General features: G+C 33.0%; 2 protein-coding genes and 1 pseudogene across 2 annotated transcripts; all 3 read right to left on the bottom strand.

Moving 5' to 3' along the window:
• Positions 1-18,175: 18,175 nt before the first annotated feature.
• LOC130837242 (olfactory receptor 2L3-like) lies at positions 18,176-19,114 on the bottom strand. Its single transcript, XM_057710056.1, has one exon. It carries the CDS (start codon positions 19,112-19,114, stop codon positions 18,176-18,178), a length of 939 nt encoding a protein of 312 aa, XP_057566039.1.
• A 14,459-nt stretch (positions 19,115-33,573) lies between these two features.
• Positions 33,574-34,512, bottom strand: LOC130837243 (olfactory receptor 2L5-like). Its single transcript, XM_057710057.1, has one exon. It carries the CDS (start codon positions 34,510-34,512, stop codon positions 33,574-33,576), a length of 939 nt encoding a protein of 312 aa, XP_057566040.1.
• A 25,847-nt stretch (positions 34,513-60,359) lies between these two features.
• Positions 60,360-61,294, bottom strand: LOC130837225 (olfactory receptor 2L8-like; annotated as a pseudogene).
• Between the last annotated feature and the right edge of the window lie 10,795 nt (positions 61,295-72,089).

Raw genomic sequence — 72,089 nt, 5'->3', positions numbered from 1 at the left:
GAGTATCGTATTTTAGTCATAAATATTATTGCAGAGACAAATGTTAATAATATTTAAGATAGTCTGCAACATGAAAGAGAAAGATGTCTACAGGTACACACACACACAGAAACACAAATCTGTGACCATATACATACTCAGAAACAAAAACAGTGAGGCAAAATGATTGGAAAAAAGGTAGAAAATAATACATTTTTTAAAATAATAGTTCTATCTTCAAGTACAACTAAAAATATGACATTATCATTCCTAATATAAATACAATTAGATATGCCAAAGAAAGTATCAGGGAACTGTCTCTTGCAAATTAAAAAAGTGATAAAAGATTAAGTGAAAAATTTCAAAGACAAAATGAAAAAAAAACTCTATCAGAAATAAAAATAAAGGACAGAAGCAAAAACTTGAAACTATTGCCACTTTGAAAAGATAGGAAAACCACAGAATTAAAATAATGAAACCTATGTATACTTATTGTCACTTTCATAAATGCATATAACAAAATAATAATGGAGTTGATAATATAAAATAATTTTTTTTTAGAATTTATATACATTAACCACCATGTTCAAACTGAATGGAAAGGCCACAGAAAATAAATAATACCTATTTTATTAAAATATTTTTCTTGAAAATTCTCGATGTCTTCTTGAAATAGTTTCTGAAAATTCTAAATATTGCCAGTAAGTATATAGTCATAAAAGTGTGTTGACCAAGAAAATACTAATAATGAGACAAATTCTTCATATAGATATATTATCTAAAATATCATTAGTTTTTTAAGTAATTTATATTTTTATATTTTTATATATTAGACTATGGCATAATGCTGTTGACCTTGCCACCCCAGATACAAAGCAGGATGAAATTATGTTGAAATGATGGGAAAAGTGGAGACAAGGAGAAGGTGGTAATATATGAGGTGGGGAGGAAGGTCTCCAACCACACTGACCAGAATAAGAGTCAAGTAAAGTTATTTAATGTTTAGTAATTATTGGAAGAGAAGCATATTAATGAAAAATATATCAATAGAGGGGAAATATTAAGATAATATAAAATATTTGCCAAGTGGATCAGGAGTGGGTTACAAAACAATTGTATTATGCTTTGGACTGCTGCTATCATGTTCTTGCTTTGAATAAAATATTTATTTGAATAAAATATTAAAACAATGAAAAACTGAGGTCACAGTTAAAAACTGAACTTGCCTCTAATGTTCTACTCAATGGTGCAATACAGAAAGCCTTTACTTTAAGAGGAGAAAGGGCAAAGATGTACACTTCTAATTACAGAGTAGTGGAACTAAAATTATCTTAGTTCAAAAATGACATAATCTTATATGTATGAAGTTGTGGAGTCCACCAAAATTCTGTTAGAACTAATAAACAAATTTATCAAAGTTACAGGATATAAAATTCGTTGTATTTCTACACACTAATAATATACAATAGTAATAAGTATTTAAAAAAACAATTATATTTACAATATCACAAAGAAGAATAAAATTCCTAGGAATAAATTTAACAAAGAAGACAAAAATATTGTTCACTAAAAATCACCAAACACTGCTGAAGGAAACTGAAAAGACAGGTAAATGGAAAAGCATTCTGTGCTCATGAGTTTGTAAACTGAATATTGTTAAGATGGCAATACTGCCATAAAGAAACTACTCATACAATTAAATGCCTATTATATTTCCAATGAGGTTTTATTTTTTTTTCATAGAAATATGAACATACACCCTAAAATTTATATGGAATCTCAAGGTAATTAGGATAACAGAAATATTTTTATTAAATAATTGAGTAATTCAATACTTATAATTCAAAACTTACTACAAAGCTAAGGTAATAAAAAGGTGTAGTATTGGCATAAAGACAGACATAAACCAACAAAATAAAATAGAGGTAATAGAAAAAAATTTTTCACATATGTGGTCAAATGATTTTTGATAAAGATCTCAAAACCATTCCATGAGGATGTCTTTTAATAAATGTGACTGGGAAAACTGGATATCCACATGCAATTAATAAAATTGGGCCATTACATTACACCATACACAAGAATTAACTTAAATGGATCAAAGAGCTAAATATAGAGTTAAAAATATAAACACTTGGATGAAACCATAGGGGAAAAGTTTCATGATGTTGGATTTAGTTGTGCTTTCTTGGATATAACACCAAAAGCATGAGCAACAATAACAAAATATAGATAAATTGAACTTCATTCAAATTAAAAACTGTGCATCAAAGAACTTTATTTGTAGAGTAAATAATCAAGCCACAAAATGGAAAAATATTTGCAAAATATGTATCAGATAATTGATATTTATAAGTAATGTTTAAAAACTACACAATTCCACAACAACAACAGAAAAACTAATTTAAAAGTGGGGGAAGCACTTGAATAAACATTTCTCAAAAGAAGATATGAAAATAGCCAATAAGCAAAGGAAGAGATGCTCCACATCACTACTTATTAGGAAAATTCAAATCAAAACTACAATGAGGTAGCACATCTCACCCTTTTGTGATAGTGTCTATTAAAAAAATGAAAATAAGCATTGAAAATAACGAGAAGAAATTAGAATACTTGAAAATGCAATCTGGCTGGAATGCAAAATGGTGTGACCACTGTGGAAAATGCTATGGCAATATTGGCGGGGGGGAAAGAAAAGAATTATTATGTGATCCAGAATTGCATTTCCAAAATAAATGGAAGCAGGGTCTAGAACAGATATTTGTACACCCATATTCCTAGAAGCTTTATTCACAAAAGCTAAATCATGGAGGCAACACAAATATCCACTGAAGCTTAATACAAGGGTGAGTCAAAAATTATCCGCACTTTGGCTGTAGAATTTATAGAAGTTTTAATATAACCAGAGTATGGATAATTTTTGACTCACCCTCATATATACGTAGATATTACTGTCTTAAAAAAGAAGAAAATCATACTGCACTCTACAACATGGATAAAGTTTGCAGATATTATGCTAAATAAAGTAAGCCAGTCATGAGAAATAATAGTGATTCCACATATATGAGTCACCAGGTTAATCAAATTCATAGAGATGAAAGTGGAATGGGACTGGGGGTGGAGTAATGGAAAATTAGAGTTTAATGGATGCAGAGTTTCTATAGGTTGAGACAAAATTATTCTGGGGTTATATGGGCAATGGTTTCACAATGCTGTTAATGGATTTAATATCACTGACATATACCATTAAAAATGGGTAAAATGGTAAATTTTATAGAATATATATTTACCGCAATATAAAAACCAAAATTATAATTTAATGTAACTGAAATTTTTTCATATTTGGAACTCCAAATATGTTATACAAAACCTATGTCAGTTTCCTGAACACACGCAGGTGAATTAATAGTCCAATAATATGAAGCCTATGAACACTTACCAAGAAAAAATGGAAGACCATTTTTTTAATAATTTTCATTTAGATTCAAGATGATATACCATGTTAGACTATCCAATAGTGTACAGTTTATATTGGGAATTTAATTATTGACAAGTAAGAAATGTAATATTTTAAATTATTAATGAAAATATGATCATTTCTATCTCATCTATTTATACAGGCCCAGCTCTGAAAAAAGTTCCATGAAGTGGTTAATATTTTCACACTCTAAAGGTGAAAAAGTTAAACCACAAATAGAAACAATACATGACATATCATATCTGATATTTTATTCCCTGTATCATGACTGTCAAAGGAACATTCTTTTTGATTATTCATGTTTCACTGTTCTAGTAATCTGTCATGCAATATTACTTAAAGATCTGACAGGGAGGCAATCTCAACTGCTGAATATCAGCTTTGCATACTTCAAAGTTTAAAGCGAAGAGAATATTTTCTCAGGAAAAATAAATTCAGATTACTTACTTTCTCTTTTATCTTGTTTTCATTACTGAATGAATAATAAATAACCTATTTTGATTTACAAAACATTTTTACACTTTTTTTTAAATTTCTTTAAAAATGTTGCAATCTGTGCATCAGCTAATGCCATGATATACAAGAGCAATGAGCAACCAGAAGAATATTCTGATGATTCGTTTTTACTGGGGAGAAGAAACAAGTCATAAATCTGGATCATGTCCTCCATGGAATAAAAAATGAAGACGTAAAATTTGTTGATCGTCTCCACAGTATCAGGATAAGTTCCAGGATTAATTTGAATTTAATCTTGAACACTAGCTCTTGAGCTTCATGTCACAACTGACATTTTAGATGATGGAATTGAGATTCAGAGATTCAAAGTGAGTGTGTGTGTGTGTGTGTGTGTGTGTGTGTTTGTGTGTGTGTGTATATAAATAAATATATATATATATATATATTTGCAGAACTGGGTTCCCAGATTGATCGATCTATCAATCTATCGATCTCTCTACCTACCTAAATGTATTCCTTATCTCCCCTATTTTATTCATAAAATATTAAATATTTTGAAATAATGAATCTGAAATAAGGAGGGGTCTCTTTTTATTCACTGAAACAAAAAAATAAATGAAAAGTAAGAAAAAATAGGTAACTGAATAGGTCAAGAATGTGAGTCTCTTAAAAAAACAAAGTTATTTCATACATTATCTTATAAATATTGTCTCTCAATGCACCTTAATGAATTCCAGTTCATGTCTAGTTTCCAATACAAATTTGTCACCTGCAAAAAATCACCCCTATTATCTACTGTTTAATGCAAGTTGCAGCTATACATATTCTATATTATGAATAAAATCATTCGAAAGTTGCCCATTACAAAATTAGTTATATATGGCCATCTCTTGAAGTCAGTGTGCATCAATTTCATTGCAAATCTTTTTTTCTATGTTATATTTAGAGCTGAAAATAAAATACTTAAAAAGCCTTATTTTAGTGATTCATATATTTTATAGATTATGTGGTTTTTAAAACTAGCGTTTAATTATTAAAAAGGTAAAAAATAATTGCAAGTATATGAAGTGAGTTATTCAAGACTGTATAGTTAACCTAGTGATCGTGTTAGAAAACATGGATGCATGTCCTCTAGATTCTAGATAATGCAGAATTTTCCACTGAAACCCAGTTTTCTATACCCTACTGTTTCCTTGCTTTTCAGCAAAAGTATTCTGAAAGATCGTCCTTGATTATAAAATGAAGCTGGTGTGATAATTTACAGAGTTGCAGCAAGACAATAGATTCACCAAAGAAGCCTCCCTAAATTTACCTTCCTACAAGTGTTATAGGAAATCTCAGATTAGACTTTTAAAAGCCTCTGAAACACGACACTCTCCAACAGGTTTTCAGAAATTTGGGTCACTTCCTGTCTTCTAAGATCCCTAAAACATCCTAAAATTCTTGACCTTCCCTAAATTGACTTGCTTTAATCATGTGTATGGCTGGGAAAAAAGTAAACCAGGTTAGCAAATCAATTTTGCTGAGACATCTTTGAATGATTTAGCTACAGGAAATCAGTCATAGTTTCTAAAAAGTGACTGACCATACATCAATCTAAATGTCTATAATGAGAATTTTTTTGCATTGCCATCAGTCTTCTAGAATTGAAGGCATTGCAAAATAGCTTTTATAGAATTAGAATCAGATTAGCCAGAAGAGTGGTCTCTGGATTCTAGACAAACACAGCCCTCCACAGTAACCTTACATGGAGATCTACATGAGATTCCACATTCATCAAGTGTTTCCACAATAGGCTATACTAAAGAAGGGAAAAATTTGTATAATTCCTTATATTTGTTTACCTGCTTGGGGATTTTACTTTTATTAATTAATTAATTAACTATTTAAATTAATTAATCAATCTGTATTTCCAATACTTGAAACTATACTATTTGAGAACAATTTAGTTTTACAGTATAAAGAGATCTAGAATACATGATGAGTATTTGCGTGTATATGCTTTTGTGGTTCTAGTTCATATTAGGCAATGAAGTTTTACAATGGTGAATCAGTATTATAAATAGGTAATTAAGTAGGCAGGTTTTCAAAGAAAGAAACTGATTATAAGTATACATCTTTCAAATTTTGCTTTGCAATGAGAACATTTTCATTCTACTTCATTACACAAATACACTATAAATATTTTAGGTTTAAAACTAGATACAATTACAGCTCACCTACTTAAAAGAAATATAAGATTAGATTAAAGAGTTTAAAAACCTGAACCAGTAACTTTTATGTAGAATAGATATAAAGAAACATGGAATATTGGAAACTATCTATTAGATAAAACATAAAAAGAGTGCATGCCTCGATATGAAATATCTTTGAAAAGTAGCTATGAATTTTAGCATCTTTATCAATACCACTGCTGTCACCATCATTTACATTCACCTCACACGTCATCCACTACAATTACATTATATTGTTTCCAATTAGCTCTGCATGATATACCCATAGGCTCATAATATCTCTACAAGGTTTTTTATTCAGATATTCTTGTACTTCAGTATATGTTTATTGATGTGTACAGAATGAAAAAAAACAAGTAAATAAAATGCAAAATATTAATAGCATAACCCACTTCAATTTCACAAGTTTTGTGTTTAAAAACAAAAATGGAGTACTAAAACTAAACACATGGTCAGTTACCCAATTGTGTTTAAAAATAATTTCTATAAATTTTTTATTCAAATTATATATATTTATATACACATATATATGAGAGAGAGAGAAAAAGAAAGCAAGAATGAGAGAGAGGTGATATCATCCATTACTTTTTTATCTTCACTATATATTCCATTTTATATTTTGATATAATATCTAGAAATATAATTTCTAGGTTTTGATTAGAAAGAGTGGATTCATGTAGATTAAAGGAACATGTAGGAAGCAATAGTAATATCACCATGGGTGTAGTATAACCACTCTTCTTTTGTGAAAAAAAGATGAATAATAAATAAGAAATAAATGCTGATTTCCACATTCCTTATTGAATACAGGCATCCTCAGATGTTAGGTTTATTTTTCAAGTATGAATTGAGCTTATAGAAAGTATCTTCCAAAACCCACATCTCACTTTCCATTAAGATATCACATTTATGTATCACATCCAAAACTACTTTCTGTTGTCCATTTCATACTCTATAATTTTTGATGAACAATGTAGTAACAGTGCAGCCACTTGCTCAAAATCAATCTTCATTTAAAATCTTGTTTCTTAACCATAGAAAACCTCTTTCATTTCCTAAACTGTTTACCTTAAAACCAGAATTATTTTAATCCAAATAGTAACCAACACTGTCAAAAGGGTTAATATAGTAGAATCAGCACCTACATGGTCACACAGTGTGCTTGTATGAAAACATCTCTACTCCTAAAGAATATATGTTACATACACTGTTTTAAAGCATTCCCTACTTGGCTGTGTTTTTCCTGTTTCCAGAGGATACATCACAGGCTATGTGACAATGAAACCTACCTTCTTTAATGAATATTGAGTTTTAATTAGGGACAAAAAATTCTTCTCAAAATTAAATGCCATTTAATTCATACAAACTACTGTTATCTATTTTGCTATAGAATATCATAATTATTTTAAATTATGCTTCAGAAGATGGTATAATTGAGAATAGGCCCATGTATTACTTAACATAAATCCAGAACAGTTGCATTTATTATCAATTTTGCTATGTTTTGCTATCATTTCACAATCAAATCAATACTAAGAATTGTATAATAAAATATTTTAAGTTAATAAAGTTTCATGTCTTAAAAAATGTGATTGAGTTCAAGCTGTCCATTTTGTTTTATTTTTAAATCTATATACTTTAGTGTAAGTTATTCATATATTTTGCTTAAACTAACTTCAGTCAAACAAAATTTTCTTTTTGGGATTCCTGACTAATGCTTTGCCTGGATGTATTCATTTCTTATTGTAAACAAAAGTACTTAATTCTGGATAAATTTGTCTTAAGCACTTGCTTAAGAGTCTCTCCTATTCTATGTTAAATAAAAATAAACATACAATTAGGATTAGTACCTTTTATTATGTCTGCACTTTCACAAATTCACTGGCTTGATTAGCTGACACAGGTCACATCAGCATTCAATAAACAAAACAATTTTCTGAGTAAACTGTTTTGAAAATTTTCTAAATGAATGTACATGTTGGTTTTAATCTGTGCTGCTGACATTTTAAATGCCTCATGGAAACACAGGAACAAATCTGATTCTAGGATTTCTTTATCTGGTGATTTATGCTAGTGTGTGTGTGTGTGTGTGTGTGTGTGTGTATGTGTTTTCCTGGTATTTACTGAGGAAAGACCACTGAGATTTAGACAATGTAGCTTGTCACTAATAAGCCAAGGTGGCTAGGAGAGAAGTTTGGTGAAAGAGTTCTGATAACAACTATAGACATATTCACAAATGGGTAAAAAGTCAGTTCCGTGGGGAAAGAAACTAATTGTGTTTTGAGTCCCTTTCAAAATTATTATGTCTCTAAGCATTAGGGATAATATATCTCATATATTATTATTTTTGTGTGTGTGTCTTTTTTTATTTATTTATTTATTTTATTTTTTGGGGGGTACACCAGGTTCAATCATCTGTTTTTATACACATATCCCCATATTCCCTCCCTTCCTTGACTTCCCCCCCGTCGAGTCCCCCCCACCCTCCCCGCCCCAGTCCTCTAAGGCATCTTCCATCCTCGAGTTGGACTCCCTTTGTTATACAACAACTAGCCACTGACTATTTTACAGTTGGTAGTATATATATGTCTGGGCTACTCTCTCGCTTCATCTCAGTTTCCTCTTCACCCCCCGCCCCCTCCCATACCTCGAGTTCTCCAGTCCATTCTCTGTATCTGCATCCTTGGTCTTGTCACTGAGTTCATCAGTATCATTTTCAGATTCCGTATATGTGAGTTAGCATACAATATTTGTCCTTCTCTTTCTGACTTACTTCACTCTGTATGACAGATTGTAGTTCTATCCACCTCATTACATATAGCTCCATCTCATCCCTTTTTATAGCTGAGTAAAATTCCATTGTATATATATATATATATATATGCCACATCTTCTTTATCCATTCATTTGTTGATGGGTATTTAGGTTGCTTCCATGTCCTGGCTATTGTAAAGAGTGCTGCAATAAACATTATGGTACAAGTTTCTTTTGGGATTATGGTTTTCTTTGGGTATATGCCCAGGAGTGGGATTACTGGATCATATGGTAGTTCTATTTGTAGTTTTTTAAGGAACCTCCAAATTGTTTTCCATAGTGGCTGTACCAACTTACAGTCCCACCAACAGTGCAGGAGAGTTCCCTTTTCTCCACACCCTCTCCAACATTTGTGTATCTCATATATTATTGTTCAGTAAGTGCACAGCAATGATATGTGTGCATTTAACAATGTATTTCCCAGTTATGATCATATAGGCTAAAAGTTTAATCAGTTAATTGGAATAGGGTATGTTTAATGAAAACATGTAAGGCAAAATTATTAAAATATCAAGTATATGGGAGTTATCATTAACTTATTTTAGGTATTACATATTTTCAATTGTTTCCATTCGATGGAAATACCCATTAAACTATAAAGCAATTTTCACTTATTAAACTAAATAATAAAAATGATGACATTGCCAACTTTGATGAAATATTTAGAGCATATAGAAGACTGTGATTTTTATTGCAGATGCTACCTTAAATATTTTTATATATCTCATAGTTTCCAGTAAATGAATTAATTAGGCTTTTTACTTAGGATGGAATAATATTGGTGCAATTCAAATATTCAAAAATGATTTTTAGAATATTTGAAATTTTATTTTAATGTGTCTCAATGAAGACTTCTTTATATTTAATTTATTTTGAGTTCTTTGGACTTCGTGGATCTGGTTGTTCATTTCCCTCCACAGATTGGGAAAGATTTTGTCATTATTACTTTAAGTAAGCTTTTTACCTTCTTTCTCATTGTAAGCAACTTCTGGGATTTCCATACGCATACATTGTTATTTAAGAAATCCCAAGAGAGGGGTCAAGTTGGCAGAATAGGAGGACATGGAGTTAATCTCTCCCCACAAGTACATCAAAAATACATCTACAAATGGAACAATACTCACAGAGCACCTGCTGAACACTAGCAGAGAAACTGTGACACCTAAAAAGACAAGAAAAATTCCCCTGTAACCAGGTAGGATAATAATAGAGAAAAGGAAGATAAAGAAAAAATGAAATGGGAAGGAGCTTGTGTCTCTTGGGCTGAGCTGAAGCAGAGGAGAGATTCTCGCACTCAGGGAAGCCTCCTCACTGGCAGGGATATCAGCTGAAATGGAAGGGGAGTTTCAGGGACTAAAAAGACATACAAAAAGAAACCAAAACAATTAAGAAAATAGCAATAGGAACATACATAAGGGTAATTACCCTAAATGTAAATGGATTGAATGTTCTAACCAAAAGACACCAACTTCCTGAATGGGTACAAAATCAAAACCCCTGTATATGCTGTCTGCAAGAGACCAATTCAGGCCTAGGGACACATACAGACTGAAAGTGAGGGGATGGGAAAAGATAATCCATGCAAATGGAAGTCAAAAGGAACTTGGAGTAGCAATACTCATAACAGACAAAACAGACTTTAAAATAAAGACTGTTACAAGAGACAAGGAAAGATGATACATAATGATCAAGGGATCAATCTATGAAGAAGGCATAACAATTGTAAATATATATGCACCCAACATAGGCGCACCTCAATAAAAAAAAAATGCTAAGAACCATGAAATGGGAAATTGACAGCAACACAATAAAAGTGGAAGAATTTAATACCCCAGTTACACCAATGGATAGATCATCCAGACAGAAAATTAATAAGGAATTACAAGCCTTAAATGATACATTAGACCAGATAGACTTAATCAATATTTATAGGACATTCCATCGGAAAGCAGCAGAATATACTTTCTTCTCAAGTGAACATGGAACATCCCCAAGGATAGATCACATTTTGGTCATAAATCAAGCCTCGGTAAATTTATGAAAATTGAAATCATATCAAGTGTCTTTTCCAACCAGAACACCATAAGTTTAGAAATCAATTACAAAAAAAAAAAAAAAAAAAAACTATGGAAAACACAAACACATGGAAGCTAAACAATATGTTACTAAATAATCAGTGGATAACGGAAGAAATTGAAGAAGATATTCAAAAAATGCCTAGAGACAGGAATGGGGATGCAGAAAAAAACAGTTTTAAGAGGGAAGTTTATAGCAATAAATAAAGCAACTAGAGAAAGAGAAACAAAACCCAAATTTAGTAGAAGAAATCATAAATATCAGAGCAGATATAAATGAAATAGAGATGAAGAAGACAATAGCAAAAATCAATGAAAAGAAGCTGGTTCTTTGAGAAGATAAAAGAGCAAAAAAATTGATAAACCTTTAGCCAGACTCATTGTCAATACAATTAAAAATAAAAACGGAGAAGTTACACTAGCTATCATAGAAATACAAAGGATCATAAGACATAACTGCAGGCAACTATAAGCCAATAAACTGGACAATATAGAAGAAATTGACACATTCTTAGAAAGATACAACTTTCCAAGACTGAACCAGAAAGCACAGAAAATATGAACAGACAAATCACAAGTACTAAAATTGAAACTGACTAAAAATCTTCTAACAAACATAAGTCCAGGGACAGATACCATCACAGGTGAATTGTATCAAATGTTTAGAGAAGAGTTAACATTACTCTTCCAAAAAATTGCAAAGGAAAACTCATTAGGTCTTTCTACGAGGCCACAATCACTCACACTGAAACCAGACAAAGATATGACAAAAAAAGAAAATTACAGGCCAAGATCACTGATGGACATAGATGCAAAACTCCTCAAAAAATATTAATATTATCAAATATATCCAGCAACACATGAAAATTATCATCCACCCTGATCAAGTGGGATTTATCCAAGGTAGGCAAGACTTCTATAATATATACAAATAAATCAGTGTGATACACCACATTAACAAACTGAAGAACAAAAACATCAGTAGATGCAGAAAAAAACTTTTGATAAAGTTCAGTGCCCATTTATGATAACAACTCTCCAGAAAGTAAGCTTAGAGCCAACCTCCCTCAACATAACAAAGGCTATATATGACAAACCTGCAGCTAACATCATACTAATGGTGAAAAGATGGCAGCATTTCCACTAAGATCAGGAATAAGACAAAGACATCCAATCTCACTAATTTTGTTCAGCACAGTTTTGGAAATCCTAAAGATGGCTATCAAAGAAGAAAAAGAAAAAAAGGGAATCCAAATTGGAAAAGAAGTAAATCTATCCCTGTTTTCAGATGATATGATACATAGAAATCCTAAAGATGCTACCAGAAAGTTACTAGAGCTCATCAATAAATTTGGTAAAGTTGAGGGATGCAAAATTAATACACAGAAATATCTTGCATTCCTATACATGAACAGAGATATCAGAAAGAGAGATTAAAGAAACAGTCCCATTTACCATCGTATCAAAAACAAACAAACAAACAAAAAACCTAGGAAGAAACCTACCTAACGAGGCAAAAGACCTGTACTCAGAAAAGTATAGGATACAATGAAAGAAATCAAAGAAGAGACAAATAAATGGAGAGATGTACCATGCTCTTAGACTGGAAGAATCAATATTGTCAAAATGACTATACTACCCAAAGCAATCTACAGATTCAATGAAATTGCTCTCAAAATATCAAGGGCATTTTTCACAAGAATAGAGTAAAAATTTTCACACATTTTACGGAAACACAAAAGACTCTGAATAACAAAAGCAGTCTTAAGAAAGAAGGGAGCAGGAGGAATCAAGCTTCCTGACTTCAGAGTACACTATTAATACAAAGCTGAAGTAATCAAGACAGTATGGTACTGGCATAAAATCAGAAATATAGATCAATGGAACAGGATAGGGAGCCCAGAGATAAACCGATGCACCTATGGCCACCTATTCTATGAAAAAAGCGGCAAGAATATACAACGGAGAAAAGACAGTCTCTTCAGTAAGTGGTGCTGGGAAAACTGGACAACTACATGTAAAGGAATGACATCATATACAAAAGTAGATGCAAAGTAGATTAAAAACCTAAATGTAAGTCTGGATATTATTAAACTCTTAGAGGAAAGTATAGGCAAAACACTCCTTGACATAAATCACAGCAAGATCTTTTTCAATCCACCACCTAGAGCAATGAAAATAAAAATAAACAAATGGGACCGAACTAAATTAAAAGTTTTGCACAGGAAAGGAAATCATAAACAAAATGACAAGACAACCCTCAGAATGGGAGAAAATGTTTGCAAATGAAGCAACTGACAAAGGATTAATCTCCAAAATATACAAATAACTTATGCAGCTCAATATCAAAAAAATGAACAACCCAATCAAAAAATGGGCAGAAGACCTAAATAGGCATTTCTCCAAAGAAGACATATGGGTGGCCAAGAGGCACATGAAAAGCTGCTCAACATCATCAATTACTAGAGAAATGCAAATCAAAACTACAATGAGGTATCACCTTACACCTGTGAGAATGGACATCATAAAAAATCTACAAACAGTAAATGCTGGAGAGGGTGTGGAGAAAAGGGGACACTCTTGCACTGTTGGTGGGAATATAAATTGATACAGCCACTATGGAGAACAGTAAGGAGTTCTGCAAAACTAAAAATAGAGTTACCATATGACCCAGCAATCCCACTTGCTGGACATATACCCAGAGAACACCATAATTCAAAAAGACACATGCACTCCAATGTTCATTGCAGCACTATTTACAATAGCCAGGACATGGAAGCAACCTAAATGTCCATCAACAGATGAATGGAAAAAAAAGATGTGGTGCAATGGAATATTACTCAGCTGTAAAAAGCAATGAAACTGGGACATTTGTAGAGACATGGATGGACCTGGAGACTGTCATACAGAGTGAAGTGAGTCAGAAAGAGAAAAACAAATATCGTATATTAACACATATATGTGGACTATAGAAAAATGGTACAAATCAACTGGTTTGCAAGACAGAAATAGAGACACATATGTAGAGAACAAACATGAACACCAAGTGGGGAAAGCAGGGAGGGTTTGGTGGGGAATAAATTTGGAGATTGGGATTGCCATGTTCACATTATTAATAAGAAAAAAAATACCAAATTGTACACTCTAACTATATGCAGTTTATTGTATGTTAACTGTATCTCAATAAAAGTTCTTTAAAAATTAATTGCAGCCTAGCATTTATCACCAGTAACAGAAAACACTTTCAATTATGTTGATAGCACATAACATTTCTAAAAGTATTATTTTTGATGCAAATAAATTTGAAGAAAATTGAACCCCTCAAATCTTATAATCAATAAAGATATTGCATGATAAAATATAATTTTATTATATATAAAACTGACACAAAAATATTGTTTGTAAGTTGTAATGCATTTCATATCTAATAATTTTGAAGGCACAATCTATATTTGAGCACCAATCATTGCTCCTTTTTCTGCTTTCTGAACAAGAGGAATCAAATTTTCCTTTTGTTCTATTCCTTGCAATTTGAGTCAGATTCGACCTTTCTCTTCCCTGCCACACGAGAGAGGTAGAGAGCATTTTTTCGTTGATCATAGAAACACTTCAATTCAGAAGTTCACTTGAGCTAGCAGATTTTTTATTGGACATAATGGTGGGAAATATTTAAGAAAGTGACTAAGCTATAAAATGAATTGCTAAATTTGGTTCATAAAAGTTGTTTCCCCAACACATTTCAGTAGAACTATGGGGTGTATTGAGTAAAGAATAAAATCTCATCTGAGAGATATTATCTAATGCAAGACTTGTAGTGGCTACTTAAGAAGTAAACTGAGTATGTTCTGAGTGAGGGGGATAATTGCAAGAACGTCTTTAATATTTCTAACTTCCACTAATTAGACTATATCTTGAATCACTGCTTATATATAACTTCACAATTTACTTGATCTCTGTTGGCATCTCTAAGTCCTGTTGTTCATCCTCAAATATAGCTGATACTAAATCACTTCCCTAGAATTCAGCACCCTAAAAGAAACATAAACTTGTCATTTTCCATTCTGAGAAGTATAAGGACTTGAGAATCCTTGATGAATTCTCAGCTAAATGTCTCAACTGTAAGTTTCCCTAAATTGAAAAAAAAAAAAGAATAGCTGTTACTCCTAAGTTATAGGTCTATTAAGAGAAGAACAGAAAGAATTCTTACTTTGAATGTGATGTAGACACTCAAAAAACATTTACATTTATGTTCTAAAATATATTGGGAAAATCATACACCATGATGAAGTGAGGTTTATCCCTGGGATGCAAGGATTCTTCAACATACACAAATCAATCAATGTGATACATCATATCAACAACTTGAAGGATAAAAACCATATGATCATTTCAATAGATGCAGAAAAAGCTTTTGACAAAGTTCAACATCCATTTATGATAAAAGCTCTCCAGAAAATGGGCATAGAAGGAAATTACCTCAACATAATCAAAGCCATATATGAAAAACCAAAAGCCAACATCGTTTTCAATGGGGAAAAACCGGAAGAATTCCCTCTAAGAACAGGAACAAGACAAGGGTGTCCACTCTCACCATTATTATTCAACATAGTTTTGGAAGTTTTAGCCACAGCAATCAGAGAAGAAAAAGAAATAAAAGGAATCCAAATTGGAAAAGAAGAAGTAAAATTGTCACTCTTTGCAGATGACATGATATTATACATAGAAAACCCAAAAGACTCTACCAGAAAACTGCTAGCACTAATTGATGAGTTTAGTAAAGTAGCAGGATACAAAATTAATGCACAGAAATCTCTTGCATTCCTATACACTAACAACAGAAGAGCAGAAAGAGAAATTAAGGAAACTGTCCCATTCAGCATTGCAACCAAAAGAATAAAATACCTCGGAATAAACCTGCCTAAAGAGGCAAAAGATGTGTATGCAGAAAACTTTAAGACATTGCTGAAAGAAATCAAAGACGACACAAACAGATGGAGGGACATACCATGTTCCTGGATTGGAAGAATCAACATCGTGACAATGACTGTACTACCCAAAGAAATTTACAGATTCAGTGCAATCCCGATCAAATTACCAATGGCATTTTTCACAGAACTAGAGCAAGAAATCTTACGATTTGTATGGAAACGCAAAAGACCCCGAATAGCCAAAGCAATCTTGAGAAGGAAAAATGGAGTTGGTGGAATCAGGTTTCCTGACTTCAAACTATGCTACAAGGCCATAGTGATCAAGACAGTATGGTACTGGCACAAAAATAGAAAGGAAGATCAATGGAATAGAATAGAGAACTCAGAAGTAAGCCCAAACACTTATGGGCACCTTATCTTTGACAAAGGAGGCATGAGTATACAATGGAAAAAAGACAGCCTCTTCAATAAGTGGTGCTGGAAAAATTGGACAGAAACATGTAAAAGAATGAAATTAGAACACTTCCTAACACCATACACAAAAATAAACTCCAAATGGATTAAAGACCTACATGTAAGGCCAGACACTATCAAACTCCTAGAGGAAAACATAGGCAGAACACTCTATGACATCCATCAAAGCAAGATCCTTTTTGACCCACCTCCTAGAATCATGGAAATAAAATCAAGAATAAACAAATGGGACCTCATGAAACTTAAAAGCTTTTGCACAGCGAAAGAAACCATAAACAAGACTAAAAGGCAACCATCAGAATGGGAAAACATATTGCCTATGAAACAATGGACAAAGGATTAACCTCCAAAATATACAAGCAGCTCATGAAGCTTAATACCAAAAAAACAAGTCACCCAATCCACAAATGGGCAGAAGACCTAAATAGACATTTCTCCAAAGAAGACATACAGATGGCCAACAAACACATGAAAAGATGCTCAACATCACTAATCATCAGAGAAATACAAGTCAAAGCCACAATGAGGTATCACCTCACACCAATCAGAATGGCCATCATCACAAAATCTGGAAACCACAAATGTTGGAGAGGGTGTGGAGAAACGGGAACTCTCCTGCACTGTTGGTGGGATTGTAAGTTGGCACAGCCACTATGGAAAACAATTTGGAGGTTCCTTCAAAAACTACAAATAGAACTACCATATGATCCAGTAATCCCACTCCTGGGCATATACCCAAAGAAAACCATAATCCCAACAGAAACTTGTACCATAATGTTTATTGCAGCACTCTTTACAATAGCCAGGACATGGAAGCAACCTAAATGCCCATCAACAAATGAATGGATAAAGAAGATGTGGCATATATACACAATGGAATATTACTCAGCTATAAAAAGGGATGAGTTAGAGCTATATGTAATGAGGTGATAGAACTACAATCTGTCATACAGAGTGAAGTAAGTCAGAAAGAGAAGGACAAATATTGTATGCTAACTCACATATACGGAATCTAAAAATGGTACTGATGAACTCAGTGACAAGAACAAGGACGCAGATACAGAGAATGGACTGGAGAACTCGAGGTATGGGAGGGGGTGGGGGGTGAAGGGGAAACTGAGATGAAGCTAGAGAGTAGCACAGTCATATATATACTACCAACTGTAAAATAGATAGTCAGTGGCTAGTTGTTATATAACAAAGGGAGTCCAACTCGAGGATGGAAGATGCCTTAGAGGACTGGGGCGAGGAGGGTGGGGGGGGACTCGACGGGGGGGAAGTCAAGGAAGGGAGGGAATATGGGGATATGTGTATAAAAACAGATGATTGAACTTGGTGTACGCCCAAAAATAATTTAAAAAATAAAATAAAATAAAATATATTGTGAAAAAATTGAAAAACATGGAAGTGTAATACTGAATGACAACTTCAGTTAGACAGTTTTCATTTTCATTACTACATGACAAAGAACCATTTCATTGACAACATATCAGCCAAAAATAAATGCATTTGAAATTGTATGTAAAAATACACCATGAACAAAAAAGAATGAAGCTTGAAATTATATGCATGTATATAAATATATACATATGTAATTTTGTTCAGACATGAGTAATTTTTTTCTCCTCTAGATTCAATTTAGCCCTTGAATTTAACAATAAAATAATATTTTACATTTCTGTACACTGATGAATGGATTTATACCTAAGACCTGGGTACTCATGCCAAAATGTTTGTTTACATTTTCACAGAGCAGAGTCTCTGAATTAATCTTCTCCGGGCTTGCATCACCTCCTTGTTTCTTAGGCTATAGATAATAGGGTTGAGCATTGGGGTCAGGATGGTATAGAATACAGCCAGAATCTTGTCCTCTGTTGGAGATCGAAGGGATCTTGAGCGTAGATAAGTGTAAGCAAAGGGCATGTAGTAGAAAGTCACCACAGTAAGATGAGTGCTGCAGGTTGAATAGGCCTTCTTCCTCCCTGCTGATGAAGGTGTGTGATAAACAGCAAGAATAATACAGCCATAGGAACAGGCAATACAAATAAAAGGCAATAAAAGGAAGAGGCTGGTGCTCACAAACACTGTGTACTCATAGATATAGGTGTCCATGCAGGCCAGAGTCAACATGGCTGGGACATCACAGAAGAAATGATTGATGGCCCTGGATTGGCAATAAGGGATTTGGAGGGCATATGTGGTGTGGGCACAGGAGTTGATAGAGCCCATTATCCAAGATCCTATTATCATCAACCCACACACTCGTCTGCTGATTCTGACAGGATAGTGAAGAGGAAAGCAAATGGCCACATAACGATCATAGGCCATAGATGTCAAGAGCAGTTTTTCTGCGCCTCCTAAAGTCAAGAAGAAGAAGATCTGGACCCCACATCCAATGAAGGAAATGGACTTGTTTCCAAACAGAAAATTGTAGGCCATTTTGGGGACAATGGTGGAGATATAATTTAGGTCAATGAAGGAGAGTTGACTAAGTAGGAAATACATGGGCGTGTGGAGATGCATGTCCAGAAAGATGAGATGGATCATGAGGAGGTTGCCAAATAGAGCCATTAAGAAAATGAGAACAATAAGAATGAAAAGAAACAGACCAATTTTTGAAGGGGGGAACAACCCCAATAGGATGAAATCAGTTGATGTTTGATTATAATTTTCCATGAGTCATTCATATTATTTTTCCTAAAGGCAGGCACAAAAGCAAGTGAGTTAAGTATAAAACTATAAGCCATTTTTGTTATTATTTTAGTCCTACTTTGTATTACTTAAAATGTTACAGTTCTTAAAAGATGAACTGATGTTATCAATTTTACAAAAAGGAAACCTTAACCTTTTAAACCAGAGATTAAAATTTGAGAAAGCAAACATTTTTGGCCAAAGTGTTTTCCAAGAAATCTTTTAAGTTATTTAAAAAATATATATTATGACATCGTTAGAATAAGTATATTTGACTGACCTACACAAACTAAATTCACATCAAAATCAGATGTCATCTTTAAAATATATGCCTAGGAAATGAACATAAATCTCTACACTATAGAATTCTATTATAAGTAAATGTTTATGACAATTAATATATTTTTTTTGTATTTAAGTCAGGTAATATTAGTTGGTTCACCTGTCTTGAAATGTAGAATAAATCTATATGTCATGTAACTTTTAAACATAATCAATCTCTTCTGACCCAGTAAAAGAGGAGTTTCTAAATGCTGTGGTTAATGAAAAATCTGTGCCTGAATATCTGTGAACCACATTCCTTGTAGCTTTCAAGAATCTGCTCAAGCTCTCCCAAATAGCATGTGTTTTATATCTTTCCAGTTCTCTAATACTTTTGCATTAGAGAAACATTGTTTCATGGCACTTTGTCTTAGTCATTTAATTTTTACCTTTTATTTTCTTGTATTTAAAACTCCTTCCAATTGTAGCTTAGTGTGCAAACTTAAGTGCATATATTTAAAATATATCCCTGTTAAATCCCAATTGTCATGATGATAACAAAAAATATGTTATAAATTAATAGAGAACAGATGAGCACAAGGCACAATAGGAGATGAAATAATTCAGGACCCTTTGAAGGGATGTGGGCAGAGGAATGGTCAGTCACTTAAATGGAAAAAAGAAAAAGGAATTTTTTCATGGAAGTGGGAAGAGGAATTTTTCAGACATTGGAAGTGGAAAAGCTCTACAAATTATGTAATGTTTTAGTTGTGAATGTAATTTTAGGGCCAAATGTTACCAGATTTTAAGCAAGTCTTTCCATGAAAGAGGAAGATGCATACAATTGTACGTACACAAAAACACACACACACAGATTCATATTCACACACATAAACAATACATGGTGAGGTCAAATGATTGGAAAAATGTAGAAGAAAATATGCTTTGAAAAAAATAGGTCTTGTATCTTCAAATATATGTGAAGCATTATCACTCTACTATAAAAATATCATTAGATGTGCAAAGGAAAGTGTCAGGTAACAAAGTGACTTGCAAATTAAAGAAGAATAATTGATAAATGATTTAGTGAAATTTACATACACAAAATGAAAAAAGTGTATGTACCAGAATTAAAAGGGAAAAAAAAAAAAACAGCTAAAAAAATTTAAAAATTGTCATTTAGAGTTAATGGGAGGTTTAAATAATTAATATGAGAAATGATGCACACATTGTCATGCATAGAGATACATATAGCAAGATAATAATGCAGTTAATAGTACAAAAAAAAAACCCTTTTCTCAGAATTGATACATATGAGCAACAATATTCAAAGAGTATAAACAGAATACTTAAAAACAAATGAGAAATACTTTACTAAAAGTGTTTTCCTGAAAATTCTATATGTCTTTTGAAAATATTTTGGGGTTATTTTTAATATTTCTATAAATGTATGGTCCAAAATTGCCTCTGCTCAATACTCTGTAATGATTATATGGGGAAATAATCTAAAAAAGAGTGGATATATAATTTATTCACTTTTCTGTACAGCAAAAACACAACATTGTAAACAACCTATACACTAATGGAAACTTTAAAAAATAATAACAATTTAGAAAAGTGTCTAGACAGAGGAAATACTAATAATGAGAAGAACTATTTATACAGCAATACTAACTAAAATACCCTTAGGTTTTACAGTAATTTTTATTTTTATATTTTAGCAGTATATACTAGAAGCTGTCAACCTTGCCATCCTAGACACAAAGTGGGATGTAACTATGTTGAAAAGATGGGGATAGAGGAAAGATGTTGGAGGTGGTTCTATATGGCAGGGGTAAGTTCTCCATCCACAGTGTCCACAGTAAAGAGTCAAGAGATAGTATTTGATATTTAGTAATTAACCTTAGAAGATAAGCATATTGGTGAAAAATACATAAATAATAGAGGAAAAGTGTGAAGATAATATAAAATATTTGCCTTGGACATCAGGATGAGTGGGTTATGAAAACATAGTTTCATTCTGTAGGCTATTGAGATCATGTTCTTACTTTACTTGAATAAAATATTTAAGTGATGTAAAACTGATGGCACAATTAAAATTGAACACACAACTAAGATTAATTCAATGGTGAAAGACTGAAAATTTTCTCAAGAGGAGAAAGGGCAGCGATGTCCATTTTGACACTTCCAATTCATACATATAATGACATTATCTTATATGTATAAGGTTGTAAAAAATCTCATGAAAAGTCTGTTAGAACTAATTTAAAAATTCAGAAATGTCACAGGATATTTTTCTATGCACTAGTAATATATAATACTAAGAAGTATTTAAAAAAACAACTATGAGGGTGAGTCAAAAATTATATGCACTCCAGTTATATTAAAACTTCTGTTGGCAGCACTGTTTTATAGGGCTTTCTGTGCAAGGCTACTCTCTCCCCAGTCACTGCTGTGCAGGCGTGAACATGTTATATCAGTTCATCTGTAACTGCAATATAAGCTAAAATGGATGCCTCACTTGCAATTTGCATGAAAGAAGTGCAGCGTGCAGTAATTTTATTTTTTTTGTGGTCTGAGGGTGTGCACCTCCACATACTTCTGCCCACACTGTCAACAGTCTGCAAAGACTTCCTTTTGAGGTGTTAAAGCATCCTCACTATAGTCCTGATCTTGCTCCATCAGACTTTCACCTGTCTGGTCCCCTGAAACAGCCCTATGAGGACAAAGATTCACTTGTGATGAAGAAGTGAAGACAGCGGTGCATTTATGATGCACAGTTCAGCCTAAAATATTTTTTAATGAAGGAATATGAAAGCTTGTTGACAGATGGGCAAAGGGTATTGAAAAGCAGGGAGATTATGTTGAAAAATGATGCATTTGTCTTTTCTAAAAGTTAATTAAAATAAATTCCACAGTGAAAGGGTGGATAATTTTTGACTCACCCTCATACATTAACAACATCATGAAAAAAAAGAATAAAATCCCTAGAAATAAACTTAACAAAGGAGGCAAAATAATTTGTTCACTGAAAATCACCAAACATGGCTAAAAGAAATTGAAAAGGCAAATAAATGGAAAAGCATTTTGTGCTCATGTGTTGGAAAACTGAATACTGTTAAGATGGCAATATTGCTACAAGCAAACTACAGATGCAGTGGAATGTCTATCATAATCCCAATGAGTTTTTAGGTAGAAACATAAAAATGCATCTTAAAATACTAATGAAATCTCAAGATACATAGGAAAATGGAAAAAAATCTTATAAAACAATTGAAGAACACAATGTTTCTAATTCAAAACTTACTACAAAGCTAGAGAAATAAAAACAGTGTAGTATTGGCATAAAGACACATAAACCAAGAAAATAAAATAGAAATACCAGAGAAAAAAAAGAAAAACACTTCACATATGTGGTCAAATGATTTTGACAAGGGTCTAACAGCCATCCCCATGGGGATGTCGTTCTACTAAATGTTGCTGGGAAAGCTGGATATCCACATGCAATTAATAAAATTGGGCCATTGTCATACATCATATACAAGAATTAACTTAAGTGGATCAAAGAGCTAAATATAGAGCTAAAAGTATAAACTCTTAGATGAAACCTTAGTGGAAAAAAATTCATGCCATAGAATTTAACTGTGCCTTCTTAGATATAACAACAAAAACATGTGCAACAATAACAAAATTAGATATATTGGACAGTATCAATATTAAAAAAAACGGTGCATTAAACAGTGGAGTTAATAATTAACTCACAGAATGAAAAAATATTTACAAAACATGTATCAGATAATAAATTGATATAAGAAATATTTGAAGAACTACACAACTGAATGACAACAGAAGAACTCATTTAAAGTTGGGGAAAGCATTTGAAGAAAATTTTTCCCAAGGAAATATACAAATGGCCAATAAACACAGGAAAAGATCTCCATATCACTAATTACTAGGAAAATTCAAATCAAAGCTACAATGAGACACCAGAACTCACCCTTAAGTGATAGTTTTTATTTAAAAAAAATGAAAAAAAAAAAAAAACCTGTTGACAGGGATGAGAGGAAAGTAGAACATGTGCAATACTAGTGAGAAAGCAGAATGGTGTATCCACTGTAGAAAATCCTATCGTAATTTTTGAAAACAATACACAGAGAAATCCAGGTGATCCAGTAATTGCACTTCTGAGTATACATCCAAAATAAATGAAAGCTAAGTCTAGAACCAGTATGTGCACACCCATGTTCCTAGAAGCTTTGTTCTCAATAGCTAACAGGCATAAGCAATGCAAATGTACACATACACACATATACACATTTTATATATGTATATATATATATGAATATATATATATATATGACTATTATTCAGTCTTAAAAAGAAAGAAAAATCTCCTACATACTGTAAGAATGGATGAAGCTTGCAGATATCATGCTAATAAAATAAGCCAGCCATGACAAGTCATTCACATTATTCCACATATAGGGTTACCGAAGGTAGTCAAATTCACAGAGATGAAAGTGGAACAGTGGTTGCTAGAGACTGGAAGGTGAGAGGAATGAAGAGTTAGTGTTTAATGGGTACAGAGCTTCAGTTGGGTAAGATAAAAAAGTCCTGGGGTGATATGGGTAATGGTTACACAATACTGTCAAGGTACTTAATGTACAGGTGTACACTTAGAAATGGATAAAACAGTAAATTTTAAAATATGTTTATTTACCAAAATAAAGAATCAAAATATATGAAATTTTAATGTAACTAAAATTGTTTCCTATTTGCAATGACAATTATATTGTACAAAACCTATGGCAGTGTCCTGAACGTATGCAGAGGAATTGATCTTCCAATAATATGTGGCCTATAAAAACTTCCAAAGGAAAAAACAGGAGGGCAATTTTTTTTAAATGTCATTTGGATTCAACAGAATATGGCATGTGAGACTATCCCACAGTATAGAATTTATGTTAGTAACTTAATTATTGAGAAGTAAAAACTATAATATTTGAAATTGCCAATGAAATTATGACCTCAAGAGATGATCAGATGTAATTCATTTTGAAATCTGGGTCATTTGGATGGTTTTATTCAGCATATAGAATATGAATTTGTTGTCTAAATTGGACAGTGGATAATATTTTTATTCCTTTGAAAGTCAGTTTTCCTAGTTAGGGACAATTTTCTATTGGGAATAAAACATTAATTGGGTTCTATCTATCTACCTGTCTATCATCTATCTATATCTATCATCTAAATTCATCTTCTTTCTCCCCTGTCTTACACTTCAAATATCAAATATTTGAGTTAATTAATCTGAAATGGGGGGAACTTTTTATTCACAAACACACACACACACACAAAATGGAAAAGAAGAAGGAATAAAAAAGTGAAGTCATTAAAACACAAATTTTATGTATTTGGTAGAAGATCAAGAATGCATATATTTTAAGAATATCTCTTAAGACACATATAAAGTTACTTCAGTGTTTACAGTTTACTTACTTTGACATATTCTGTTTACTCATATAATGGTTTTAATATATTGTCATTTGACCTCACAAGCACATGCATTATATTACAAAAATGGTCTTAAAGCCTCTAAACAAAACTCAATTACTGTTTTACTCCCAATACAAAATTGTCCCTCCCTAAGACAATTGACTTGCAAAGAAACAACCATATTATCTGCTGCCCAATTTAGATTGCAAATATACATTTTCTATGTGATGAATAAAATCATCCAAATGTGCCCAGATTTCAAAATGAATTACATCTGATCACCCCTTGAAGTCAATATGCATCAAATTCATGGCTGACATTTTTTTCCCTATGTTTATATTTAGAGTTGAAAATAAAACACCAAAAAACTCATTTTAGTGATTCATATATTTTATAGAACAGTTTAAAAACAAACTATAGTTTTATTACTAAAAAAGATAAAAAACTGTATCATGAAAATATAAAGTGAATTATTCAAGACTGCATAGTGACCTAGTGTTAGAATTGAAAAACATGGAAGAGTGTCCTCTAGAATCTAGATAATGTGGAATTTTGCACTGATGCACAGATTTTAATACCCTACATTCTACTCACTTTTGATTAAAACTACTTTCAAAGATCATTTTTCATTACAAAATAAAGCTGGTGTGATTATTTACAGAGGTGCAGCAAGAGTGCATATTCACCCCAGAAGCCTTTTAAATTGACTTTGCTGAAAGCGTTATAAGAAATCTGATTACAGTTTTAAAAGTGTCTAAAGCACAAGACCCTCTCCACCAGGTTTCACAGAAATAAGTATCACCTCCATTCTTAATATCCCTGAAATATCCTAAAATCCTGGATCTTCTCCAACCTAGCTTACCTTATACACATGTAGGAACTTGGAAATCAGTAAACTGGGTTACTAGGTCAATTTTACTGGGAAGACTTTGAATACATTAGCTATATGAAGTCAGTCATGGTTCCTAAAAATTGACTGATCATACATCAGTCTAAATTTCTATATCAAGATTTCTTTTGTACTGCAATTATTTATGTAGAATGATAGCTTTGTAACATGGCTGTGAAGAAGTGCTTGAGCAGCCCATCAATTTTTTTATTTTTATTTTCAGGAATATCTATTTTCATGTAGATTATTATCATTTAGTATAGATTATTACATCTCTTGTTTAAGCAATCCTCAGTCCAATAAAATTTTCTTTCTGGAGTTCTCTGGCTATAAGATAACTGGATGTATTTGTTCTTTATTACAAACAAAAAAATCTTAATTCTGAATTAAGTTTTTTTAAGTGCTTGTTGAAGACTCCCTCCTTTTCTATGGGGAATAAAAATCAAAGTACATTTACTATCAGTACCTTCTATCATCTCTGCATTTTCACAAACTCATTGGCTTGATTAGCTGACAGCAGTCCAGCAAACTTCTTCAAAAATTATCCAAACAAATGTACATGTTAATCTTTCACCTTTATCACTGACATTTTAAATACTTCATGGAAACTCAAGAGCAACAATGATCCTAAGACTTCTTTGCCAGGAGATGTAGTCTAATACCTCTTTTATTGTTTTTTTTTTTTTTTTTTTTTTTTGTTGTTGTTGTTTTTTGGGTTTTTTTTTTTGGTATTCACTTAGAAATTCCCACTGAGACTTGGAATGTAGGTTAGTCAGCCTAATCCTCAGATGGCAATATGCCAAGTTTGGGGAAGGAGCTCTTATAACTTATTTAAATGTTTTCACAAGTGGGTTAAGGGTCTAATCAGTGGTGAAGGAAACAAATGCATCTATTCATATTCTTTCAATATTATTATGTCTCTAAACTTTGCTAGAGCATATATTTTATATATTGTGTTGGCCAAAAAGTTCATTTGGGTTTCTGCATAACACAGAAAATGCGAACAAACTTTTTAGCCAACCCAATAGTTCAGTAATTGCACAGTAATGATAAATCTGCATATATTAATTTAGTTCCCAGTTTTGACTATATTGGCCAAAATTAATAAATTAAATGGAATATGGTTAGTTTAATATAGAAGTAGAAATTCATACATTACACACAAGCAGAAATTACACACATGGGAGTTATCTTTCATTGATTACTTATTTTCAATTATTTCCATTCTGTTGGAAAAAAATAAACTATAAAACAATTTTCACTTGTTAAACTAATAATAAAAATGATGGTAATACTTTGGTGCAATGATATTTAGAAAACATTCATTAATGTAATTTTATTTCAGATAATACCTTGTGTTCTTATATTCCTCATAATTTATAGTAAGTGAATTAACTACATCTTTTACTTGGACAGGGGTAATATTAATTCATTGTAAATGTTTACCAAATGATTTTAAATATATTTGATTTTTGAATTATGATGTCTCAGTAAAGATTTCTTTATGTTTAATTTATTTTGAGTTCTTTGGGCTTCACGAATCTGGTTGTTCTCTTCTCTCCCCAGATTTGGGAAGTTCCGGTCATTATTACTTTAAATACGCTTTCTGCCTCCTTTCTCTTTTCTACTCCTTCTGAGATTACCATAGTGTATACACTGGTTGTTTATGAAAAACTATAATTTATGAAGGCTTTCTAATCTCATTTTTGTTCTATGTGTGTGTTTGTGTGTTCTTCTGACTTGGTCATTTCAAATAATCTGTCTTTGAGCCCACTCATTCTTTCTTTGAGTTGATCAAGCCTGCTGTTCAGTCTTTCAGTTTAGTCACTGTTTTCCTCAGTTCTAGAATTTCTGTTTGGTTCTTTTACATGGTTTAACTTTTTGTTGAAATTATCATTTTGTTCAAATACTGTTCTTTTGATTTTATTTAGTTCTCTGTCTTCTCTTTTACCTCACTAAGCTTCTTGAAGATAAGTATTCTGAGTTCTCTGCCAGGCAGTTTTTAGATCTCTGTTTCTTTAGTGTCATTTGTTCATTTATGCTTCATTTTTTTAGTTTGGTAGTGTCCTGTTCCTCTGATCCTCATGAAACTGGTAGCCTTGAATTGGTGTTTGCATAATTGAAGAAGTAGTCACTATTTTGGTTTTTTAGACTATATTTGACAGGGAAAGCCTTTCACTAGTAATCCTAACCAGAGATTTTGGACAGGTCAGCAGGAGGATATCAAGGGCAGATTTGCTCATAGGTTCCATGGGTGAGTGGGTTTGATTTTTGGGTTTATATTAAAAATGTATGCACATTTGACATTTTTTTTTTCCTGTGGGAGAATTTTAAATAAGACTAATCTCTTTCCCCTGTGCTTCATGGTATTGGGGAAGGAATAAACAGTTAAAGTTATTCCTCCTACCCACTTCAATGTGTCTTTTCCCATCTCTGTGTTCCACTTGAGTGCTATAATCCCTCATTTGGAATTCTGAGCTCTTGTAAAGATATCTTTGTGCATGGTTGGTTGTTTATACCCATGTTTCCATGAAGGGATGAAGGCTGTAATCTTCTATTCCATCATCTTCCTGAGATAATAGTCATGTGTGAACAGGTCAATATACCTCTGTGTTGAGTCACTGCAGTACTGAGCTAGTCCCTCACAACCCATCACCCAGAGACGGAATTGATTCTGAAATATCTCTTTATTCCCCCAAAATGCATAGAAAGATATGGGTAATGAGTGCCAAATACCTACCCAAAAGACACTGCAAAACCTGTAATCCAGGTTACCAGGTCAATTTAAGGGGAGGTCTTTGACTGCTTTAGCTATGTAAAGTCACAATTTCTAAAAATTGACTGACTATACAGCAATCTAAATGTCTATAATAAGAATTGTTTTGCATTGCCATCAGTTATGTAGAATTGACAGCTTTGCAAAATACCTTTCAGAAGTGGAATCAGATTAGCCAGAACTGTGTCCTCCGGAGTTCAGACAAGCATGGCTTTTCACAACATCCTTACACGGAGGCCTATGTGAGAGTCCACCTTTCCACAAGTATTTCCATACAGGCTTTACTAAAGAAGAGACAAAGATTGGATAATTGCTTATATAAACTTACTGACTTAGTAATTTCACTGATAATATTTAATAATCAAGTAATGTGTATTTTCAATTTTTGAAGCTATAAAGTTTGAGAACTGTATATTTTTACTGCATAAAGAACTTAGAGTACACAGTAAATATGTGTGTGTACCTATTTGTGTGCTCCTCATTCATACAGATCAATGGAATTTTCAATGGTGAATCAGCATTAATAAGTAGGTAATTAGGTAGACAGATTTTAAAAGACAGAAACTGATTGTAAAATACGTCCTTCATATTTTGTTTTGCAATGAGAATGTGTTTATTTTGCTTCTTACACAAGTACACCAGAGACAATTTACTTTTAAAACTAGCTCACCTACTTATAAGAAACATAAGCCTAGATTAAGTAATTTGACCATCAGAAACTGTATCTTTTTGTAAAATAGATATAAACAACATGGACTATAACAAGCTACCCATTATATAAAACATAAAAGAGTATGTGTCTGGGTATAAAATACCATTGAAGAGTAGCTGTAAATTTTAGCATCTTTATCAATATCATAGTCATCACCATCATTCACATTCATTTAACTTGTTATCCACCACAATTGCAGGAGATACAGTCTCTGACTGTCTCTGTATGCTATGACCAATTGATTCTTACAAACCTCTACAAGGTTGTTTATTCAGATATTATTATCCTTCACTGCACAATTATTCATGTATACAGGAAGTGAGAAAAAACAAGTAAATAAAGTGTGGAAGTTAAAAGCATAAGGCACTTTAATTTCACAGTTTGTGTTTAAAAAACTGTTAACTATAACTAAACATATGGTTAGTTACTTGGATTTTTTTCTAGGAGTTATCCTTCAAATTATATATATGGACAGGTAATATTAGCCATTTTTAAAATTTCACTATATTCCATTTTAAATTTTCATAGAAAATCTAGACAAGTAATTTCTAGATTTTGACTAGAAAGACTGCATTCAGTCAGGGTAAAAGAACAAGCTAGTGAATATAACAAACAAACAAAAAAAAGAAGCACAGTCACAGATATACAGAGATCAAAGTATGGGTTACCAGTGGGGTGAGGGAAGGGGAGGATAACAAAAGATTAGGGGAGTAAGAGGTACACACTCTTAGGTATAGAATAAGCTCTGAAGATGTATTGTACAAGATGGGGAATATAGCCAATATTTTATAATAACTATAAATGGAGTATAACCTTTAAAATTTGTGACTCACTATGTTGTACATCTGTAACTTAGAGTGTACAGCAACTATATTTTAAATAAATGGATAACACTATACAAAAATATGTCAGATTTCTAAAAGCCCCATATAATTTCTGAAACACACAAACAAAACTTAAAGAATATTTAGTATTAATTCTTACTTGAAGATTCTTCTCATGAAATTAAAGACATCAAATTACCCCAATTAACATCTCTTTTTAAAAGGTGAGAGAAAAAAATCTTTTGAGATATTACAGGGTCTTTATGCAAAATCATAAGGTTAATTTGAGGTAAAAAAAATCTTATTTAGTATTGATTTGCGGAAGTTGAACAAAAAGTATTAAAACATTTTATAACACTTGGTCAAATGAAATTATAGGTCACTGTGAAAAATTACTTAGCTATTAATTTAACCATAATGACAATTAAAGATTTTGCAGGCAAATACAGGCTGTTAAATATTTGTTAAAGAAGAAAAAACAAAAACAAACAAAAAAAAAACCTTAGTGCTTTTAATACAGAAGACTAATTTTCTTAAGCAATCAAAGACCTGATGAAGAAAAAAGCAGGGAATTAACTCAATATAAGATAAAATCTTTGTTTTTTAGGCAGGTTACTTTAAAAAGGAGAGAAAAAATTCATTTTCATTTTCTTGTTAAAGCTGACCAATAATCTAAGTATGTCAGGGACAATAAGAGATTGATGTCTCCATATTATTTCTATATTTCTCTACCTGAAATTGATAAGAAGTCTGGAATGGGTATGCCTGCTCAGTTCTATACTTCCTTAGGTCATCAATGATAACACCTCACCAAGGTGTTACCATCACTTTCTGGGTTTGAATTATGCAAGTCTCTTTGTATTCATTCATTCTACCTTTTTCAGGGCATGTGGTATATGTGTTTACATAGGCTTTTACACTCAGATAGGATCCCTGCCAGGTTTAATGCACTGTTGTTGCCTCTTTGAAATTCTTAACAATTTTATCTCTGAGTATACATGTAAGCACAGGTGCTATATCGAGTGCTTGCAGTTTTGGTCCAGCAGTAGTACTTGCACATGTTGGCTCAGTTAGCATACAAATAGAGCAACTGGCCTGACCAACCCACGTGCACACACCCTTTAGAGTTCAGGACACACTGGACCTCAAAGAAGTGGCCAGGTTGGTACCTGTGAAGATACAGATTCAACAACAATGGTGGAAGTGGCTACTGCCTAGGAGACAGAAAGAGCCTTGCCGGACAGGAGCAATGACCCCCGGTAGAGGTAGGGGTTGATTTACCTTTCCATCCAGAGCCCATCCTTATGTCATCTACAAAACAATTAACTATCTCTTCTGTGTTAGGCAAATTATCTTTTTCAGTAAATTATTACAAAAAAAGAGTGCACAAACGGTCGTTGTAATAAAGTATATCAGCAAATCAGCATTCACCAAAATGTATAAAATTAATGGCTTTAAAAACTGTTGAAATATTGAATAACAAATATCCACAGACTTAGAAATAAAAATCATATTTAAAGACAAAATTAATTTGAAAGATTAGTGATGGAAAATAATACTCTTTTCATGTAAGGTTTCAGAAAATAATTATTAGCAACATTTTTAACCTTGATTTATATACCTTATAGTTGAAAATACAGTGATAAAATGAGTGAACAGACATTTGAAAATGTGAAAAGTAAAGCCACTTCTGGTTGCTTTACAAAGTTCACAAATTACCAGAAATTTGAGAGGAATCCTTAAAATGCAATTAATTAAATTTATGTTTAAAATTAAATTCAGACTTACATAAAATGGATTTGTATGAATTGATGCTTTCAAATTGATTTATAAGATAAATATTTTCAGGAAAACAATTGCTAATCATCAGCTCAACCTATACTAAAAGTAATATTTTTATATAATTTATCAGAAAATCTGCCTCATGTTCTTACAACCTACAAACACTCTAGTAGCTCCAGTAACATTAGCAGAAAGACTCTCTTAAAAAATTAAAAATCATTAAATATTTATTTCAACCTAGCATTTATCACCAGTGACTGAAAACACTTTCCATTGCATTGATAGAGAATAAAGTTTTTAAAATTATAAATTCTTTTGAAAATAAATTTGGAGAAAAGTAAGCCCCCAAAATCTTATAATAAATAAAGGTATCACATAATAAAACATTATTTTTTAGTATATATTAATCTCTGAAACAAAATCTTATTTGTAATATTTGTTGCATTTTATAGCTAATAAATTAATTTTGAAAATAACCTCTATTTGACCACCAATGATAACACATTTTTTCTGATTCCTGAACAAGAGGCTTTATATTGTCATTTGTGCTATGCCCTGTAAATTATGTTGAATATGATCCTTCTTTTCCCTGCCACAACTAAGAGGGAAATGATATTTCTGCACAGATCACAGATGGACAATGATAACACTTCAACCAGGAAGTACACTGGAGCTGATGACTTTTTAGTGGATGTACTTGTGTGACCTGTTAAGAAAAGTGACTAAACCATGATATGAAGAGCTAAAGTTGGTTCATAAAAGTTAGCTTCCCCCAAACTGTTTCATTAGAATTATAAATGCAGTGAGTGGGGAATAAAATCTTATCTTAGAGATACTATGTAATACGAGAGTCTAGTGGTTACTTAGGAGGTAAAATGAGATAGGCTGAATGCTGAGGACGGTTGCAAGAATGCCCTAGATAGTTCTAATTTCCACTAATTAGATTAAACTTTGACTCATTTATTTCATTATTAACGTCACAATTTCCTTGATCTCTGTTGGCACTTCCAAGTCCTTATTGTGGATCCCTTAGTATAGCTGATGTTAAATCACTTGCCCTAGGAGACACCACACTAAAAGAAACATAAACTTGTCATTTTCCATAGAGAGTGCTATAAGGACTTCAGAATCCCTGATAAATCCTCAGCTAAACCTCTGAAACAAAAATTACCTATATTGAAAGAAATAATAACTCTTGCTGGCAATTACACTTCTACTATGAGAAGAACAAAACATATTCTGACATTTAAATTGATACATACATTCAGAAAACATGTTTCAAACATATTGGAAAATAAGTGGAAAATAGTAGAAATGTTATACTGAGTGACAACTTCAGTTCGACTGTTTCCATTTTAATTATCACATGGCAAAGAACCATTTTTGTTTACAATATATCAGCAAAAAGGAAAAGCATTTGAAATTGAAAGGGAGTATAACTGTAAAAAGGATGAGGCTTAAAATCTTTATATATATTATGCATATACCTGTATATGCATATATATATGATATATATGCAAGACATATTACCTTGCATATGTATATATATCTTATATATAAAAATTATCTTGCATATACATGAAACATGAGTGATTATCTTATCTTCTCCTGGATCAATTTTAGTCCTTGCATTTAGTGATAAAGTAAAATTTTTTATGACTGATGAATGGATTTACATCCAACTATATTATTCAAAATCTTTGTCTACATTTTCACAGAGGAGATTCTCTGAATTACTCTTCTCAGAGCCCCCATCACTTCCTTGTTTCTCAGGCTGTAGATAACAGGATTGAGCATTGGGGTAAGAATAGTATAGAAGACAGCCAGAGCTTTGTCCTCTGTTGGAGCACAAAGAAATTTTGGATGTAGATAAGTGTAAGCAAAGGGCATGTAGTAGAAAGTCACCACAGTAAGGTGAGTACTGCAGGTTGAATAGGCCTTCTTCTTCCCTTCTGCTGAGTGTATGCAGTAAATAGCAAGGAGAACATGGCTATAGGAAAATGCAATACAAATGAAAGGCAACAAAAGAAAGAGGATGGTGCTTAGAAACACTGTGTACTCCTGGATCCAGGTGTCCGTGCAGGCCAGAGTCAACATGGCTGGGACATCACAGAAAAAATGATTGATGGCCCTGGATCGGCAGTAAGGAATATCTAAAATATATATGGTGTGGGCACAGGAGTTAATAGAACCCACTGTCCAAGACCCTATTATCATCAACACACACACTCTTCTGCTGATTCTGATAGGATAGTGAAGAGGAAAGCAAATGGCCACATAATGATCATAAGCCATAGAGGCCAAGAGCAGTGCTTCAGCACCTGCTAAAGTCAAGAAGAAGAAGCTCTGAATCCCACATCCAATGAAGGAGATAGATTTGTTTCCAAAGAGATAACTGGAGGCCATTTTTGGGACAATGGTAGAGATGTAATTTAGGTCAATTAGGGATAGCTGACTAAGTAAAAAATACATAGGTTTGTGAAGACTGATGTCCAGAAAGATGAGGAGGATCATGGAGAGGTTGCCAAATAGAGCCATTAGGAAAATAAGAACAATGAGAATAAAAAGAAACAGGCCAATCGTTGAAGGGGGGAGCAATCCCATTAGTATGAAATCAGTTGGTGTTTGATTATAATTTTCCATGAAGCATTCATATGCTTTTTCCTAAAGGCAGACACAAGAGTAAGTAATTCAAGTTTAAAACAGCAAGCTAATTTTAAGTTATTATTTAATCAGACTCAGTGTTATTTAAATTTTACAGCTCTTAAATGAAGAGGTGAACTTATCAATTTCAGAAAATTTAGGAAAAGACAACATTTTTTTGATCCAGATGTTAAATTTGAAAGTAGAAACACTTTTGGCCACAGGAATTCTTTAAAATTATAGAAAAACTATTTTGACATCATTAGGATAAGTATGTTTTACTACTCTACACAAACTCAAGTAACATGTGCTCAAAATATATTCCTGGGAAATCAATGTAAATGCAAAAACTATAGAATTGTACTATGAATAAATGTTTATTACCACCTAGGAAATGATTTATTTTTCATAGTCAAGCCCTAAGGCTTACCTCTATAACTGTAGCAGCCTATCAGCTCATGTTGATAAGCCACTTTTCTTTCTTGAGACTTCTTCACTTGGAAATGTCAAAATAAGCCTCCTTGAATTCAGGCCACATTATTTGCTAAATCTGTTGTGAAATCTACAATGAATCCTATTGTCAAATACCACTTACACAAAGTTATTCTCTTCTGCATCCCCAGTGAGTTTCTGAAACCTGTAGTTAAAGTAGACCCTTTGACTGCATGTCTATAAACCACACTTCTTATAGCTTTGATAAATCTGTGCATGCTTTCTGTAATAGCATGTTTTATGTCTTTTGGCTTCTCTAACAATTATATGATGAACTTTGCTTGATGGCACATTGTCTATTCATTAATTTTACCTTTTTTGTATTTAAAACTCTTTCCAATTATGGATTATTGTTTAAGCATATATATTTAAAATATCTCCCTGTTAACACCAGCTGTCATGATGGTAAAGAAGAAAATAGATACGTTATGAATTAAAAGAGTTCAGATAAGCATAAAGCATGAAAGATGAAATAATTTAGGAGCCTTTGAAAGAAGGAATTTGGAAAAAGGAATTGTCAATTCCTTAAATGAAAAACAATGGCATCCTAGGAATTTTCTTCATGAAGATGGGAGGAGGAATTCTCCATAGAAATTGCAAATGAATAAGCTGTACAGAGTACATGGTGTTTTAGTCATAAATATTATTGTAGAGCCAAATGTTACTGGATATTTAAGATGGTCTGCAACATGAAAGAGGAAGATGCCCACATATGTGCGTGCACACATATACAAACACATATTCATATACACACTTGGAAAGAAATATACAGTGATGTAATGTGATTGGGAAAATGTAGAAAATAATACATTTTTAAAATTAATATTTGTATCTTCAAATGTGTATGAGACATTCATTCCACAATATAAATATCATTAGACATGTAGCTGTATCTTGCAAATTAAGAATAATAAATGTGAAAAAGTGAAATTAAGTGAAAATTTCAAATAAAAATGAAAAAATAAACTACCAGGAGTAAAAATAAAGAATGGAAGCAAAACCATAAAAGGACTGCCATTTTGAATGGATAGGAGAATTAGAGAATTAATGTAAGGGAACCAATGTATGCTTATTGTTACTTCTATAAATTCATATAAAAATTATAATGGAGTTAATAATACCAAAGAAAAACATTTTTACAATCAGCATATATGAACCATCATATTTCAACAAAATGAAAATAACAAAAATCAATAATAAATATTTTACTGAAAGCATTTTCTTGAAAATTCCAAAAGTCTTCTTGAAACACTTTCTGAATATTCTAAATATTGCCTGTAAATATATAGTCATAAATGTGTCTTGACCAAGAAAATACTAACAATGAGAACTCTTTATATACAAATACTACCTAAAATATCATTAGATTTTACAATAATTTATATTTGTATGTTTTAGCAATATATACTAAACAGTGCCAAAATGTTGTTAAGCTTTCTGGCCAACACACAACATGAAGCATAACTATGTTGAAAGGATGGGGAAAGAGGAAACAAAGAGGAGGTGGTTGTATGTGTGGTGGCAGGAAGTTCTCCACCCACAGTGGTTAGAGTAAGGGACAAGAGAAGGTATTTGAAATTTAGTAATTAAGTATTAGAAGATAAGCATATTAGTGAAAAATACATCAACAGAGGGGGAAAATGTTAAAATACTATGAAATATTTGCCTTGTGGGTCAGGAGAATTGGGTAATGAAACAATTGTTTTGTCCTGTGGGCTGCCAAGATCATGTTCTTGCTTTATTTGAATAATATATTAAAGTGATGTAAAACTGACATCACAATTAAAAATTGAACTCCTGAATTTGCAGGTAACATTGTACTCAATTGTGAAAGACTGAAAGCTTTTCCTTTAAGAGGAGAAAGGGCAAGGATGTCCACTTTGACAGTTCTAATTTATATAGTACTGGAAATAAAATAATCTTAGTTCACAAATGACATAATCTTTTGTGTATAAAAATGAAAAGAATCCACCAAAAATCTTTTAGAACTAATAAACAAATTCAGCAAAGTTGCAGGATACAAAATCAGTTGTATTTCTACACACTAATAATATATAATACTAAGAAGTCTTTAATAAAAGCTACATTTAGCAAATCATGAAACCATAAAATCCCTAGGTATAAACTTAACAAAGGAGGCAAAACTCTTGTTCACTAAAAATCGCCAAACATGGCTAAAAGAATTTGAAAAGACAAATACATGGAAAAGCACTCTGTGCTCATGTATTGGAAAACTAAATATTGTTAAGATGTCAGTACTACAATAGGGAAACTACAGATGCAATGAAATGCCTGTCATAACCCCAATGAATTTTTTTCATAGAAATGTAAAAATACACCAAAACATTCTTATGAAATCTCAAAGTACTTAAGCTAATGGAAAGAATATTATAAAAGAATTGAAGAACTCAATCTTTCTGATTCAAAACTTATTACAAAGCTAAGATAATAAGAACAGTGGAATATTGACATAAACATAGACATAAAGCAACAAAATGCAATACAGATACCAGAAAATAAAAATCTTCACACTGTGGTTAAATGATTTTTGATAAAGGTCTCAAAGTCATTCAGTGGGGATATCTTTTCAACAAACATTTCTGTGAAAACTGGATAGCCACATGCAATTAATAAAATTGGACATTACATTACACCATAAAGAAGAATTAACTTAAATGGATTAAAGAGCTAAATAAGGAGCCAAACATACTCACAGATGAAACCATAGGGGAAAGATGATGTTGGAATTACCTGTGTTTCCTTGGATACAACACCAAAAGTATGTGCAGCAACAAAAATATAGATACATTGGACTTTACTAAAATTAAAAACCTGTGCATCAGAGAACGTTTTCAGTAGAGTGAATAAGCAAGCCATAGGATGAAAAAATATTTGCAAAATATGTATCAGATGGTGGATTTTTATAGGGATATGTAAAAACTACACAACTCAACAACAGCAAAAATAGCAAAATTAATTTTAAAATGGGAGAATCACTTGAATAAAGATTTATCCAAAGAGATATACAAATGGACAATAAACAGGAAAAGATCCTCCACATCACTAATTACTAGGAAAATTCAAATCAAAATTACAATGAGATAGCACATCTCACCCTTAGGTGGTAGCTTCTATTTTTTTTTTAAATGAAAATAACAGCTGTTGAAAATGATATGAAGAAATAAAAACACATGCAAATGCAATGCTGGCAGAATGCAAAATGGTATAACTACTATTGAAAATGCTATGGTGGGCTTCCCTGGTGGCACAGTGGTAAATAATCCACCTGCCAATGCAGGCGACAAGGAAGGGTTCGATCCCTGGTCTGGGAAGATCCCACATGCCATGGAGCATCTAAGTCTGTGTGCGACAACTACTGAGCCTGCGTTCTAGAGCCCCCAAGCCCAACTACTGAACCCACATGCCACAACTACTGAAGTCCGTGTGCCTAGAGCCCATGCTCTGCAACAAGAGAAGCCACCACAATGAGGAATCCGGGCACCACAATGAAGAGTAGCATCCACTCGCGGCAACTAGAGAAAGCCCACTTGCAGCAATGAAGACCCAATGCAGTTAATTAATTAATTAATTAATTAATTAAAATGCTATGGCAATATCTAAAAGAAAGAAAGAAAGAATTACTATGTAATCCAGCAATTGCACTTCTGAGTATCTGACCTAAATAAATGAATGCAGAGTCTAGAACAGATGTTTGTACACCCATGTTCCTAGAAGCTTTATTCACAATAGCAAAATCATGGAAGCAACACAAATATCCACTGAAGCCTTAGATAGATAGATGATAGATAAAAGATAGATAGACAGATAGATTAATAGATAGATAGGCAGATAGATGATAGACAGATATACAGATATAGCCATTACTCAGTCTTAAAAAAGAAAGAAATTCTGCATGATACAGCATGGATAAAACTTACAGATATTATGCTGAATGAAATAAACCAGTCACAAGAAGCTGTTAACATGATTCCACATACATGGGTTACACAGGGTAGTCACATGCATACAGATGAAAGTGGAATGAATAGTGGTTACTAAGGACTGGAAAGGGAGCATTGGAGAGTTGGAGTTTAACGGATAAAGAGTTTCAGTTGGGTAAAATGAAAATGTTCTATGCTGATGTGAGTTATGCTTGCACAATACTGTAAAGGTACTTAATATCATTGACTTGTACACTTAAAAATCAGTAAAATTGTAAATATTATTGTGTGAATATTTACCAAAATAAAGAAGTCAAACATGGAATTTAAATGCAACTGAAATTATTTCATATTTTGAACTCCCAATATGTTGCAGAAAACTTATGGCAGTGTCCTAAACATGTGCAGAGTTAATATTCCAGAATTAGTGTTCCAATAATACATGGCCTATGAAAATTTACTGTGAAAAAGATGAGAGACCATTTTTTAAATAAATATTGTACAGATTTAACATGGCATAGCATATTAGACTGTCCTATTGTATAGAGTTTTAATTGGTAACAATTATTGACAAGTAAAAAATGTAATATTTGAAATTATCAATGAAATTATGATCATTTCTATCACATGTATTTTATATAGGGCTCTTTCTGAAAAAATTTCCATAAGGTGGTTAATATTATCAACATTCTAAAGGTGAAAAAAATTAGACACCAAATAACAACAATAAATGACACATCATATCTGATATTTCATTTTGTATTCACATTTTACTGTTCTGGAATTATGTCATGTGATATTACTTAAAATACCTTGCATCTGACAGTGAGGCAGTTTTAACTGGAGAATATCAGCTTTGCATACTTCAAGGTTTAAGTGATGAGGACTTTTCTCAGGTTAAGTAAATCCAGATTACTTATTTTCTTTAATGTTGTTTTTATCCACTGAAGGAACAATAAATAACCTATTTCAATTTACAAAATATTTGCAATCTCTTTGATTTTTAAAATTTCCTTAAAAACATTGCAGTCTATTCATCAGTAATGGCATGATACATAAGAGGACTGAGTTACCAGCAGGATATTCTGATGATGTTTTCTTTTTCATTGGGAAGAAAACCCTTAAATCTGGATCACATCCTATGTGGAACTGGAAATGAAGGTGTTAACTTTTGCTGGCCATCTCCATAGATTGGCACCTCTAGTGTGTCAGGCTGTGTAACAGGATTAATCTGAATTTAATCTTGAACACTGTATCTTAGATTGAAGTCACAACTGACATTTTATAGATGATGGAACTGAGATTCAGAGATTTGACTGAGTTTACCTTAAACCTATATATTTGGAGAACTAGGTTCTTAGATTTATCTGTCTATCTATCTATCTATCATCTGTCAATCATCTATCTATCTATCTATCTATCTATCTATCTATCTATCTAAATGCACCCTCTATCACCCCTATCTTATCTGTAAAATATTAAGTATTTTGAAGTAATGAATCTGAAATAAAAATGAGTCACTTTTTATTCTCCAAGACAAAAAAGAAATGTAACATAAGAAAAAAATAAGTAATTGAACCTATTAAAATAGAAATTTTATGTACATAGTGGAAAATAAAATATATATGTGAAAAGTTTCTTAAAACACAGTTATTTCACACATAATCTTATAAATATGGTCTCTCAAAGCCTCTAAATGATTTTCAACTCATGTCTAGCTCCCAAAACAAATAGTCCCTAGCTAGGAGAATTCAACTGCAAAGAAACACCCATATTATCTACTGTCTAAGGCAGACTGCAGGTATATATATTCCATGTTATAAATAAAACCATTCAAATGGTGCTCAAGTTGCAAATAAATTACATGTTGACCATTACTTGTAGTCAATATACATCACTTTCATTGTAGACCTTTTTTTCCTGTATTATATGTAGAGTTAAAAATAAAATACTAAAAAAGCCTCAATTTAGTGACATATATTTTATAGAAAGTGTTTCCTTAAGTAAAGTTTAATTATTAAAAAGATAAAGGCAATCATGGTATATGAAACAAGACTGTACAGTGACCTAGTGATCATATTGGAAAACACAATTGAGTGCCCTTTTGATTCCAGATAATGCAGAATTTTCCACTGAAATGTTTTTATAGCCTACCCTCTCATCACTTTTCATAGATACCATTCCCAAAGATCATTCTTGATTACAAAATAAAGCTGATGTGATAATCCACAGAGGTGCAGCAGCAAGACAGTGGATTCACCAAAGAAATCTCCTTAAATTAGCTTTGCTGGAAGTTTTATAGGAAATCTCAGATTAGACATTTAAAAGCTTCTAGAGCACAAGGTACTCTCCAACAAGTTTTCAGAAATTTGGATCACTTTGTATCTTTATAGATCCCTAAAATATCCTAAAATGTTTGACCCTCCCTAAAATGACTTATTTTGCTCACGTGTAGGGCTGGAAAAACAGTAAACCAGGTTAGTAGGTCAATTTTAATGAGAGGTTTCTGAATGTATTAGGTACAGGAAATCAGTCATAGTTCCTAATAATTGACTGACTGTACATCGATCTAAATGACTATAATAAGATTTTTATTTTTGCATAGACATCAGTTATCTAGAATTGACAGTACTGCAAAATAACTTTTGTGGAATCAGAATCAGATTAACCAGAAGAGTGGCCTCTGGATTCTAGCAAAGCACAGCCCTCGACAGTAACCTTACATGTGGAGATCTACATGAGATTCCACATTCATCAAGTGTTTCCACACCAGGCTATACTAAAGAAGGGACAAAGATTGCATAATTCCTTATACTAGTTTATCTACATAGGAATTTTGCTAATAGTATTTAATAGTTAATATGTATTTTCAATACTTGAAGCTATATCTTTGAAATCATTTTTTATAGCATAAAGAGATCTAGAATACATGGTGAATATTTGTGTGTATATGTTTTTGTGTTTCTAATTCATGCAAGGCAATGAAGTTTTACAATGGTGAATCAGTATTATTAAGTAGGTACTCAGGTAGGCAGATTTTCAAAGAAAGAAACTGATTACAAGTCCTTCAAATTTTGCTTTGCAATGAGAACTTGTTTATTCTGCTTCATTACACAAGTACACCAGAGATAGTTTAAGTTTAAAACTAGATACAACTTGGGCTCTCCTACTTACAAGAAATGTAAGATTAGATTAAAGACTTTAACTGAACCAGTAACTTTTATGCAGAATAGATATAGAGAAACATGGACTATTACAAACTATTGGATTAAACATAAAAAGAGTGTATGCCTGGGTATAAAATATAATTGAAAAGTAGCTGTAAACTTTAGCATCTTTTTCAATACTACAGTTATCATCATTTACATTCACATCACTTGTCAATAACCACAATTGCATATTGATATAGTTTCCAATTATCTCTGCATGTTATGCCTATATGTTCATAACACCTCTGCAAGGTTGTTTATACACATAATAATATTCTTCACTACAAATTTATCAATGTGTACAGGAATTAAAAAGCAAGTAAATAAACTGCAAAACTTAAGAACACAAGAAACTTCAAATTCCCATAGTTAAGTTTTTAAAAACAAAAAATGGAATACTAAAACTACATTCAGGTATATATCTGTAACCATATCTATAACTATATCTACATTTATATCTATATATATATTTGAGAGAGAAGGAGAGAGAGAGAGAAAAGATAGTGAGAGAGAGTGATAGAGAGAGAAAGAGAAAGGTGACATTAGCCATTACTTTTTTTATCCCCACTATATATATCATTTTATATTTTGATATAATATCTAGAAATATAATTTCTAGGTTTTGATTAGAAAGAGTGGATTCATGTAGGTTAAAAGAACAAGTAGGAAGCAACAGTAACATTACCATGGGTGTAATGTAACCACTCTTCATTTATGAAAAAAAAGATAATAAATAAGAAATAAATGCTGATTTCCACATTCCTTATTGAGTATAGGGATCCTCAGATGTAATGTTATTCTATAAGTATCAATTGGGCTCATCCAAAGCATCTTCTAATACTCTCATCTCATTTCCCATTCAGAAAGCACATATGTGTATATACATATCAGCTCCAAAATCACATTCTGTTGTCCATTTCATTCTTTACAATTTTTTGATGAACAATATAATAAAAGAGCAGACACTTGCTCAAAAACAATCTTCATTTAAAATCTTCTGTTAACTTAACCATAGAAAATCTCACTCATTCCCTAAACTGTATACCTTAAATCCTGGATTATTTTAATGAAAACAATAACTAACACTGTCACAAGAGTTTGTATAGTAGAATCAGCACCTATGTGATCACACAGTGTGCTTGCATGAAAACATTTCTGCTCCTAAGGAATATACATATTGATAATTACCTTAAATGTAGGTGGATTAAATGCTCCAACCAAAAGACATTAACTGGCTGAATGGACATAAAAAAAGGCCCATGTATATGTTGTCTACAAGAGACTCATTTCAGGCCTAGGGCCACATACAGACTGAAAGTGAGGGGATGGAAAAAGATAGTCCATGCAACTGGAAATCAAAGAAAGCTGGAGTAGCAATACTCATCTCAGACAAAAAAAGACTTTAAAATAAAGACCATTACAAAAGATAAGGAAGGACACTACATAATGTTCAATCCAAGAAGATATAAAAGTTGTAAATATATATGCACCCAACATAGGTGCGTATATAAAGGCAAATGCTAACAGCCATAAAAGGGGAAATCAATAGCAACAAAGTAATAGTAGGTGACTTTAACACTACACTTACATAAATTAATAGATCATCCAGAAAGAAAATAAGAAAACACAAGCCTTAAATGACACACTAGAATGAGTTGAGTTAATCAATATTTAAAGAGCATTCCATTTGAAAGTAGCCAAATACAATTTCTTCTCATGTCCACATGGAACATTCTTCAGAATAGAGTCCATCTTGGGTCACAAATCAAGCCTCAGTAAATTCAAGAAAATTGAAATCTTATCAAGCATTTTTTCTAACCACAACAGTATGATATTGAAATCAATTACTGGAAGAATACTATTAAAAACACAAACATGTGGAAGTTAAACAATTTGTAATTAAGCAATCAATGGATAACTGAAGAAATTGAAGAGGAAATCAAAAAATACCTAGAGAAAAATGACAACAAACACAAAATGAATCAAAACATATGGGATATGGAAAAAGCAGTTTAAGAGGAAAGTTTATAGCAATATAATTCTACCTCAGGAAACAAGAAAAAGCTCAAATAGACAATCAAATCTTACACCTAAAGCAACTAGAGAAAGAAGAACAATCAAAACTCGACATGAGGAGAAGGAAATAAATAATAAAAATCAGAACAGAAATAAATGAAATAGAGATGAAGAAAACAATAGCAAAGATCAATGAAACTAAAACCTGGTTCTTTAAGAAGAGAAACAAAATTGATAAACCTTTAGCCAGAATCATCAAGAAATAAAAGGAGAGGACTTAGAAATGAAAAAGAAGTTACAACTGACACCACAGTAATACAATGGACTATAAGAGATGGATACAAACAACTATTTGCCAATATAATGGAGAACCTAGAAGGAATAGACAAATTCTTTGGAAGGTACAACCTTCCAAGATTGAACAAAGGAGAAACAGAAATATGAACTGATCAATCACAAGTACTGAAATTGAAACTGTGATTTTAAAAACTTGAACTAAATTCATGGACCAGCTGACTTCACAGGTGAATTCTATCAAACATTTAGAGAAGAATTAACACCTATTCTGCTGAAACTGCTCCAAAAAAATTATAGAAAAAGACACACTCCCAAGGTCATTCTATGAAGCCACCATCACCCTGATACCAAAACCAGACAAAGATGCCTCAAAAAAAGAAAATATCAGGTCAATGTTACTGATGAGCATAGATGCAAACATCCTCAACAAAATACTAGCAAACTGAATCCAATAATAAATTAAAAGGATCATATACCATGATCAAGTAGGATTTATATCAGGGGTGCAAGGATTCTTCAATATCTGCAAATCACATGGTATGATGCACTGAAGAATAAAAACTATATGATCATCTAAATAGATATGGAAGAAACTTTTGACAAAATTCAACATCCATTTATCATAAAAAAAAAAAAAAAAAACTCTCCAGAAAGTGGGCATAGATGAAACATACCTCAACATCATAAAGGCCATATACAACAAACTCCTAGCAAACATCAGTCTTAATGGTGAAAAGCTGAAAGCATTCTATGTAAGATCAGGAACAAGTCAAGGATGTCCACTGTCACCACTTTTATTTAATGTAGTTTTGGAAATCCTAGTGACAGCAATCAGGAAAGAAAAAGAAATAAATGAATCCAAATTGGAAAAGAAGAATTAAAACTGACACTGTTTCCAGGTTACATGATACTGTACATAGAAAGTTCTATAGATGCTACCTGAAAAATAGTAGAATGCATTAATGAATTCAGTAAAGTTGCAGGACACAAAATAATACTAAGAAATCTCTTGCATTTCTATACACTAAAATGAAACATAAGAAAGAGAATTTAGAGAAACAAACCAAATTACCATCAAAAAGAATAAAATACCTAGGAATAAACCTACAAAAGACAAAAATCCCTACTCTGAAAACTATGAGACATTGATGAAAGAAATCAGAGATGACACAAATAGATCGAAGGATATGCTAGGTTCTTGGATTGGAAGAATCAATATATTACCCAAGGCAATCTACAGATTCAGTGCAATCCCTATCAAATTACCAATGGCATTTTTCACAGAATTAGAATGAAAATTTTAAAATTTCTATGAAAACACAAATGACCCTGAATAGTAACAGCAATCCTGAGAAAGAAAAATAGAGCTGGAGGAATCAGACTCCCAGACTTCAGACTATACTACAAGGGTATAGTAATCAAATGAGTATGATACTGGCACAAAAACAGATATAGTGGAACAGGATAGAAAGCCCAGAAATAAACTCACAACTCTATGGTCAATTAATCTATTGCAAAGGAGACAAGAGTACAAAATGGAAAAAAAAAAAAAAAAGTCTTTTCAATAAGCGGTGGTGGTAAAACTGGACAGCTACATGTAAAAGAGTGAAATTAGAACATTCTCTAACACCATACACTCGAAATGGATCAAAGACCTAAATGTGAGGCTGGACACTATAAAACTCTTAGAGAATAAGATGGACAGAACATCCTTTGACACAAATTGCAGCAGTATATTTTTGATCCACTTCCTTGAATAATGAATATAAAAACAAAAATTAAAAATGGAACCTAATTAAACTTAAAAGCTTCTGCCCAGAAAAGGAAATCATAAACAAAATGAAAAGACAACTGAGAATGGGAGAAAATATTTGCAAATGAAGCAACTGACAATGGATTAATCTCCAAAATATAAAAAGAGTTCATGTGGCTCAATATAAAACAAACAAACAAGCAAACAACCTAGTCAAAAATGGGCAGAAGATCAAAACAGACATTTCTCCATAGAAGACATATGGATGGCCAAAAATCACATGAAAAGATGCTCAACATCACTAATTAGCATATAAATGCAAATCAAAACTACAGTGAGGTATTACCTCACACTTGTCAGAATGGCCATCATCAAAGTCTACAAACAGCAAATGCTGGAGAGGGTGTGGAGAAAAGGGAACCCTCTTGCACTGTTGGTGGGAATGCAATTTGGTACAAAGACTATGGAGACTAGTATGGAGGTTCCTTATAAAACTAAAAATAGAAAAATCATATGATCCAGCAATCCCACTCCTGGGTATATATTTGGAGATAACCGTAATCCAAAAGGATACATGCACCCCAGTGTTCCCTGGAACACTATTTACCATAGCCAAGACATGGAAGCAACTTCATTGCCCATCAACAGAGGAATGGATAAATAAGATGTGACCCATATATACAATGGAATACTAAGCCATAAAAAATAATGAAATACATCGAGGAGGAAAAGATGGCGGCGAAGTAGAGAGACGTGGAGTGCATCCCTCCCCACAGATGCATTGGGAATGCACGGAAGGACACAGTAATTCTCACAGAGAACCAGCTGAACACCAGCAGACGGCCTCAGACACGGGATGGGACTGAGGGGAGCCCGACATAGCCGGTAGGGAGGCATCTATGAGGGCTCAAAGAGGGTGAAGCGGTGGAGCTGTGGCAGACGGGAGGGAGTGAGAAACATTCAGAGGGTCCGCAGCGCAGCTCAGCGTTCCCGGACCAAGACATCGATCCGCGGCTGAACGGAGGGCCCAGGAGCGGGAGTGTGGGAGCAGGAGAGCTGGTTCAGTGTGGGAAACATTGTTGCCGGTAGGGTGATGGACCGAGAGGACAGGAGGGAGGAGGCCCGCGGAGAGGAGTGCCCGTTCCTAAGAGCTGCCCGGCCATGATGGCGGCTGGAGGCTGCAGGCTCACTGGCGGCTGGGAGGAGCCACGCACATAGCCTCTCTCTCTCTTTCCGCGCCTCTGCAACAGGCAGTGGAGAGACGCCCTGCGGGCCACCTAAGGCGCTCAGGGATAACAAGTACCCTCAGGCACTCGGGTGGGGCTAGATTAAAACCCCTTGCAACGCCAGCAGCAGGGAGGCTGCCGAGAGAAAAAAAAAAAAAAAAAGAAAAGAAAAGAAAAAAACCCCCGAGAGAGGCCCAACTCTAAGACTTTCTGTTTACGCCTGAGCCACTGGCGCCCTCTGCAACAGGCACCTCCAAGCCTGACTGAGACATCAGTGCACCACTGCTCACTCCCTCCCAGGAGAAGGAGCCACTGTTGTACCCTCTCCCTCCCCACACACCGACGCTTACAGACGAACAATAAAGGAACCTCTGCTGGTCACAGAATAACGCAAAAAAACCCAAGGACAAGCAACCCCAAAAGTTTGGACAACCATGAGGAAACAAAGAAACACCATGCAGGCAAAGGAGCAAGAAAAAAACCCACAAGACCAAATAAATGAGGAGGAAATAGGAAAAATGCCTGAAAAGGAATTTAGAGTCATGATAGTAAAAATGATACAAAATCTCGATAACAAATTAGAGAAAGTACAAGAAACAGTTCATAAGAACTCAGAAAAACAAACAGCAATGGATAACAAAATAACTGAAATTAAAAATACTCTAGATGCTCTAACCAGCAGAATGACTGAGGCAGAAGAACGAATAAGTGAGTTGGAAGATAGAATGGGGGAAATAAATGCCACAGAGCAGGAAAAAGAAAAAATAATAAAAAGATTAGAAGACAGTCTCAGAGACCTCACTGATAACATTAAGCGTACCAACATTCGAATTATAGGCATCCCAGAAGAAGAAGAAAACAAGAAAGGGTCTGAGAAAATATTTGAAGAGGTTCTAGTGGAAAACTTCCCCAACATGGGAAAGGAAATAATGAACCAAGTCCAAGAAGCACAGAGAGTCCCATACAGAATAAACCCAAGGAGAAATACACCAAGACACATATTAATCAAACTAATGACAATTAAACACAAAGAAAAAATATTAAAAGCAGCAAGAGAAAAGCAACAAACAACATATAAGAGAAAACCCATCAGGATAACAGCTGACCTTTCCACAGAAACTCTGCAGGCCAGAAGGGAATGGCAGGATATCCTGAAAGTCCTGAAAGAGAGAAACCTACAGCCAAGAATACTCTACCCAGCAAGAATCTCATTCAGATTTGAGGGAGACATCAAAAGCTTTCCAGACAAGCAAAAGTTAAGAGAATTCAGCACCACCAAACCAGCCTTACAACAAGTGCTAAAGGAACTTCTCTAAGTAGGAAACACAAGAAAAGGAAAACACCTACAAATACAAACCCAAAACAATTAAGAAAATGGTAATTGGAACACACATGTCAATAATCACCTTAAATGTAAATGGATTAAATGCTTCAACCAAAAGACACAGACTGGCTGAATGGATACAAAAACAAGACCCTTCTATATGCTGCCTACAAGAAACCCACTTCAGACCAAGGGATACATATAGACTGAAAGTAAAGGGATGGAAAAAGATATTCCATGCAAATGGAAGTCAAATTGGAAAAGAAGAAGTAAAATTGTCACTCTTTGCAGATGACATGATATTATATATAGAAAACCCTAAAGACTCTACCAGAAAACTGCTAGCACTCATTGATGAGTTTAGTAAAGTAGCAGGATACAAAATTAATGCACAGAAATCTCTTGCATTCCTATACACGAACAACGGAAGAGCAGAAAGAGAAATTAAGGAAACTCTCCCATTCACCATTGCAACCAAAAGAATAAAATACCTAGGAATAAACCTGCCTAAGGAGGCAAAAGATCTGTATGCAGAAAACTTTAAGACATTGATGAAAGAAATCAAAGACGACACAAACAGATGGAGGGACATACCATGTTCCTGGATTGGAAGAATCAACATCGTGAAAATGTCTGTACTACCCAAAGCAATTTACAGATTCAATGCAATCCCGATCAAATTACCAATGGCATTTTTCACAGAACTAGAGCAAGAAATCTTACGATTTGTATGGAAACGCAAAAGACCCCGAATAGCCAAAGCCATCTTGAGAAGGAAAAATGGAGTTGGTGGAATCAGGCTTCCTGACTTCAAACTATACTACAAGGCCATAGTGATCAAGACAGTATGGTACTGGCACAAAAATAGAAAGGAAGATCAATGGAATAAAATAGAGAACTCAGAAGGAAGCCCAAACACATATGGGCACCTTATCTTTGACAAAGGAGGCAAGAATATACAATGGAAAAAAGACAGCCTCTTCCATAAGTGGTGCTGGGAGAACTGGGCAGCAGTATGCAAAAGAATGAAATTAGAACACTTCCTAACACCATACACAAAAGTAAACTCCAAATGGATTAAAGACCTACATGTAAGGCCAGACACTATCAAACTCCTAGAGGAAAACATAGGCAGAACACTATATGACATCCATCAAAGCGCCATCCTTTTTGACCCACCTCCTAGAATCATGGAAATAAAATCAAGAATAAATGAATGGGACCTCATGAAACTTAAAAGCTTTTGCACAGCAAAAGAAACCATAAACAAGACTAAAAGGCAACCCTCAGAGTGGGAAAAAATAATTGCCTATGAAACAACGGACAAAGGATTAACCTCCAAAATATACAAGCAGCTCATGAAGCTTAATACCAAAAAAGCAAATAACCCAATCCACAAATGGGCAGAAGACCTAAATAGACATTTCTCCAAAGAAGACATACAGATGGCCAACAAACACATGAAAAGATGCTCCACATCACTAATCATCAGAGAAATGCAAGTCAAAGCCACAATGAGGTATCACCTCACACCAGTCAGAATGGCCATCATCACAAAGTCTGGAAACAACAAATGTTGGAGAGGGTGTGGAGAAAAAGGAACTCTCCTGCACTGTTGGTGGGACTGTAAATTGGTACAGCCACTATGGAAAACAATTTGGAGGTTCCTTAAAAAACTACAAATAGAACTACCATATGATCCAGTAATCCCACTACTGGGCATATACCCAAAGAAAACCATAATCCCAAAAGAAACTTGTACCATAATGTTTATTGCAGCACTATTTACAATAGCCAGAACATGGAAGCAACCTAAATGCCCATCAACAAATGAATGGATACAGAAGATGTGGCATACATATACAATGGAATATTACTCAGCTATAACAAGGGATGAGATGGAGCTATACGTAATGAGGTGGATAGAACTACAGTCTGTCATACAGAGTGAAGTAAGTCAGAAAGAGAAGGACAAATATTGTATGCTAACTCACATATACGGAATCTAAAAATGGTACTGTTGGACTCAGTGACCAGAACAAGGAAGCAGATACAGAGAATGGACTGGAGAACTCGAGGTATGGGAGGGGGCCGGGGGTGAAGGGGAAACTGAGACGAAGCGAGAGAGTAACACAGACATATATAAACTACCAACTGTAAAATAGTCAGTGGGAAGTTGTTGTATAACAAAGGGAGTCCAACTCGAGGATGGAAGATGCCTTTGAGGACTGGGGCGGGGAGGGTGGGGGGGGCTTGGGGGGGGGCGTCAAGGAAGGGAGGGAAGATGGGGATATGTGTATAAAAACGGATGATTGAACCTGGTGTACCCCCCAAAAAATAAATAAATTAATTAAAAAAAAAATAATGAAATAATTCCATTTACAGCAACATGGATGGACCTAGAGTTTATCATACTAAGTGATATAAGTCAGACAAATAAGGAAACAACTCATATGATATCATTTTTATGTGCAATATAATTTTTAAAAGATGCAAATGAACTTATTTACAAAACAGACAAAGACTTACAGATATCAAAAACAAACTTATGGTTACCAAAGGGGAAATGTGGGGGGTGGGGGCACAGTGGGAGTCAGGAGCTTGGGATGAACACACACAGACTACTATATACAAGATAGATAACCAACAAGGACCTACTGTTTAGCACAGGGAACTCTACTCAATATCCTGTGATAACCTATGTAAGAAAAGAATCTAAGAAAAGTATGAATATAAGTATATATATAACCAAATCACTTATCTGTACACCTGAAACTAACCCAATATTGTAAATCAATTATACTCCAATAAAATTTCAAAAACAAAACATTCATAGCAGCACCATTTGTAATAGTTAAACCTTAGTCACTAATGCATATTAACAAAAATGAGCAAGTAAATTAAGGATAGCTATCAAATGGAGTATTCAGTTTCAATGTAAGTTAAAAATCTACAAATGTACAAATAAATGTTAATAGACATAAAGTGAGAGAAACAAAGCCAGACACAAAAACGCACATGATCTACACATAACAAATTTGAGTGGAAAAATGAATCTGTGCTTTCAGATTATGAAAAAGAGTAATTTTGTGGTGATAGAGAACAAAAAGGAATATAGGGGTGACTTGTGAATTGCTGGCTGTGTCTACTCAGTTAAAGCGCCAATTGCAATGGTCTCAATTTGGGAAAGTCTATCAAGTGTATGTACATAATATTTCAATAACAGTATTTTTTAAAGGGAAGGAAACAATGATCCATGGAGTGATAATAAAAAAAAAATTGACTGCAATATGAAGATGACACTTTCTTAGTAGAGTTATTGGGATCTATGCATACATAGAGGAAGGATAACACCTTCCTTATGTAAACAGCATGTGATTTCAAACTTGAGTACAGTGAGAAATGTGATAATTATCCAGTCAAAGAACTTTGTGTGTGGAGAGTGGATTTTATATTGAAGATACAGGTAATTTTATATCTGATACAATTGTGAGTTATGTCAATTTATTCAGACAACTGCCTTCAATTTAGCATGAAGAGAACATAAAGTTTTAGATAGGAATTTGTGTTGCATGATCCTGCAGATGTAGGGATGCACCAGCTGGAAGGAGGTGACTGCTCACCATACTAAGGAAAGGAACATTATCAATATGTAGTTTGGTTAGATAACTCCATGAGGAATTTCCATCCAATCTGGATTTAGAGAGATAGAACAGAAAGAGAAACTTGAGAGACTACAGTCATAGTAACACAATCAGGTTCAGATTCTCCTAGATTGTGAGAATGAACAAGAAAGGCAGATGAGATTGCCATTATTCACAATGGCAAACACGTGGAGACAACTCAAGTGTCTATATATGCGTAAATGCATAAAGAAAATGTGATATATATATATATATATATACACACACAGTGGAATATTGTTAAGTCTTAGGAAAGAAGGAAATCTTGTCACTTTAAAAATATGGATGAATTTACAACAGCCAGGACATGGAAGCAACCTAAATGCCCATCAACAAATGAATGGATAAAGAAGATGTGGCATATGTATGCAATGGAATATTACTCAGCCATAAAAAGGAATGAAATGGAGCTATATGTAAAGGGGTGGATAGACCTAGAGTCTGTCATACCGAGTGAAGTAAGCCAGAAAGAGAGAAGCAAATATTGTATGCTAACTCATATATACAGAATCTGAAAAAAAAAAAAAATGGTACTGATGAATCCAGTGACAGGACAAGAATAAGGATGCAGATGCAGACAATGGACTGGAGGACACATGGTTGGAGGGCGGGGGGTGAAGGGGAAGCTGGGAGGAAGTGAGAAAGTAGCATAAACATATATATACTACCAACTGTAAAATAGAGAGCTAGTGGGAAGTTGCTGTACAACAAAGGGAGATCAACTTGATGATGGGTGATGCCTTCGAGGGCCAGGATGGGGAAGGTGGAATGGAGTCGTGGGAGGGAGGGGATATGGGGATATGATTTACTTTGGTGTATCTCATAATCTGTTACAAGAGTGTAAAGCAATTATATCCCAATAAAGATCTTAAAAAATAAAAATAAAATAATAAAAATATGAATGAAACTGGAGGACATTAGTCTGTTTGATATAAAACAAACACAGAAAGTATTACTTCACATTGTCACTTACATGTGGAAAGTATAAAACTCACATTCTGACAAACAGAAAGTAGAATTTTCTTTACTAGGGGCTAAGGAATGAAGAAATTGGGGAATTTTTGTCAAAGTGTACAAATCTTCAGAAGAAAAAGCTCTGCGGGTCTAAAGTAATAGGGTGACTAGTTAACAGGACTGTATGCTTGAAATTTGCTAAAAAACATAGATCTTAGCTGATCTCAGCAGAGGGGGGGAAAATAACTATGAAAGGTAATAGATATGTTAATTGTCTTGATTGTGGTGATGATTTTACAATGTATATCTATATCAAATCCTCACACTGCACATGTTAAATATAAAATTTTATTTGTCAATTACTTCAATAAAACTGAAAGAAGTGTACATTAATATATAAATACAAATGTTATTTTGTTTCCAATTAGATTAGGTCCATCAAAATTATTTCTCATTCTTTGGAAATAATTTACTAATGTCAGAAGATAAAAATCTGTTGTAGAGTCGATAAACCAAATGATAAAACTAGTTTAGGAATTTTCATTTTCATTTATACATGGGAGTAAAACCTTTTGCTCTCCTGTTAGTTGAAGTTATTTTGTTTATATTGATGGAGTAAAAGGATTACTGAGAAAAACAATATTATGCTTTAGAATATAAAATTATTTTGTAAAATTCAATTTTTAATTTTCTGGATTAATTTTAGTTACACAGCTGAATTTATCTGTAACTGAGGCCTGGGGACTACAGAACAGTTTCTATGAATCACTGTACTTAGGGCCCCCATCAACTCCTGGTTTCTCAGGCTGTAGATAATGATGCCAAAAATTGGAGTCAGGATGGTATAAAAGGAATTCCTGATGTAGAGAAGGGTAATCAATAGGCACATAGTAAAAAGTCACCACAGTGAGGTGGATGCTGCATGTTGAATAGGCCATCTTTTTCCCCTTTGGCTAAGTGCATGCAATGGACAAAGGAGAACATGGTCATGGGATCATGCAATGCCAAAGAAATGTAACACAAGGAAGAAGGTGGTGCTCAGAAACACTGTGTACTCATTGATCCAGGTATCCATGCAGGCCAGAGTCTTCGTGGATGGGACATTCACAGAAGAAATGATTTCTGGCCCTATATTGGCAATAAGGGATCTGAAGGTATGGGCACTGAAGTTGTAGTGCAGGTGTAGGAGTTGATAGAGCATTACCCAAGATCCCATCCTCATAAGCACACACAAATTTTTGCTCATATGAATGAGATAATGGAGAGGAAAGCAAATAGAGGCTTAAAAGCAATTCTGAGAAAAAAGAACAAAGTTGGTGGCATAGCCCTCCCAGACTTCAGAAAATAGTACAAAGCTACAATAATTGTAACTGCATGGTATTGGCACATAAGCAGACATATGGATCAATGAAACAGAATAGAGAGCACAGAATTAAACCCACACCCCTACAATCAATTAATCTTCCCATAAATGGAGCAAGAATATACAATGGAGAAAATACAGTCTCTTCAGCAACTGTTGTTGGGAAAACTGGGCAGCTTCATGTAAATCTATGAAGTTAGAACACACCTTCACACAACATACACACACACATACACACACACAAATAAATTCAAAATGGCTTAAAGACTTAAATATAAGACATAACACTGTAAAACTGCTAGGAGGGAACTTAGGCAAAATTTTCTTTGATATAAATCCTAGCAATATTTTCTCCCAAGAGAAAGATCAGACTCCCAAAATAAAATAAATAAAAGCACAAATAAACAAATGGGAACTAATAAAAAATGCAAGCCTTTTCACAGCAAAGGGCATCCTACACAAAACATAAAGGCAGACTACAAGATCATAGAAAATATTTGCAAATGATGTTACTGTCAAGGGCTTAATTTCCAAAATATACAAACAGCTCATACAGCTTTAGATCAAAGAATCAAACAATCCAATTCAAAAATTGGCAGAAGACCTATATAAACATTTATCCAAGGAAAACATACAGATACCAACAGGCACATGAAAAATGCTCAACATCACTAATTATTAAAGAAATGTGTATCAAAACTACAATGAGGTATCACCTCACACTAATCAGAATGGACATCATTTAAAAGTCTACAAACAATAAATGCTGAAGAGAGTGTGGAAAAAAGGGAATCCTTCTACACCATCAGTGGGAATGTAAATTGGTGCAGGCACAATGGAAAACAGTATGGTGTTTCCTTAAAAAGCTAAAAATAGGACTTCCTAGGTGGCACAGTTGTTAAGAATCTGCTTGTCAATGCAGGGGACAAGGGTTTGATCCCTGATTCAGGAAGCTCAGATGTGTAACAAAGCCCATGTGCCACAACTATTGAGCCTGCCCTCTAGAGCCCATGAGCCACAACTATTGAGCCTGTGCACCACAACTACTGAAGCTCATGCTCCTAGAGATCGTGCTCCACAACAAAAGAAGCCACCGCAGTGGGAAGCCTGTGCACCACAATGAAGAGTAGCCCCCACACACCACAACTAGAAAAAGCACATGTGCAGCAATGAAGACTTGATGCAGCCAATAAATAAATAAATAAATAAATAAATAAATAAATAAATAAATTTACTAAAAAAAAAACAAGTAAAAATATGGTTAGCATATGATTCAGCATCTCCACTCCTGGGCATATATCTGGAAAAGACAAAAACTCTAATTTTAAAACAGACATGAACCCCAATGTTCATAGCAGCACTGACAGCAGCCAAGAAATAGAAGCAACCTAAATGTTCATCAACAGATGAATGGAAAAGGAAGACATAGTGTGTGTGTGTGTGTGTGTGTGTGTGTGTGTGTGTGTGTGTGTGTGTGTACCTGCTATTATTTTTTGTCTTGTTTTCTTGTTAAACTGACTTTTCTTACAGGGGATATCTCAGCCAAGAACCTAGAAGGGCAGAAAGGAAATAGTTTTCCTTCCCTACACTATTTACTGACACTTCAGGGTACAATGTTCCCATCTTGCTTTTTAGCAAATCACATCCAGAGATAACAGTTTGGTTCCCCAGTCCATGATGTGTCATCACCAATAGCTCCACATCTCCTGATTCCATCTATTATTCCTAATCTCAACTAGATAAGGAGTCTGAAATGGGCATCCCTGCTCAATTCCACACATCCTTAGATTATTTCCAATGATAATTGACAAAAAGATTAGACATTACCATAATTTCTGTGGTTTGCATAATGCCATTCCTTTTCTATTCACTCATTCACCCTTTTTCAAGACATGTATCATGTGTGGGTGCATAGGCTCTTGCACTAAAAGATCCTTGTTTGTTTTAATCTCCATTGATGCCATTGAAAATGTGCCCTATAGATTAACAAAAGCTGGTTCCTTAACAGAAGTACTTGAGCGTATCTTACAAAATAGCAGATAAGGATATAGCTTGTTAAAACCCCTTCTGCATGTAACCTGGCTTTAATAATTAAACCTGCTTTAGTTGTTAATTTTTTTTTTTCTTTAACTGCATACACACCATGCTTCACACAGCCAAGGTAATATAGCACCAGATTTCATAACCACCCTTATAGATATTGCTTCAGTCCAGTTCAAGCCAGCCAAGACTGGTTAGGACCACTGAATCCCAAACTGGGTCAGCCCATGTGTTCTATGAAGGACTTGAGAGAACAGAGGACTGAAAACTCCACCCACAGATTTGGCTAAGCACCTTCATTTTTGACCAAGTATCCATGAAGAAGCATGTAGCTGAGATACACCTGCTCAGAACACCAATAACATATATATTTCCTGACTCCAATCCTCTTTCCCCATGTCTAGAACCACCCCACTTCTTTATTCCATAAATCTCTCTAGCCCCTCAGCTCTGGGGAGGTAGATATGAAACTTGTTCCCCCCTTCTCTGCCTTGGAAATGAACTCTTTCTCTTCTACATACCTCTGTGTCTCAGCATTTCACTTTCTGATTGTCAGGCAAATGAGCCTGGATCACCAATAACACCTTGAAATTCTTAATCATTTTATCTCTGAGTATGCCTGTGAGCAAAGGAGCTATATGGGAGTGGCAGGAAATGATGCAGTTTTGATCCTGAGACAGGATTTGTATAGGTGGGCTCAGGCAGCATGCATATGGAGCCCTCCTCATGTTTACATTCACATCTGTGTTCAGGGTACCCCAGGACTGCAAGGGAGTGGCTGGGTTGGGATTAGGGCTGGGACTGGTGGCATTGATGACAATGACAGCTGCAGATGCAACAACAATGGTGGAAGTTGCCACTGCCTAGGAGAGAGAAGGATTTTTGCCTAGAAGGAGAAATGACTCATGGTGGGAGTATGGATGAAGTATCATTCCAACCAGATCCCAATCCTGTGTCATTTACAAAATTATTAACTCACCTGAGTGCCAGGACAGGAAATGGTAGCGAGATTGGGCAGTAAACTTTTTCAGTAAATTATTACAAAATAAGGGTGCACAAATGGTCTTTGCAATAAAGCATATTGGGGAATGCTTAGCATTCATCAGAGACTCCAAAAATAATATTTTTTAAAAACTGTTAAAACATTACAAATCAAATACCCATTGGCATAGAAGTAGAAACAATATCTAAATATTGTATTGAGATTTAAAATTAATTTGAAAGATCACTGAAGGAAAAGAATACTCTTTTCATGTAAAGTTTCAGAAAAAAAAATAACAAAAAATTTAACAATTCACCATTGTAATTGGAAAAGTATAAGGATAAAATGAATGAATAGTACCTAATTTTAAATGGCTTAAATAAATTCAGTAGGTACTTATAAGTTATAGTGATAAATACCTTACATGGAAAGTGGCTGTGTTTATTTTTATTATTATAATGTGAATGCAAAACAGCATATTGCTCTTTTTTGACATTTGAGGTAACTTTTTATTTCCCTATTTGGTTGAGACACTACTGCTAAATTAAAATTATTCTCTCAGCAAAAAAGAAAAAAAAAAGAATGAACAGATATTTGAAGCATAAATCCACTTCTGGTTTCTTATACAAAGTCCACAAATTACCAGAAACTTGATGGGAGTCAGTAAAATAGGTTAAATATGTATTTAAAATTAAAACCAGATTTGCATAAAATGGATTTGCATTAATTGATAGGATGAAATTTACTCATAAGATAAATATTTTAGAAAAAAATTCTCCTTGAGAATCATCAGCTGTACCTGTACTAAAATTTATATTTTGATAGTATTTGTCAAAATTTCAGGCCGATGTTTTCACAGCCTATAAACACTCCTAATACCTCTAATAACAAAAGCACAAAGATCCTTTTCAAAATTAAAAATAATCAAAAATTAATTGCATCATATGGTAGTCCAAAAAAAATTAATAAATGAAAAAAAAAACAAAAAGAAAAACAAAACCAAAAAAAATTAATTGCAATTTAGCATTTATCACAAATAACTGAAAACATTTTCAATTACATTGATAGCAAATAAGATTTCTAAAAGTATTAATTTGATGCAAATAAATATGGAGTAAAGTGAGCCCCTCAAGTCGTATAATCAATAAACATATTACATGATAAAGTGTAATTTTTATTATGTATTTATAAAATTCTGACACAAAATATTGTTTGTAATTTGTAATGCATTTCATATTAATAAATTAATTTTGAAGAAAAAACTATATTTGAGCACCAATTATTGCACCTTTTTCTGATTTCTAAACAAGAGGAAGCATATTTTCATTTTGTGTTGTGCCCTGCAAGTTGAGTAGTATATGATCTTTCTCTTCCCTACCACACCTGACAGAAAAAGAACATTTTTGCATGGATCATAGATGGAAAGGGTTAAAACTTCAACCAGGAAGTTCACTTGAGCTGATAGATTTTTATTGGATGTAGTAGTGGGGCCTGTTTAGGAAAGTGACTAAGCCATAAAATGAATTGCTAAAATTGGTTCATAAAAGTTGACTTTCCCCAACACATTTCAGTAAAACAATGGTATGTAGTGAGTGGAGAACAAAACCTCACCTAAAAAACATTATCTAATGAAACTCTTGTACTGGCTACTTAAGATATAAACTGAATATGTCCTAAGTAAAGGACAGAGTTGAAGGAATGTCTTTGATCTTTCTAATTCCCATTAATTAAACTACATCTTGACCAAAATCATCTTACAAATAACTTCACAATTCACTTGATCTGTGTTGGAATCTCCAAGTCCTTGTTGGTGATTATCACATAGAACTGACATTAAATCACTTCTCTAGGATTCAACACCCTAAAGGAAACATAAACTTGTCATTTTCCATTCAGAGTGGTAAATCTCTGATGAAATCTCAGCTAAATATCTTAATAAGAAAAAATAACTGTTGCTTATATATTACAGGTCCACTATGAGAACAGGAAGTCTTCCTATGTTTACTTTGATCTAGACATTCAGAAAACATTTATATTTTAAACATATTGGAAAATAAATTTAAAATAGTGGAATTGTTATACTGAAAGACAACCTCAGTTTTCATTTTAATTACTTTGATACATGATAAAGAACTATTTTCACTGACAACATATTGTCAAAAAACAAATGCATTAGAAATTGAGGGGGAAAAGTATACCATGAAGAGAAAAGAATGAAGCTTGAAACTGTGTATATATATATATATATATATATATATACACACACATACATACATATATTACTATAACAAGACAATTTTGTGTATATATGTACATATATTTATAACATTGTCTAGACAAGTAATTTTCTTCTTTGCTAGATAAATTTTAGTTTTTTTTAATTTAATGATTAAAATAATAATAAAATAATATTTGAAATCACTGTTCACTTATTATATATATATATATGTGTATATATATATATGTGTGTATATATATATATATATGTATATATATATATATATATATATATATATATATATATACACACCCAAGACCTGGGTACTCATTCCAAAAGGTAGGTTTGTCTACATTTTCACAGAGCACAGTCTCTGAATTAATCTTCTCAGGGCTCCCATCACCTCCTTGTTTCTCAGGCTATAGATAACAGGGTTGAGCATTGGGGTCAGGATGGTATAGAAGACAGCCAGAATCTTGTCCTCTGTTGGAGATCGAAGGGATCTTGGGCGTAGATAAGTGTAAGCAAAGGGCATGTAGTAGAAAGTTACCACAGTAAGGTGTGTGCTACAGGTTGAATAAGCTTTCTTTCCTTCAGCTGACTTCATGTGATAAACAGCAAGAAGAACACAGCCATAGGAACATGCAATACCAATGAAAGGCAATAAAAGCAAAAGGCTGGTGCTCACAAACACTGTGTACTCATAGATCCAGGTGTCCATGCAGGCTAGAGTCAACATGGTTGGGACATCACAGAAGAAATGGTTGATGGCCCTGGATTGGCATAGGGGATATGGAGGGCGTAAATGGTGTGAGCACAGGAATTGATAGAGGCCATCATCCAAGATCCTATAATCATCAACACACACACTCTTCTGCTGATTCTGATGCGATAGTGAAGAGGAAAGCAAATGGCCACATAACGATCATAAGCCATAGAGGCCAAAAGCAATCCTTCTGCACCTGCTAAAGTCATGAAGAAGAAGCTCTGAACCCCACACCCAACAAAGGAGATAGACTTGTTTCCAAACAGAAAATTATAGGCCATTTTAGGGACAATGGTGGAGATGTAATTGAGGTCAATGAAGGAGAGCTGACTAAGTAGGAAATACATGGGCGTGTGGAGATGTGTAACCAGAATGATGAGAAGGATCATGAAGAGGTTACCAAATAGAGCCATTAGGAAAATGAGAACAATGAGAATAAAAAGAAACAGACCAATTTTTGAAGGGGGGAACAACCCCAATAGGATGAAATCAGTTGATGTTTGATTATAATTTTCCATGGGTCATTCATATTTTTTTTCCTAAAGGCAGACACAAAAGCAAGTGAGTTAAGCATAAAACTATGTTATATGTTATTTTTATTGTCATTTTAATCATACTATGTATTATTTAAAATATTACTGCTCTTAAAAGATGAAATGAACTTACCAATTTTTCAAAAAGGAACCTTATTTTTTGAGCCACTGACTACAATTTGAAAATGCAAACATTTTTGGCCAGTTTCCTAAGAAATATTTTAAATTATTTTTTAGAAATTATTATTACATCATTAGGATAAGTATGTTTTACTGACCTACACAAACTAAATTAATATCAAAATCTGATGTCATATTCAAAATATATGCATAGGAAATCAATGTAATTGTATACACCATAGAATTCTATCATGAGTAAATGTTTATGACAATTAGGATTTTTTTTTTTTTCAATTTTAAGTCAGGTAACATTTGTTGACTCATCTGTTATGAAGTCTAGAATGAATCCATATGTCATGTAACATTCTTAAACATAGTCAATTTCCTCTGCATCCTCAGAAGAGAGGAGTTTCTGAAAGCTGTAGTTAATGTAAGATTTATGCCTGACTATCTATAACCTGAATATCTAAGAATCTGCTCAGGCTCTACCAAATAGCATGTGTTTTATGTCTTTCTGGTTCTCTAACACTTTTATGTTAGAGAAACATTGTTTGATGGCACTTTCTTATTCATTTAATTTTTACTTTTTATTTTGTTGTATTTAAAACTCTTTCCAATTGTGTATTACTGTGTAAATTTAAGCACATATAAAATATCTCTGCTAAATTCCAATTATCATGGTGATAACAAATAGATACATTATAAATTAAAAGAGAATAGGTGAGCATAATGCACAATAAGAGATGTAATATTTTAGGACCCTTTGAAAGAAAATTTTGGATAGAGGAATGGTCAGTCACTTAAATGGAAAAAAAGAAAATGGAATCTTTTCATGAAAGTGCGAAGAGAAATTCTCCAGAGACATTGTAAATGTGAAAGCTCTGCAGATTATGAAATGTTATAGTTGTAAATATGATTTTAGAGCTAAATGTTACCAGATTTTTAAACAAGTCTGTACATGAAATAGGAAGATGCATACAAGTGCATGCACGCGCCCACACACACACACACAAACACATACATATGCACACACTCATAAACAATACACAATGAGATAAAATAATTGGAAAAATGTAGGAACAGTTACTTTTTTAAAAATTATTGTGTTTTCACATATGTATGAGACATTATCATTCCATAATATAAATAAATATCATTAGGTATAACATTAGAAAATGTTGTGCAGTGATTAAGAATCCGCTGGCCAATGCACAGGACACAGGTTCAATCCCTGGTCTGGGAAGATCCCACACGCCGCAGAGCAACTAAGCTCATGTACCACAACTACTGAAGAAGCCTGCAAGCCTAAAGCCACCACAATAAGAAGCCTATGTGCCGTAACGAAGAGTAGCCCCTGCTCACTGCAACTAGAAAAGGCCCGTGTGCAGCAACAAAGACCCAACGCAGCCAATAAATAAATTAATTAAAAAAAAGAAAATGTTAGGTAACAAAATCTCTTGCAAATTGAAAAACAGTAATTGATAAAAGATTTAGTGAAAGTTTCATAGACAAAATGAAAAAAAAATACACCAGAATTAAAAGAAAAAAAAACATAAAAAGATTGTCATTTTATAGGGATAAGAGGCTAAGAAAATTAATATAAGGGAACCAGTGCATGCTTACTGTCATTCCTAGAAATGCATATAGCAAAATTATAACGGAGTTAATAGTACCAAAACTAACCCTTTTTTCAGAATTGATATACTTGAGCCAGCATATTCAAGTTGTATAAAGATATTACTTAAAAATAAATGAGGCATATTTTATTGAAAGAATTTCCTTGAGAATTCTAATCGTCTTTTAAAAATATTTCTGGATAATTCTCAATGTTTTCTTTAAACATATGATTCTAAAAGAGTCTTGATAGAGAAAATAATAAAAAGAATTATTTGTATAGAAATAGTAATTAAAATATCCTTAGGTTTTGCAAAAATTTTAACTTTTATATTTTAGCAGTATATACTAGATGATGTTAGCAAAATGCTGTCAACCTTGCCACCCCAGACACAGAGTGGGATGTAACTATTTTGAAAGGATCGGGAAAAAGCATTGGAATTGGTTGAATATGGAGGAGGTAACTTCTCCATCCACAGTGGCCACAGTAAAGAGTCAAGTGATAGTATTTGATATTTAGTAATTAAGCATTAGAAGATAAGTATATTGGTGAAAAATACATGGATAAATAAAATATTAAAATAATATAAAATATTTGCCTTGGGGATCAGGAGGAGTGGGTTATGAAACTATTGATTTGTCCTGTAGGCTATTGAAATCATATTCTTGCTTTACTAGTATTAAATATTTAAGTGATGTAAAACTGATGGCACGATTAAAAATTGAAGTCACAACTAACATTATATTCAATGGCAAAAGACAAAGCTTTTGCTTTAAGAGGAGAAAAGGCAAATATGTACACTCTGACACTTCAAATTTACATAGTACTGGAAGTGTAGTAATCTTAGTTCACAAGTGACATAATCTTACACATGTAAAATTGTAAAGTCCACCAAAATTCTATTAGAACTAATGAACAAATTTAGCAAAGTTGCAGGATATAAAATGAGTTGTATTTCTATACACTAATCATGTGTAATACTAAGAAGTATTTAGGAAAGCAATTACATTTCCAACTTCATGAAAAAGAATAAATGCCTAGGAATAAACCCAAGAAAGGAGGCAAAAAACTTGTTCACTAAAAATCACCAAACATTTTTGAAAGAAATTGAAAAGACAAAAAGCATTCTGTGTTTGTGCATTGGAAAACTGAATATTGTTAAGCTGGCAACACTACTGTAAACAAACTTAAAATACAATGAAATGTCTTTCATAATCCCAATGAGTTTTTTGGTAGAAATACAAAAATACATCCTAAAATTCTTATGAAATTCAAGGTACTTAGGATAATGGAAAAAAATCTTATAAAAGAATTGAAGAACACAATCATTCTGACTCAGAACTTAACTACAAAGCTATGGTAATTTTTTTAAAAAAGTATAATATTGGGATAAAAACAGATATAAACCAACAGAGATACCAGAAAAAAAAAATTAAACTGCACATATGTAGTCAAATGAATTTGACAAGAGTCTCTCAGCCATTCCCTGGGGATGTCGTTCCACCAAATGTTGCTGGGAAAACTGGATATCCACATGCAATTAATAAAATTGGGCCATCATACACAAGAATTAAATTAAATGGATCAAAGTCCTAATATAGAGCTAAAAGAATAAACTCTTGGATGAAACCATAGGGGGAAGTTTCATACCATTGAATTTAGTTGTGCTTTCTTAGATATAAAAGCATGTGTACCAACCACAAAAGGAGATAAATTAGAAGTTATCAAAATTTACAAAAAAAAAAAAAAAAACTGTGCATAGAACTTTATCAGTGGAGTGAATAACCAACTCACAGAATAGAAAAAAATATTTCTGAAATATGTATCAGATTATGAACTGATGTAAGAAATATATGAAGAACTATACAGCTCAATGACAACAGAAAAACTAATTTAAAAATGGGGGAATCACTTGAAAAAACATTTTTCCAAAGAAGATATACAAATGGCCCATAAACACAGGAAAAGATCCTCCACATCATGAATTATTAGGAAAAATCAGATCAAAACCACAATGAGTTACCACATCTCACCCTTAGGTGACAGCTTCTATTAATAAAAAAAAAAAAAAAGAAAGAAAGAAAAGAAAATAAGAAGAGTTGACAAGGATGTGAAGAAATTAGAACATGTGCAATTCTGGTGGGAATGCAAAATAGTGTAACCACTGTAGAAAATGCTATCAATATTTTTAAAATAATAAACACATAATCACCAAGCGATTCAGTGATTGCACTTCTGAGTATACACACAAAATAAATGAAAGCAGAGTCTAGAACAAGTATTTGTACCCCCATGCTCCTAGAAGCTTTGTTCTCAATAGCTAACTGGTGGAAGGAACACGAATGTTCACAAACAGAAATGTCCACACACAAACACACACATACAAATATTTTATATATGTATATAGCTATGAATACATATATGAATATCAATTAGTCTTCAAAAGAAAGAAAATTATCCTGTCAATACATGCTATAAGAATGGATGAAGCTTGTAGATATTACATTAGGTAAAATAAGCCAGTCATGCATATGATTCCACATACATGGGTTACGCAGGGTAGTCAAATTTATAGAGATGAAAGTGGAGTAGTGGTTGCTAGGGACTGGAAATTGGGAAAAATGGAGAGTTAGTGTTTAATGGGTACATAGTTTCAGTTGGGTAAGATAAAAATGTTCTGGGGTGATGTGGGTAATTTTTATACAATACTTAATGTCATTGTACTTAAGTACATCATACAAGGTACTTAATGTCATTGACCTGTACACTTTAAAATGGATAAAATGGTAAATATTAAAGTACATATATTTACCAAAATAAAGAAGTCAAAAATATGATTTAAATGTAACTGAAATTATTTCATATTTGCAATGCCAAATACATTGTACAAAACCTATGGTAGGGTCCTGAACATATGAAGAGGAATTTATATTACAATAATATGTTTTCTATGAAAACTTCTAAAGAAAAACATAGTAGACCTTTTTTTTAAAAAAGGTCATTTGGATTCAACATGATATAACATGTTAGACTATCCCATAGTTTACAATTTATATTAGTAATTTAATTATTGAGAGGTTAAAAATATAATGTTTGAAATTACCGATAAAATTATGATCATTCCTATCTCATGTATTTTATATAGGGCTGTCTTTGAAAAAGTTTCCATGAGGTAGTTAATATTATCACAGTCTAAAGATTAAAAAAAATAAGTGCCAAATGGAAAAAATGAATGGTACATTATATCTCATATTTGATTCCATGTATCATGACCACCAATGGAACATTTTTTGGATATACATGTTGCACAGTTATAGTATTCTGTCATATATTACAAAGAAGACCCCTGCATGTGACAGGGAAGCAATCTCAATTTTAAATATCAGTTTTGAATTCTTCAAGGTCTAAAATGGAGAGGGAAATTTTTTCTCAGGTAAAAACAAATCCAAGTAGGTATTTTTCCTCCTTTTTATTTTGTTTTTATCCACTGGAAGAACAATAAATAATCCATTTCAATTTACAAAACATTTTCAATCTCTTTGATTTTTAAAATTTCTTTAAAAACATTTGCAACCCAGGCATCAGCCATAATGACATTGTATAATAGAGGAAAAAGATAGCAAAAAACAATTCTGAATTTTTTTTTTAGGAGAAAAAACAAACCTTAAATCTGGACCATGATCTACATAAAAGAGTAGGTAAAATGTGAAAAATTTAATTGATGAACTTTATAGGTTAGCACATGGGATGTGTCACAATATGTTTCAGCATTAAATTGTATCTACTCTTGACCTCTATAACTTGAGCTTGAAATCACCACTGACATTTTATAGGTGATAAAATGATATTCAGAGATTTGAATGAGTATACCTTAAAATATATAATTGGATAGCTGATTCCCATAACTATCTACCTATTCTATCTATCTATATATATCTATGTATCTATCTATCCATCATCTATCCCTCTTTCTCCCTATCTATCTAAATTCATGTTCTGTATCTCCTATGTTATAACTCAAATATTCAATACTTTGAGTTAATGAATCTGAAGTAAGGGTGGGTTGCTTTTTATTCACAACCCCAAAAAGAACTGCAAAGGAAGAAAGAATAAAAAAGAAAAGGAAGTCATTAAAATAGAAATTCTATATATATGGTAGAAGGTCAAGAATGTATGTGTTTCAGGAATGCCTGTTAAAACACATATAAAGCTATTTCAGTGATTAAAGTTTACTCATTTGATATATTCTATTTAATCATATAATGGTTTTAACATATTTTCACTTACTCTCACAACAAGCACATATATTATATCACACAAATATTGTCTCTCAAAGCCTCTAAATAAAATCCAATTCATGTTTGACTCCCAGTGCAAAATTGTCCCTACTGAGGAGGATTCATTTGCAAAGGAACAACCATAGCATCAGCTGTCCAGCTTAGACTGCTGATATATATATATATATATTCTGTCTGATGAATAAAACCATCCAAATGCTCTGCAAATTTCAAAATGAATTACACCTGACCATCCCTTAAAGTTAGTATCCATCAATTTCACAGCTGACCTTATTTTTTTCCCCTATACTTATATTTAGTGTCAAAAATAAAATACTGAAAAAACCCTCAATCAGTGGTTTATATGTTTTACAGAACATAAAGTTTTATTATTAAAAATTAAAAAAATGAATTATGAGGATATGAAGTGAATTTTTCAAGACTGTATAGTGATCTAGTGTTAGAGTTGAAAAACACAGTGTCCTTTAGAATCTAGATAATGCAGAATTTTCCACCAAAGCACAGATTTTTATACTCTACACTCTACTCAATTTGATCAAAATTACTCTCAAGTATCATTCTTGATCATAAAATAAAGCAGGTGTGATTATTTACAGGTGAAGCAAGAGTGTAGACTCACCCAAGCAGCCTTTTAACTTGGCTTGTTGAAGGCATTATAAGAATTCTGATTACAGTTTTAAAAGTGTCTAAAGCACAAGACCCACTCCACCAGTTTTCACAGAAATGTGTTATCACCTCCTCTCTTCTTAAGATCCTTGAAATATCTTAATATTCTGAAACTGACTTTCCTTAGTCATATGTAGGGACTAGATATCAGTAAACCAGGTTATTAGGTCAATGCTACTGGGAGGTCTTTGAATGCATTCATTATATGAAGAAGTCAATCCTGGTTCTTAAAAATTGACTTATACATCAATCTAAATCTCTATATTAAGAAGCTTTTCATTGTACTTAGAATGACAGCACTGTAACATGGTTTTGAATAAATGCTTGAGCAGGCCATCAATTATTTTTATGTTTAAGGATACATATTTTAGTAAATATTATTTATATTTCCTGCTTAAGTAATCCTCAGTCCAATAACACTTTCCTTTATGGAGTTCCTTGGCTAATCAGATGCTGGAATTTTTGTATTATAAACAAAAGATCTTAGTTCTGAATAAACTTCTCTTAAGCACTTGTTGAAGAGTCCCTCCTCTTCTGCGATGAATAAAAATAATAAAAATCAAATTACAGTTAGTGTTAGTACCTTTTATTATCTCTGCATTTTCACAAACTCACTGGCTTGGTTAGCTGACAGAAGTGCAGTAAATGTCTTTAAAAATTATCCAAACAATCAAATGTACATATTAATCTCTCATCTCTACAATTAACATTTCAATATCTCATGGAAACTCAGGAGCAAAGATTCTAAAACTTCTTTACCTGGAAATTTACTCTAAGGCTGATGATTATTATATTATTTTTGTATTCACATAGAAATTTCCACTGAGACTTGGAATGTAGGTTAATAAGCCCAGGATGGCCATATGCCAAGTTTGGAGAAGGAGCTCTTTATAACTTCTTTAGATGTTTTCACAGGTGGGTTAGGGTCAAATCAGTGGTGAAGGAAACAAATATATCTACTCAGATTCTTCCAACATTATTAGGTCTGTAAACTTTTTAGATCATATATTTTATATATTGTAGTTCAATAATTGCACAACAGTGATATACCTGCATATATTGAGTTCCCAGTTTTGAATATATCAGCAAAAAAAATTAATAAATTAAATGGAATGTGGTTAGCTTAATAAAAATATAGAAGCAAAAATTTTTAACATTACATGTATAGGACTTATCTTTCATTGATTTTAGGTATTACATATTTTTGATTGTTTCTATTCTGTTGGAAAAAAAATTAAGCTATAAAACAATTTTTTTTTTTGGAAATTTTTTTTAACTATTTTTGGGGGTACACCAGGTTCAATCATCTGTTTTTAAACACATATCCCCGTATTCCCTCCCTTCCTTGACTCCCCCCACTATAAAACAATTTTTGCTTAAACTAATAATAAAAATGATGATAATACTTTGGTACAACGACGTTTAGTAAATATTCAGTAGTGTAATTTACTCTGATAATACCTTAGATGTTCTCATATTCTTCAAAGTTTACAGTAAATGAATTAACTTCACCTTTTAATTGATAAAGTGTAATATTGATCCAATTTAAATGTTTAAAAAATGATTTTAAGTATATTTGGGGTTTGAATTACAGTGTGTCTCAGTGAAGACTTCTTTATGTTTAATTTATTTTGAATTCTTTGGGCTTCGTGGATCTGTATGTTGATAATCCCCCTTAGATTTGAGAATTTTTTTGTCATTATTACTTTAAGTATGCTTTCTGCCGCCTTTCTGTGCTCTTTCTGGGATTCCAATAATGCATATATTGTTTGCTTATCAAATCTTATAATTTCTATAGGTTTTCTAAATAATTTTTTCTATATTCTCTGGGTTCTTCTGCCTTGGTAATTTCAAGTAATCAGTCATTGAGCTCACTCATTCTTTCTTTGGGTTGATCAAGTCAGCAGTTGAGTCTTTATTGATTGTTTTTTTCAACTTAGTTACTGTTTTCTTCAGTTCTAGAATTTCTGTTTGATTCATTTATATGGTTTAAAACTTTTGTGAACTTCTCGTTTCAGTCACATACTGTTCTTCTGATTTTGTGTAGTTCTCTGTGTTCTCTTTTAGTTCACTAAGCTTCTTTAAGATACATATTCTGAATTCTCTGCCAGGCAGTCTTCAGATCTACATTTCTTTAGGGTCAATTGTCTGTGGTGCATTTTTTAGTTTGGTAGTGTCATGTTCCCCTGACCCTCATGAAACTGGTAGTCTAGAATTGGTGGTTACATAGTTGAAGGAGTTGTCACTATTTCCAGTCTTTATAGACTAGGTTTGACAGGGAAAGCCTTTCACCAGTAAGCTTAGCCAGAGATTTGGGGCAGGACAGCAGGCAGGTATCAAGGGCAGGTTTGCTCACAGCTTCCATAGGTAAGTGGGTTTGATGCTTGTGTCTACGTTAAAAATGTATGCTCATTTGACATTTTTGCTTCATAGATGAACTCTAAAGAAGAGTAACCTCTCTTTTTTCTGTGCTTCATGGTACTGGGGAAGGAGTGAACAGTTAAACTATTTTTCCTACCAATGTTGATGTGTCTTTTCCCATTTCTGTGCTCCACTTGAGTGCTATAATCCCTCATTTGGAATCCAGAGCTCGTGTGAAGATATGGTTTTTGTGAAGGGATCCAGGCTGTAATCTTCTATTCCATCATCTTCCTGACAAAATAGCCATGTGTGAACAGGTCAGTATACCTCTGTATTGAGTCAGAGCAGTACTGAGCTAGTCCCCCACAGCGCAACATTTCAGAGCAAATCCAGGCAATTAATTGATTCTGAAATACCTCTTCACTCCATTTGAAAAGAGGTGGGTATTGAGTGCTATATTCCTCCCTGCCAAACACCACAAAACCAAGCATGGTATAGAGCCATAAACCATGGTCTATCTTAACAGAAGAAAAAAACAGTATGGAACTTAAATAAAATCCTGCATTTTTATTATCTTTTATATGTCTTTTAAATTTCCCTGTTCAGTCCATTTGAATTATTCATAAAATTACACAACTCAATGAATAATCACATTTACTTGTTTTGAAAATGAAATCCCAATGTCACCAAAATCCTAAATTCAGGTGACAAATATTTTAATAAAATTTTTGAAAATATCCATGAAATCATAAAAGGAAAACATTCCCATACTATTAAATTCATATTTAATAGTGGATGAATGTTTTTTCTAATTTTTTATGAAATCACATATATAGGGTGAGATATGTTTTGATTATGCAGAATTTAAATGAAAAATATTTTCTTCCTCCTTGAATTATCTTAATAGTATGCAATCACACTTAAAATTTTGGTGGAAATTTTTGCAAGCTAATTCTAATAATTATATGGTAATACAATATGCTATGAATAGTCAGGACATGCCTTTGAGATGCAAATATTTTGAAGATAGAACAAATACTCAGTAAACAAGTTCTGGGCATATGAAGAAGAAAAGATGAAGCCACTGATGGCTAACAGTTAAAGGTCTATATGTATATCAAATCATTTTGTACATCTTATACATATGTGTGTGTGTGTGTGTGTGTGTGTGTGTGTGAACTATACTTCAATAAACCAGGAAAAAAAGATGAACAAAGCATGTCTGATGACTTAGAGCTTCCACTCTGAGTCTCTTCCAAAGACAATCTTCCACATAGTCTCCAAAATGCATGTTAAAAAATATTCATAGCAGAAACATTTGTAATCATTAAACCCTACAGTTATCACATATGCCTATTAACAAAAATAAGTAAGTATATAGAGGATAGCTACCAAATGGAGTATTCAGTAGCAAGGTAAATTAATAATTTACAAATATAAAAATAAATATTAACAGACAATGTTAAAGAAAAGAAGCAAAATACAAAAAGGCACATGATCTACACAAAAATATTTAGTGGAATAATGAATCTAAGGTATCAGAAATTGTAAAAAGAGTTACTTTTGGGGTGACAGAGAATGAAAGACAACACAGGGGTTACTTGTGAACTACTGGTCATGTTTATTACCCAATTAAGTTGCCAGTAGCAATGGTTTAAATTAGTGAAAATTTGAATGTTTGCATATCATATTTCAATAATAATTTTTAAAAAAGGGAAAA

This window comes from Hippopotamus amphibius, chromosome 15 (assembly GCF_030028045.1).
Source record: "Hippopotamus amphibius kiboko isolate mHipAmp2 chromosome 15, mHipAmp2.hap2, whole genome shotgun sequence".
NCBI lineage: Eukaryota > Metazoa > Chordata > Mammalia > Artiodactyla > Hippopotamidae > Hippopotamus > Hippopotamus amphibius.
Note: the sequence above shows the minus strand (reverse complement) of the source record. Positions and strands in the feature narration are given on the sequence as shown.

Excerpts from the sequence above, each read along its gene's own strand:
- LOC130837242 (XM_057710056.1), bottom strand. The coding sequence starts at position 19,114 with ATGGAAAATTATAATCAAACATCAACTGATTTCATCCTATTGGGGTTG.
- LOC130837243 (XM_057710057.1), bottom strand. The coding sequence starts at position 34,512 with ATGGAAAATTATAATCAAACACCAACTGATTTCATACTAATGGGATTG.